This window comes from Gossypium hirsutum, chromosome A09, assembly GCF_007990345.1.
Source record: "Gossypium hirsutum isolate 1008001.06 chromosome A09, Gossypium_hirsutum_v2.1, whole genome shotgun sequence".
Classification (NCBI taxonomy): Eukaryota; Viridiplantae; Streptophyta; class Magnoliopsida; order Malvales; family Malvaceae; genus Gossypium; species Gossypium hirsutum.
Window position 1 is genome coordinate 32,851,469 of NC_053432.1, and position 72,089 is coordinate 32,923,557.

The window sequence follows — 72,089 nt, forward strand, 5'->3', positions numbered from 1 at the left end:
CGGCAGAGACCACATGCCCTAGGAAGGTTACCTCCCTCAACCAGAATTCACACTTGCTGAATTTCGCATAGAGCTCCTTTTCCCTTAACACTTGCAGCACAATACGGAGATGCTCATCATGCTTCGCCTCCGTTTCAGAGTATACCAGGATATCGTCAATAAAGACGACTACGAACCGATCCAAGTAAGGTTGGAATACTCGATTCATCAGATCCATAAAAGCTGCAGGTGCGTTCGTCAGCCCAAACGGCATGACCACAAACTTATAATGTCCATATCGAGTTCAGAATGCTGTCTTATGAATATCCCCTTCTTTTACCCTTAGTTGATGGTATCCAGAACGAACATCGATTTTGGAGAATACCGAAGCTCCCCTAAGCTGATCAAACAGATCGTCAATTCTTGGTAGTGGATACTTATTCTTAATCGTCAGTTTGTTCAACTGGCGATAATCGATGCACATGCGCATCGTTCCGTCCTTTTTCTTCACAAACAGGACCGGTGCTCCCCAAGGAGACACACTAGGCCTAATGAAGCCTCTATCTAACAACTCTTGAATTTGAGCCTTCAGTTCCACTAACTCCTTCAGTGCCATCCTATAGGGTGCAATAGATACTGGAGCTGTTCCAGGCAACAAATCGATTCCAAACTCAACTTCCCGATTCGGAGGTAATCCAGGAAGCTCTTCCGGAAAAACATCCCGAAATTGCCTAACAGTTCTGATGGTCTCCACAGTCAGATCCTCAGTTTCAGCTTGGCTTACCAAAGCCAGATATGCCTTGCACCCCTTGCGCATCAGTTTCTCAGCCCTCAATGCCGATACTACATTGGATAAGTAATCCCCCCGTTCTCCAATAATCATCACCTCTTCATCATTGACAGTCCTTAACACCATCCTCTTAGCTGCACAATCCAAAGTTGCCATATGCTTGGTCAACCAATCCATCCCTAGTATAAAATCGAATTCTTCAAGCGGTAACTCCATCAAATCCCCACAGAAAGCCCCGCCTTGAATCTCCAGAGGCACCTCCTTGAAGAGTTTCTCTACCTTAACCGAATGACCTAAAGGACTTATCACAGATACCCCACACACAGTCTCCTCGAAGTGCACACCCAGAACCCCAGAAATGTTATATGCCACATATGAATGGGTTGATCCCACATCAATCAGAGCAGTATAAGGTACACCATATATAAAAAACGTACCAGTTATGACATCAGGTGCGTCACCCTCCTCGCGGCGACGAGCAGCATACACCAAAGCTGGCTGACGAGCATCCGCGTTACCAATACCCCTGCCGGGTGCCCCACGTCCACGGCCATTACCACTGCGACCTTGTCCACGACCTCTTGGCAGCGGCGGTCCATCCCTCACAGGTTGAACCGATCGCACAGCCCCTTGTTCGGCCCCCTGAGCCTGAGTGGCCCTCCTAGGACAATCCTTAATCCTATGCTCCTTAGACCCACAACGAAGACAAGCCCCAGAACGCTTCCAGCACTCTCCTTGATGCATTCTGCCACAATCCCCACAAGCTTGCGGTCTACCTGTGTTCACCGGAACTGCTCGAACCGGTTCCTCCATCCTAGCTCTCTTAACATTTCGATTTACAGCACCCGCTGGTCCAGCATCCCTCCTTAACCGATTCCGATCCCTATCACGATTCTTTCATTCAGTTTGCTTCACCTCTTCGGCTATCTTAGCCTTCTCTACCAGTGCAGCAAAATCTCGCTCTCTCTACGGAGCTATGAGCACCCTCAACTCATCTCTGAGTCCATCCTCAAAACGAACGCTGCGCTCGTATTCGGTGGAAACGATGCCATTAGCATACCGACTCAATCTTAGAAACTCCACCTCATATTCTGCAATGGTCTTATTTCCCTGAGTTAGATTCAAGAACTCCTTTCTGCGTGCATCCACATAGCTAGCTCCAACATATTTTGCCTTAAAGGTCTGTTTGAACAGCTCCCATGTTACCCTCTCAGCTGGGGTACCCTCTCTCACAGTAATCCACCACTGATACGCTTCATCCCGCAGCAACGACACCGCCCCTTTCAAATTCTGTTTTACGGAGCAGTCTAGGTCATCCATGATCCGCTCTGTGGCTTCCAACCAGTACTCAGCCACATTTGGGGCCACTCCAGATACGCCCCTAAAAATCTCAGCTCCGTTGGCCCAAAGTCAATCAGAAATGGACCCCCTATTCATGGGCCCGATGTTAGCTCCGGCCACCCTTTCCAAAACCCTCAACATGGCCTGAGACAAAGCGTCATCCCCTGCGGCCCGGTCATACCGCCCATTTTCATTAACCGGTGGTGGACGTGCCTCGCCAGCTGGTATGTGTTCAGATGACGCAGATCCAGCTTGGGTGCTACCTCGGCCTCGACCACGGCCTCTTCCCCGAGTAACCCTTGTACTCATAACGATTTATCTGTTTACGAATTTTATGACATTAGTTTACTGGTTTCACTGTTTATTACAGAATGTCTTATGAACAGATAGAGTTTCAGAGTTATTTTCGCGCAATCACAATTTAGCTACGGTCCCAGTTTTGTAGCCCTAATACTACATTATCAATAGCACTATCTCTAAGGCTCAGTACTATCTACAATATTATTTCTAGTCCAGTTCCATATAAATAGTTAAAGCAGAAAAAGAACACTTACAGACTTGGTGCCAGGGATTCAGTGTGCCACTTCCTTATCAGTCCATTTAAATTTTTTAAAATACCCATGTTTTCGTTTACCGAAAATAAAAAGATTTGATTTGAAAACACTTTTATTTTAAAATTATTGGTTTAACCCCGTTTAACAATAGAAAAACTTTAAACATCTTCGAAAACTTATAGAAAAACCCTTTTTTTTGAAAAGATTTTCGGACCCGATCCACAGCCGAGTTGTTGCAACCAGGCTCTGATACAACTAAATGTAACACCCCAAACCCGGCCCAGACGTTACGACTGAATTTAGTATGTCACATGGAGATTTTTCAAAAAAATGTGTGTTTATCTAAATTCTATGTTTAGAGTTTAGCAAAAATCTGTTCTTGTTTTAAGTTAAAGTGAATGAAAGCTGTGCACCAGGTAGGAAGCCAGAAAAGAGGAGGTGTGTCTTATAGGACCGCTTAAGTACCAAGCTCTTCCCGGATCCAATCCTAGACATGCACACATCCATTGCCACACTTTAAGTAGGTTACGTGTCTATGAACATTAAAACAAGTTTAAGTTTGCTTAAAATATTTATTTTCTTGGAAAAACATTTACTTTGCGGAAACTTTGTGCGTCATCGTGATCTTTTAAAAACAAGTAGTTTTTATAAAACGAACCCTAGTGCTAACCAGTTTAATAATCCCCAAAATAAAATTAATTAAAAAGAGCGGCCTTATTACAACTTTAAGCATAATAAAAATAATCCAAATTAAATGCTAAACTTATTAAATCCGGCAATCAATCTTCATGGCCACTCTGAATCCCGCTCACCTGCAAGGATGGAAAAGGAAGGGGTGAGTTTGGGAAACTCAGTGCATACAGAAACCCATCCAAAGCCCAAATTAGCTCGAGCCCATTGGGCCTAAGCCCTATTCAGATAACAGTACACAGGGGACCGAAGCCCTTTTTTTTACATAACAGTGTGGCCCATAGGCCCAGTTCAGTAACATAGGTAACAATAATAGTAATGCATGCAAACCCATCTGGGGAGACTACTCAACCCACCAACCGCTACACTGCACCCGTACCAGCCCTACCCTCCATGTGGGGAATATCTCAACCCACCCAGCCCTACACTCCACAGTTGCAGCAACGCTGCTCAAATATCAGTAAGTTGAGGCAAAGCCTCCAGTACGTGGATGAACCACTTTCAATACTTCCTCCATCAACACCCCAATCCCATGCAACAGATATTAATAAAAGCATATCATGTAAAATACAGTATTAATCAATCATGCAGTTTAGCCAATTTAAACCCTAGGGGTATATCGGAAATTTTGCTCTTTAGGGGTAATTTTCGTAACTTAGCAACTACACAAGCTACTTCAGTAATTTTCAATAGTTTTATGCAGTTTGGTTCCACCATCTAACTAACAGGCTAATTTGCCCATCTCTTACCCATATTGGTCCGTAAGCCCATTGGGCCTAGTTTTGGCCCATCAAGGCCCTCATTTTCCGAAGTACGTTAAGACGTCACACAAACTTACTTACCACCTTGCGGTGCTAGATCTAACAATTACTCTACATATTAAGAGCATTCGCATACTCACAAGCCCATGAAATGCCGGAATTTTAGCATTTCGGCTTTTGCCGAATTGAACTAAGAAAGGGTGTTCGGTACACACCTGTTTCGCGACGACTGCTACTGAGATCTCTTCCGATATCCTACAATAGATTAGCATAGTTCTTATTTACAAACCATAGTCACTAAACTCACAACCTACTTATCCATGATCGAGCCATGTCCCTAAAAGCCTTTGAAACCTTACCTTTTTGCCAAAATTGATAGCTAGCTCCGAATCCGATTGCTCCAACAACCCACACCTTCAATCCAACACTTAAAAAGACACTAATCATTGGCAGAAAACGCCAGTTAAAAACCCTTAGAGCCACATGCCCCAAATCGACAGCCTCTCTAGATTTTAGGGACTTCGGCTTTTCCTAACTTTGTAAAATAGGACCAGATCCGAGATGATGAACACTTACCCCTTACTCCTTTTTGATCTCTACGCAATCTGGTGCAGATTTATCTTTCAAACGACGGTAGAACTTGACTCCCGGAGTTTTGAAGTTTCGGCTATAAGCGCCCAAATCTATGGTTTTTCGGCTTTTGGGTGATGAAGGAGATGACAATGTGGGGCTATAACCTTGATGTAGAATTGCCGACAGGTATCTAGGGTTTAGAAAAGATGATTGTCGTTTACTAGGCACAAAAAATATCGAAGGTGCATGAATAAAAATGACTATTTGATTCATGAATAAAAACGACTACGAACTGATCCAAGTACGGCTAAAATATCTGATTCATCAGATCCATGAATGCTGCCGGTGCATTAGTCAAACCAAAGGGCATAACTAGAAACTCGTAATGACCATATCGAGATCTGAATGCCGTGTTATGAATATCCTCTTCTTTGACTCTCAACTGATGATATCCTGACCGAAACTCGATCTTAGAAAATATTGAAGCTCCTTTCAGTTGGCCGAACAGATCGTTGATTCTTGGCAAAGGATACTTGTTCTTGATCGTCAGTTTGTTCAACTGCCGATAATCAATACACATCCGCATGGTCCCATCTTTCTTCTTTACGAACAACATTGGTGCGCCCCACGGAGAAACACTTGGTCTTATAAACCCTCTATCCAATAGTTCTTGAATCTGAGCTTTCAGTTCCACCAACTCCTTTGGTGCCATCCAGTAAGGTGCAATGGACACTGGAGCTGTTCCGGGTAACAAGTCGATTCCGAACTCAACTTCTCTGTTCGAAGGTAGTCCAAGAAGCTCCTCAGGAAAAACATCTTGAAATTCTTTGATGGTCCTGACTAACTCCACAGCCATCCCCTTAGGTTCAGCTTGACTTACAAATGCTAAAAACGTCTCACAACCTTTCCGAATCAACTTCTCAGCCCTTAAAGCCGAGACAACATTGGACAAATAGTTCCTTCGCTCCCCTATGACGATTATCTCCTCATCGTCGGCAGTTCTTAGCACCATTCTCTTAACAGCACAATCCAACTTCGCCCTATGCTTAGTTAGCCAGTCCATTCCCAAAATAAGATCAAATTCCGCAAATGGAAGCTCCATCAAATCTCCTACAAATATCTTATCTTGTGTCTCTAAAGGCGCCTCCCTAAAGAGTTTATCTACCTTAACCGAGTGTCCCAAAGGACTTATCACTGATACCCCACTCATAGTTTCCTCAGGAAGCTCACCCAACGCCGCAGATACATTGCAGGCAATATACGAATGAGTGGAACCAACATCAATCAAAGCAGTGTAAGGCGTGCTATGAATGAAGAACGTACCGGTTATAACATCAGGAGCATCACCCCCCTCACGATTCCTTGCAGCATAAACCAACGCCGGCTGTCGAGCTTCAGCATGTCCAGCACCCTGCCAGGTGCCTCGCGTCCACGTCCATTACCATTACCACCTCTACCTTGCCCACAGCCCCTCTATGGTGGTGGTCCTCCTCGCATCGGTTGGACACTTCTTTGCTCTGTAACTCGATCCTGAACTGTTCTCTGAGGACACTCTCTGAACTTATGTTCCTTCGACCCACATCGAAAACATGCTCCAGTTCATTTCCAGCACTCCCCCATATGCACTCTGCCACAATCTCTGCAAGCTTACGGTCTAAAGGTATTCATCGTAACTGTTTGAACCAGTTCTTCCATTCTAGCTCTTTTAGCATTATATGCAGCACCCGAGGGTCTAGAATCTCTCTTGAATCTGGGTCGATCCCTCTCACGATTCTTTCGTTCAGTACGTTTTACTTCCTTGGCTATCTTAGCCTTCTCTACCAACGCAGTGAAATCATGCTCCCTCTGTGGAGCTATCAGCACCCTAAGCTTATCGCGGAGGCCATCCTTGAATCAAACACTGCGCTCATATTCGGTCGCCACTATCCCGCTAGCATATCGACTCAGCCTCAAGAATTCTGCCTCATTCTCCGCAACAATCTTATTACCCTGAGCCAGATTCAAAAATTCCTTTCGACGGGCATCCACATAACTAGCTCCAACATACCTCCCCTTAAAAGGAGTCTTGAACAGTTCCCAGGTTACTCGTTCGATTGGGGTACTCTCCCTTACAGTGATCCACCACTGGTATGCCTCATCCCGTAGCAATGACACGGCCCCCTTCAGCTTTTGCTCCGCAAAGCAATCTAGATCGTCCATAATCCGCTCTGTTACCTCTAGCCAATATTCAACTACGTTTGGTGTAACACCCCTTACCCGTATCCGAGGCCGGGCTAAGGTACGAGGCATTACCAGAGAAACATACAAACATTAATCTAAAATACGAGCCATAAAATTTTATTCATATTTCAAAGCGTTCATTCTCTTACACATAGTCCCTTATTTGAGTCTACGGAGCCCAAAACATACTTTAGAAAGGGTTTGGGACTAAACCGAGAACTTACGAAAATCTTGGAAATTTCATGCTTTAAGGCTCCACACGCCCGTGTCCCAAAGTCGTGTTCCATACACGGCTGAGACACATGGTCGTGTCTCTGCCTGTGTGGAATATACCTAGGCTATTTTCCAAGCTTTGGTCAACCTTGATCTCTTACACACTTATACAAAATCAAAAGCATATAGCATGGTATTCATTTAATGATTAAAAATCCTCAATTAAACCACAAACATAGCATTTGTATGTCATCATACATGTGTCTCTCATACTCATTTTACCTTGTTTATTATAGTACCACTTATACATTTATACCAAGATTATCATCTTACCAAATATCTTCAGCTTAATCATTAAGCATTCATATTTAAAGCTAGATCATATCTTTATAAAATACCACGATTCAGATGCGCAGAATAACATTTTTGCCTGAAACATTTCAATTCAATTCCATACCCAACAAGCATTACATTGAGACTAGTCATATATATATATACATGTCATGATACATAACATTCTCTTTTTGTTTTCTTATAAACACATATAATTTATTTCATTATATCAATATTTCATATACCATAGTTTCCATGTATTCCACATATATTTATTTTCCTCCTCCTCCTCTCCATTCCACATCCTTAATGTATATAGCATTCTTGTAAGTACGATTTCACAATTTACTAATAAATGTTCACATCAAACTGTCCACACGAGTCATAGTCATTTAATTATTTATAATTTGAGCTACAGAGCTCCAAATTAAGATCCGTAAATTTCCCCTGAAACTAGACTCACATATCGTTCCACCATAAAATTTTCATAATTTTTGGTTTAGCCAATTAGTACAGTTTATTCATTAAAATTTCCCTTGTTTCACTTTCTGACAGTTCTGACCTCTCTTCACTAAAAAATAATTATCTCACAGTACAGAACTCGGATAATTTTTTTGTTGATTTATCTTGAAAATAGACTCATTATGGATTTTAAAAATATAATTTTGAGCCTCTAATTATTTTTATCCAAATTTTTGTGATTTTCCAAATTCAGAATAGGGGATCACGTAATCATTCTGAATCAGTCTTACGAAAACATAAATATCTCAAAATAGACGCATTAATATTTAATTTGATATCTCATTCAGTCTCTAATTCAATTTATGCTATTTTTGGTGATTTTTCAAAATCACATCACTGCTACTGTCCAAAACAGTTTTCTTGCTAATTCACTCTTTCACACTTTCTTTGTATTAACCTCATTTTAACATACATATCACAAATCAATTTCACCATATTTCATACATCACAAGTATAGGCCCATGATCACAAGGTCACCATAAAATCATCCTCATGTATAACTTACTTGTTTATAACCTTACCACATCCTGGTCACTTAATGAACACATCATTCACATAACCAAGTTCCTGCACATATTCATCACAAAACTCACAAAGCAATACATAGAGAGTCTCCCTTTGAACACTTCGGATCAATCCTGGATACTTGGTGGTTTTAGCACATAGCTCCACCCATCATATAGTTCGGCTCTCTTGTACACATGGTGAACACTTAGTACCACCCATGTGACCTAGCCAGTTTATCTCGTAGCTCTCTTGTCTACATGGTGTCCTTCACTTGGAACCACGCATGCGACCTAGCTACATATATCCCGTAGCTCTCTTGTCTACATGGTGTGCACATAGTATCACCCATGCGACCTAGCTATATCATAATGTCTTGTAGCTCTCTTGTACACATGATGTGCACTCAGCACTATACATGTGACCTAGCTACATACCATCTGTATCATCCAATCTTTCCGAAGGTTCAATCGGGATTTCTCTCTCTTTTCCAACAATTTAACCAATCAAGTAATTATCCGCAAACATATTTCCAATATTTTTATAAAATATCATAATACAAGTAATAGTGATGTATTACTTACATATAAACTTACATCTCATTTAATATCAACGCAATAACATTAAATTACACATTGTCTTATTAAAAATCATATGAACTTACAATTTCCCATAATATCCATAATCCTAGAAATCACATTTATGTATGATAATTCAATGCACTTCATGTACCATAGACATATTTTTAAATCAATTCATAAACTTCGCACCATAATCATTTAATTTAACATAATTCAATTAATTCACTAAATTTAACTTTCAAATATAAATTACAGTATTATTGTTGTATTATTATCATACCAACTTACATACTTTCAACACGTCGAAAATCATAGTAAATATATCAATTTTACATTGAAACATGCATAAATTAATGCTTATTATACACATGAACTTACCTTGATATTAAAACGGCCATTTTACCAACTTTCCCAATTTTCGATTTTTCTCTCATTCTAGGTTCAAATCTCGTTTTTCGAGATCTAAAACATCATATTTTACTTATCTAATTAATGTACTATTCAAAACAGTCCTTAACTCAAACTTTGGAAAAATTACAATTTTGTGCCTAAACTTTTGCATATTTACACTTTTGCCCCTAGGCTCGGGAATTAAACTTCATCCCTTATTCTTATGTTTTATGACATGATGATCACTTTTCTCTTCTATGGCAACATCAAATTCTCAATCTAACATATACTTATGACTATTAGGTATTTTTACCGATTAAGCCCTTTTGCTCGTTTTCACTTAAAACCGAGTAGCACAAGTTGTCTAACATAATTTAAAACCTCATATTGTATCATAAAACACCAGAATACACAAATTTTACCTATGGGTATTTTTCCAAATATGAACCCTAGGTTGAATTATTGCTAGCATAAGCTAAATCAAGTTACCGGGACTCCAAAAACGTAAAGAACTTAAAAAAACGGGGTTAGAACGGACTTACAATTGAGCTTGGGAAGCTTGAAAACCCTAGCCATGGAGTCTCCCTTGGTATACACGTCCATGGTGAAGAAGATGAGCAAAATTGGCTTTTAATTTTGTATTTTAATTCATTTTACCCCTAAATGACCAAAATACCCTTACTACTCAACTTTCCAAAAATTCCATCCATGTCCAATTTTTGTCCATAACTTATAAATTGGTCAAATTTCTATTTAAGACCTCCTAATTAATATTTCAAATCAATTTCACACTGACAACTTCTAGAATGCAAATTTTGCAACTATTCAATTTAGTCCCTAACTTCGAATGAAGCACCTTATGCATAGAATTTCTTGACGAAATTTTCACTCAATCATGAAATCATATCATAAACCTCAAAATAATCATAAAATAATTATTTATATCTCAAATTTTGTGGTCCCGAAACCTCTGTTCCAACCAGACCCAATTTTGGGCTATTACAACCACTGTCGATTATTTCTGACAGAGACCCGAGGTTCACTTTGAGATTCTGGAAGAAATTACAAGAAGCCTTGGGTACGAAGTTAAGCTTTAGTACAACTTTTCACCCTCAAATAGATAGTCAGTCTGAGTGGATGACTCAGATTCTTGAGGATATGTTGCGATGTTGCATCCTTGAATTTCAGGGTAGCTGGGAAAAATATTTGCCGCTAGTAGAATTCGCCTACAATAATAGTTTTCAGATGAGTTTGAAGATGGCACCTTATGAGGCCTTGTATTGCAGGAAGTGCCGAACTCCATTGTATTGGACAGAACTTAAAGAAAATCAAATTCACGGAGTTGATTTGATTAAAGAAACTAAAGAGAAAGTTAAAGTGATATGAGATTATTTAAAAGCGGCATCGGATAGGCAAAAGTCATATGTTGATCTGAAAAGAAAGAAAATTGAGTTTCAAGTTGGAGATAGAGTATTCTTGAAAGTGTCTCCATGGAAAAAGGTGTTGAGATTTGGCCGGAAAGGCAAATTGAGTCCACGATTTATCTGACCGTACAAGATCATTGAAAAAGTTGGACCGTTAGTCTATCGCTTGGCATTGCCACCTGAATTGGAAAGGATTCACGATTTGTTTCACGTGTCTATGTTAAGGCGATACCAACCAGACCCCTCTCACCTGATTTCGCCGACTGAGATTGAAATTTGACTGGACATGACGTATGGAGAGGAACTAGTTAATATATTGGCTCGAAAGGTTAAACAGCTGAGGAATTAAGATGTGGCCTTACTAAAAGTTTTATGGCATCGACATGGTCTAGAAGAGGCTACAAGGGAACCAGAAGAAACCATGAGAAGCCATTATCCAAATCTGTTCACTGGTAAGACTTTTGAGGACGAAAGTCCTTAAGATGGGAGAAATGTAACATCCCAAAATAGGGACTAGTTAGAATAGTGGTTTTGGGACCACAAATTCAACATCAAAATATTTATTTTGTAATTATTATGAGGCCTAGATTATGAGTATATGCATGTGTTAAAGTTTCATGAAGAAATTCTTTGAGTAAGGTGTTCAATTGGAAATTAGGGATTAAATTGAATAAATTACAAAACTTGAATTCTAGAAGTAATTTGTATGAAATTGCTCTGGGTTCTGAATTAGAAGGTCTTGGAGAGTAATTTTACCAATTTCTAAATTTTTGGACAAAAATGGGCTTTCATGGATGAAATTTTAAAGAAAGGGCATGAGGGCATTTTGGTCATTTGGCTTTTTAATGAAATAAAATGGGAAAAATCAAGCCAAAATCAGCCATTCTTCTTCTCCATGCTGCCGAAATTCTCTTGTCAACATAGCTAGCATTTTCAAGCTTTCCAAGCTTAATAGTAAGTGCTCCCAAGGCCCGTTTTTAATGTTCTTTGTATTTTTAAAATTCCGGTAGCTTGCTCTCTCCATTTCTACCAATATTTTATGCTAAGGTTCATGTTTAAAAATTTACCCATGCATGAGTTACTTGTATTTTGATGGATTATGAAGGAAAAAAAAAGATGAATATGTGTTAAACATCTTTTCCTAAGTGATTTTCATGAAAATCCCTTGTAGGGACCATTTTGCAAAAGTTGTAAAATGTGTGGTAAAAGTGTGAAAATAATGGAAAATGAGGGCTACCATAGGAAGGAAAAGTGTTCGGCTAGGCTTGGGTAAGGTAGAAATTGTATGTGTTTCATTGTACAAGCTTAAGGACTAAATCGTAAAAATATCAAAGGTTAGGGGCAAAACGGTCATTTGGACCGAGGGTGAGAATTAGACTTGTGATGTATAATGTGGGGTATTAACGATAAGTTGTTATAGACCCCGAGGAACAAATTTTGGAGGTCGATCAAGGTAAACTCAAGGTTTCAGAATAACTAAAACACAACTCCGAAACAAATACCAAGTAAGTTCGGATAACTTAAAGTAAACCCCTAATATGTATAATTGTATGATTTATGAATGCATATTTGATGGTAACATATGAAAAATGTCTCAGTTGAGATTGACAAAGGGAATTCGATGGTAACCCGTAATTACATGTAATTTGAGATCCTGCATGTGTTGTAGTAAGGATTTACCCCGGACGGGTAATCCGTTGATCTCAATTATGAAAAGGATCTAGCCCGGACGGGTGTTCCTTGAATGATCGAGCCTCCTAAAGAATATGTGTGCATTAGGATTTAGCCCGGATGGGTAATCCGATTAGGGTCTGAATTTAGCCTGGACTGGTAATTCAGATCCGAGCTCAGTAAGGGTGTATGTCTATAAGGGATTTAGCCTGGACTGGTAATCCCGACATCACCTTATGAGTTCATGATATGGGGAATTTAGCCTGGACTGGTAATCCTACCATAAGATGTGAGGTTCGCGAGAGTGCATATATGTGCAATGATCATTCGTAAGAATTGACAGATAATGGGTATTCCATCGAGATTTCCTAGAAACTCAATGGGATTAATATGAAGTATGTCAATAAGATGATGGGCTCATCTATATAAATTACATGATGCTTTGTTATGTGACTAACTCATTGATTGAGTGCATGTGATAGGGAATCATTTCATGATTGATGATTTGATGATTTAAATATAGATGTATGATAATCACTCGGTAAGTTTACTTTCCGGTTATTCGAGCTTACTAAGCATATAAATGCTTACCCCTCTCTTTTTCCCTCTCTCACAGAGCTCGAGAACTCATAACGACCTGAAGACGATTAGAGAGTTGACACACTATCAACTAGTCAAGCTTTGGTATAAAGACATTTTTATTTTGTTCAATTGCTGTATAGGATTTTTAAGTATTTTGTTATATGTGTCATTTGATTTGCCAAATGAAGGCATGTAAAAATATGTTTATCTTTTTAATATGGCCACGAAAATTGGCTTAATTGAAGTAGGCTATGACCTAGGAATTTTTGTATGGTTTTATTTACAAGTGATAGGTTCTTACCAATTGGCAATGAGTTACATGAACGAGCCAATTTCGGATGAATTAAAGTGACATGGAAACCCATAAACACTAAATGGGAAATAACCTTTCATGTATGAAACCAATGATATGAGGTTTCCATACAACTAATTTTATCAAGATTATTTACAAGTGCATAATCATGTTTTCCTTCGAACTTGGTAACATTACGTATAAGGAATAGAAAGGGGTGACTTAAGGCTTGGAAAATAGCCTATTAGTGTCCACATGATCAGACACACGGGTGTGTGGTTCCTTCCCCTGGGTGTGGGCTAAGGCTGTGTGTCCCCTGCACTTAAAATTTTAAATAAAAAATGCACACGAGTAGACTACATGGGCGTGTGTCCTTGCCGTGTCTAAAAGATAGTGTTGTCCACAGGTAGGCAGCCCGGGCATGTGCCACGGCCATGTTGATAAGTCAGTGTTGCATACGGCCGAAGGGCATGGGCGTGTCCCACGTCACACGAGCGTGTGAGTCCACACGGCCTATCTACACCGGCGTGTGACACTTTAAGATAAGGAAATTTTTTCTGAGGAGCCCAAGGTTTATCGAACGTGCCCGAATTTTTCCCGCACTACCTCTAGGTACATTATAGGCCTCGAAGGCCTATATAAAGGACGGGATATTCATGGTTGAAAGGTTTGAAATTTGAGCAAAAAAAAAAATTTTGTCACCCAAATAGTGTGTTATAAGTGTAAAGCCCCGGTAATGCCTTGAACCCTATTCCGGCATCAGATACGGGTGAGGGGTGTTACAAGAAGCGTTGGGCATGAAATTGAATTTTAGTACTGCTTTCCATCTGCAAACTGACGGTCAATTCAAAAGGGTAATTCAAATTCTTGAAGATATGTTACGGTGTTGTGTTCTTGAGTTCCAAGGTAGTTGGGAAAAGTATTTACTGTTGATAGAATTTACCTACAACAACAGTTTTTAGTGGAGTTTGAAAATGGCACCTTATGAGGCATTATATGGGTGTAAGTGCCGAACGCCTTTGTATTGGACCAAACTCAGAGAAAATCAGATTCACGGAGTTGATTTAATCAAAGAAATAGAAGAGAAGTTAAGATAATTTGTGATTGTCTGAAAGCTGCTTCAGATAGACAGATTTCCTATGCAGATTTGAAATGGAAAGTGATTGAGTTTCAAGTCAGTGATAAGGTATTCCTGAAAGTATCTCCATGGAAGAAAGTTCTCAGATTTGGCCGGAAGGGCAAGTTGAGTTCGCGTTTTATTAGACCGTATGAGAGTACTGAAAGGATAGGGTCGGTAGCATATCAGTTGGCTTTACCGTCTGAGTTTGAAAGAATTCATGATGTTTTCCATGTGCCTATGTTGCGCTGATACCGATTAGACCCTTGACATATGATTTCACTGGCAGAAGTTGAGATTTGACTGGATATGACTTATGGCAAAGAACCGGTAAAGATTTTGGCTCGGGAAGTTAAACAATTGAGAAACAAAAGTATTGCCCTTGTGAACATATTATGGAAAAGACATGGGGTTGAAGAGGCTACATGGGAGACTGAGGAAAACATGGGAAACCAATACCCAAACCTTTTCACCAGTAAGATTTTCGGGGATGAAAATCCCTAAGGGGGAAAGTTGTAACATCCTGATTTTGGGCCTAGTTGGAACAGTGGTTTTGAGACCACAATTCAGAAGTAGAAATAATTATTTTATGATTATTATGAGGTCCATGATATGATAGCATGCTTGTGTGAAAATTTCATGAAGAAATTTTGTGAATAAGTGTCCAATTTAACTTTTAGGACTAAATTACAAAGGTTGCAAAATATGAGATTCTAGAAGCTTTAAGTATGAAATAGCTTTAGATTTTTAATTAGGGGTCCTTAAATAGCAATTTTCCCAATTTCTATTTTTATGGACAAAAATTGGCATGAATAGGAAAATTTTGAAAGAAACGCCTTAAAGGCATTTTGGTCATTTGGTTAATAATAGAATTAAAAGGGAAAATAAGTCAAAAATCTTGTCCGTCTTCTCCTACCTTGGCCAAAAAGCTCAAGGAGCCATAGCTAGGGTTTTTTTCAACTTCCAAGCTTGATAGTAAGTGTATCCAAGCTCCGTTTTTAATGTTCTTTGCATTTTTGAAGTTGTTATCAACCGATCTAGCTATTTCTACCATTATTTTGAGGTAGGGTTCATGTTCAAAAACTTACCCATGTGTGACATGCATGTAGTTTGAGGTTTTATAGAGGAATATGAAAATTTTATGTGTGGTAAACATCTTTTACAAAGTGAATTTTTATGAAAACACCTAAAAAGGACCTTTTTGTAAAAGTTGTAAAATAGGCTGTAAAAATTTGAGTTGATAGAAAATGTAGCCTGTTATAAGTATGATATAGGTTCGGCTAGGCTTGGGTAACAAAGAAAATGAGTACATTTCATTTTACGAGCATAGGGACTAATTTGTAAATATGTGAAAGTTTAGGGGTAAAATTGTAATTTTACCAAAATATGATTTATGGACTGTTTTGAACAATGTGATAATTAAATAAGTGAAAATTTCTATTATAGATCAAGTAAAACAGTGTCCGGATCTAAACCAAGGAAAGAACAAGGTTGTGGACTAAATCAAATAGTAGTCATATTTTGGCACCGAGGTAAGTTTCTGTGTAAATAATTCAACATCATGTTATTATGTATTTGATGTTTTGATATTGCATGAAATGTATATCTATCTATGTGGATTTGATTAATGATGACTCGATGACGATTCGACGAAGAATTGATACCTTATAATTTTGATTGAACCTTGGGAATAGTTTTGATTGATACCTCATAATTATGTGTGATCCCATGTAAGACCATGTATGGGACATGGCATTGGCATCGATATGTGATCCCATGTTAGACCATGTCTAGGACATGGCGTTGGCATTGATATGTGATCCAATGTAAAACCATATCTGGGATATCGCATTGGCATCGATATATGATTTCCTGTAAGACCATGTCTAGGACATGTCATCAATATGAGCCATCATGTAAGACCATAGCTGGGCTATCGACTTTGATCAATGATCCCATGTTAGACCATATCTGGGATATGGCATTGGCATCTTACTATGTGTATGAGAATTCCCAAGTACCTATTAGTATTCCAAGTGGTTCAATGGGTAATCCAAATATTATGTCAAAGAGATGACAAGGTATGATCATGTTGAAAGGGTACATGTATGTACAAAAAGCTCATAAATATTGACATTATGAATCGATGAGACCCCGGTAAGAAGTGAATGAATGAATTATGATCATGAGTTTTATTGTCCATTATGTAAATGGCATGACTTAAAAAAGTACCTATGACACTCGATGACATTGTGATAAATATTATTATGTTATTTGTATATTAATGCATGGTTAATATTATTAATTATTTACATGCAAACTTACTAAGCTTTATGCTTACTCCCCTTTCTTTTCCCATTTTTTTATCGTATTGCCAAGCAAGCTCGAGGATTGTAGAATGTCAAAGCTCGATTCACACTATCAAACTAATCTTTTGGGTGAAGTGAATTCAAGTATTTTGAGTATGGCATGTATAAGGATTTGGTATTTTTGTTATATGTCATATTGGTTTAGCCAAATGTGTTGGCTTATAATGATTTGATGGTTCATTTTGTATATGGCCATCAGATATGGCTCATATTAATTGTGGGGATGTAGTTCTATTCATATAATCATGCATGTGCTAAGGCCACTCATGATGTGGTTAAATTCATTTGGCATGGATGAATTGTGGATATGATCATGGAAGTTTGATGATGGAATTGTGAGTAAATGCCATAATAACAACTAAGGCATGAATGTAGAAAATGGAAGTAAATTGATGTTACATATTTCATGTGATTTGGTAAGCTTGGTGTAAATAAAATATGGAGTCTTGAGCAAGTATAAATTGATAAGTAGTTGACATGCATGAGCCATGTTTATGAATGTGTAACTGCTTATTTATGACATGTAAGATGTCATTGAGATGTGTACGTGTGCATGTGTTATTGAGGGTGACAAATGGCTTGGAAAATAGCCTCAAAGTTGTCCACATGGGTAGACACACGAGTGTGTGTCTAGGCCGTGTGTGACTCACGGTTTGCCTCATGGGCGTGTGATCTGGCCGTGTGTCCCCTGCACCCTAATTAGGTAAAATAGAATGCCCAGTTGTAAACACACGGGCAGACTGTCGGCCGTGTGTCTTAGATGTGTGGAGGACATGGCCTCAGGACATGGTCGTGTGCCCAGGCTGTGTGAAGTCTACACCTGATTTTTGGAATTTAATTCGCCACACGGCCTAAGCACAAGAGCGTGTGATTTGGCCATGTGACCCTATTTTTTTGATGATGTCATAAACAGAGAGTTACACGGGTTGAGGACACGAGCGTGTCCCAAGCCACACGGGCGTGTGACCCTCCAAAATAAGAAAATTATCTATGTGTTATATAAGTTCTGAAAGTTCTTACTTTAGTCCCGAACCACACCCAATGTATATTTTGGGCCTCTTGGGCCCGTATAAAGGACAATATGCTTGGGTATGAATGGCTATAAATTGGGAAAAATTTTATGGTCCGATTTTTTATGAATGTCTATGTTTTAGTCCAGTAACGCCTCGAACCCTGTTCCGGCATTGAATACGAGTAAGGTTGAATACGACGTTGAATACAATGACGATTTCTGAAAAGCTTTTCGATAATTGTGACTCCGATGATGAAATTGCTTCAAAAAGATGTTAAGTTCGAGTTGTAACACCCTTTACCCGTGTCCAACGCTGGGACAAGGTATGAGGCATTATCGGTCTTAAACATTCAAATACATGCAAAAACTGGGCCATAAAATTTCTTTTTAATTCAAAACTTTTCATACACATGCATAATGTCCCATACACGAGCCTACGATGCCCTAAACATGCATTGAAAGTAGTTAGGGACTAAATCGAGAACCTTAGAAAGTTTTGAGAAAACTTAAAAATTTCTTTCCATGAAACAGGGTCACACACCCGTGTGGGCACAGGGGCACGCCTATGTCCTCAGGCCTTGTAACTCTCTGACTATGACGTCAGCAAACAAAATTTAACAACACGGCCAAACCACACACCCGTGTGCTAGGCCGTGTCATCCACATGGCCGTGTCTCTGCCCGTGTGGCTAACACTTAGGCTATTTTCCAAGCCTTTTGTTACCATTAATCTCTCACTTCTTTACATACATCAAAGTTATACATCATGGCATCATTTTAATGGTTTAGCAGACTTTACTAAGGTGTATTCTTAACTTTAACATGCTATTATTCACAAGTTTCACATACTCATATAATATCAAGTCTAGACACATTAATCCATATTCATTGACCTTGTCAAGTGACCTTATTTAAACATTAAGCATTCATGTTCAATCATCATTGTCTTATTTGTATATCATACAATTACTTTGTGGCTATAACCATTTTGATTGGTCATGAAGCATTTATCATACACACATGTCTTAACACCAATCATGCATGTCCCACAAGCATAAAAACATCATCGCATCGCAAGCATTAGAACTTACCATGAATAACTAGGCTTACAAGCCACATCTCATGGCTATATACAATTAATCAACATAAGCCAATACATTTGGGTAATCATAACAACATCTATCATAAAAACTAAGTCCCCATACTTGCCACTCACTTGAAGGTGTTTAATACACATATGTCAATACTCCAAAAGTGATGGCTTGATAGTGTGATGCCGCCTCTGACGATCTCCGACCCTGAGCTAACTTGACAACACTAAAGAAATGGAAAGGAGAGGTAAGCTTTATAGCTTAGTAAGACCATATGAAAATAATAAGCAATTTATCAAGTTGCTTCTCAAGGTAATACAACCTTATTTGCTTTTTTACTTATGTTCCAGTCAAGCCGTTTTCTCGAGTCATGGTCACTAAATAATTTATATCTGGAGCTATGGAACTCAAAATAATAATTTATTTTCCCTGGAACTAGACTCACATATCTTCTTACCATAAAATTTTCAGAATTTTTGGTCTTATAATTATCTTATAAGATGACGTTCCTATCTATTTCTCTTGAAAATAGACTCAATAAGAATTCTATGAATATAAATTATAACCCATAACTAGTTTCTTACAATTCCCAATGATTTTCTCAAATCAGAACAGGGGCTTTCAAAATCATTCCAACTCTGTCTCATAGCAACTTAAATATTTAATAGTATGAAACTCATTTGCTTACACTGTTTCTTCTATGTGAAACTAGACTCATTTAGCTTTAATTTCATATTTTATTAAATCTCTAGCTCAATTTACAAAAGTTTTGGTAGATTTTCAAAGTCAGACTGTTGCTACTATCCAACACTATTTTAGTGTAAATTTATGATACTAAGTTTATCACCCTTATTAATTCATTTTCACCGCATTGGTAAAAATACATGTTTATACATCATAAGGATCATCACAAAATCATTCTCATAGGCATGACTTACCTATTTACATCCTTACCAAATGTACATCATAAATCAAAATCATTTCTCATGAGTTTGACATATATACCTGAGTTACTCAACATGCTCATATACTTACTCATATTCATTCCTGATTAATCAAACAACATGATCGCATCAATTTCATGTAAGTACCTGTACCACTCACAATACGGTCATAAGTTTTCTCATTTTGGTATATACCATAAATCTCTCGTTGAACCATTTAGAATACTATAGGATATTCAATAGCCCCAAACATGGGATAAGATGCCGACGCCATGTCCCAGACATGGTCTTACACTGGCTAGCACATTAAAGTCGATGCCATGTCCCAGGTAGGTCTTACACTGTCTTTCATATATCAAGGCCAATTTCTTGTCCCAGACAGGTCTTACACTGGCTCTCATCTATCGGTGTCGATGCCATGTCCCAGATAGGTCTTACACTGACACACAATAAGCTGACGCTATGTCCTAGACAGGTCTTACACTAGCTTGTATACCTCAAGGCTGATGCATGTCCCAGACATGTCTTACACTAGCACACATATCACCCAATGTCATGGCAAAAATATCACAATCTATTCCTAAGGTTCAACCGAGTGTTATTGCTACGTAAATTCCTAAAATTTACATTCACAACGCAAGTAAACAATTCAGACCATACTAGTTGTACAATACGTGGTAACATTATACTAGCATTACTTATGTACAACTTACTCATTTTAATGGAATATAATACTCCATCAGATTTATAATGTATTCTATCATCACATGAGTGTTATTAATTTTTGGCATCACTTTCTCATACATAACTCCATCAACATATAATTCAATACAATTATAACAAAATAGATTTCAAGTATATTAACAATAATATGGAAACATGCTTATTTAGTCACACGGACTTACCTCGAATACAATTGATAAAACATAATTTATACATATTTTTATCCTATGCTTAGCATATTTATGGATGATTTCTCCTTAGATTTGGTGAATTTGATGCTTCTAATTCTTTAATTTCATGTTTCATACTTAGGTGAGCATAGGAGGGCAAAAAGAGCGAGAAACGGGCCAAAAGCAGAGAAAATGAGCCAACGTGGGAAATCAGCACAGCCTGGAATTCCTTACACGAGTAGATCACACGTCCGTGTAGGTTTAACAGGCCCTAACACTGCTTGAACCTCCTCACACACAGAGTAGGAGGCAAGGAATTACTCAAGGAAAGTCGATTGATATATCTCAGAAGCCAGAATCATCGTCAAGATAAAAGATCTCCCTTCGATTTCCTTCTGGAGTTTTGGGTTTTCTTTATGTTTTGTTATCTTTATTTTTTTGAGATGTTTTCTTTCATAATTATGAACTAAACCCCCTAAATACCTAAGGGGAATGAAACCTAAGACGGATCTTGTTATTATTATCTGAATTGTATGATAAATATTTGACTTGTTCTTAATTATGTGTTCTTAATTCTTGTTTTAAGATTCTAGGATATTGATTCAAGTCAATGCGCTTATTCAGAGGAGAAAAATCTCAGTCTAAGAGTAAATTTTTCGTAATTAAGCGGAGTTGATTGCACGCCTAGAGATAGGGTGACAAGATTTTGCTGGATTAGGGTGAAACCTAATAAGAGAGTCCATAGATCGAGTTAATGCAACAATAGGGTATTAATTAGAAAGAGATTTCAATTAATCAAAGTCTCGAGAGAGATAATAATATAACTTAGGGATTTCTACGAATCAAGTCAAATGAATAAATCGTTTGATTCAGAATTAAATAACAAGTGAAGTCTAGGTGGATTTTTCCTTAAGTATTGTCTGAATCAATCGAGTTTTCCTAAAAGATTTTCCCCAATTTTCTCTCTGTGCACCCTTTGTTTAGTTAATTAGTTTAGATAAACAAATCCCTTAATTTTTAGGCTAGATAATAAAAAGAAAGTAATTACTAGTACTCTTGGTTCCTTTGGGTTCGACAATCCGGTCTTACTAAAGCTATACTACTGTTCAATACGTACACTTGCCTTCATCGTGATAATAGTTAGTTTCAAGAACGATTAATTATAAATTTTTAAAACCTGTCGCGAATATCACGTATCAACAATTTCTACTAATTACTTCATTTTAGTCCATAACCTCGTACTTTCTGATTTAAGCCCAAATCTCGATTTTTGTGATCTAACATGATGAAATTCACTTATTTAATTATTACATTAATTAAAACATATAATTCATAATTTGGAAAAATGACTGTTTTGCCCTTAGACTTTACAAAAATTATGATTTTTTCCTTAGGCTCGTAAATTGCTTTTTATTGAATCTCCTCCTTTACCAAGCCTAGGTGAATTCTTTTTATAACTATAGAAACTCACAATTTCAATTATTTCACACTTTTAGAACTTTACAAAATAGCCCTTTTAAGGTGTTTTCATGCAAACTTCTTTAAAAAAAGTTGTTTATTACACAACCAAGATTCATTTTCTTCCATAAAAATTTGGAAAAAAAACATAAATGCTCTCATGGAAAAACCCTATACTGTCAATCATTTTGTAAAATAGTCCCCCCCATTAGCTAGCTCATGCTACAAGGGTCCCAAAAGTGTAAAAATCATCAAGAAAAGTCATCAAAATCACTTACTTGCAAGAGAACTAAGTGGCTGAAAGCTTAAGCTCTTAAAACCTCCTTGTTTGCTACCATTTTCGGTGGGGAAGAAGAAAGATAAAAAGATGATACCTTTTGTTTAATTTTATTCTATTTTTTGTCAAAATTAAGTCACCAACCACACCAAATTTTGACTTTTCTACTTTGTTTCTCTCTATGGCCGGACAAGCACCTTTTTTAGAGTCTATTTCCACTTTGAAAACCCCAAATTTTGGTTCTCTAGCTATTTAAAATATTTATCTTGCAAAACAAAACTTTTGCCCTTTATGCGATTTAGTCCTTTTTCGCAATTAAGCATGGAATCGCTAAAATTATTTCACCAAAATTTTCATGTACTCATATAATCATGCTATAACATATAAAATAACATTAGAAATAATTTCCCTAGCCCCAGAATTTCGACTAGGCCCAAAATCAGGCTACTACACGAGTGGTCAAATGAATGTCAGAAAAGTTTCGAGCAGTTGAAAGCTTTATTGACAGTGTAACGCCTCAAAAATGTAGGGTCTATAATTTTGCATGATTTGTCATAAAAATTCATGTTTTCTTTGGTGGTCAAGTAATTTGGGTATGTTTGGGGGTTTTTAGAATGCTTGGGTTCGAGTCTGGGCCTTGGTAAAATTTTTAGTTTTGTTCTTAAGTGAAATTAGCTGTTCACAGTTATGACTTATGTTTAAGTGTGTATGATTTTATGGCACAAATGAGCTTGTGGCCTGGTGGTGGCGGCGTGACATGGCTATTGTGAGAGTGAGGGATCGAATCCCATGGCAAGCAAGGAGCATTTATTTTACTACCAGGGGATGACAAGAGTTGGTGATGTATTTGAACTCTAGTGATGGAGAGTTTGAATTGGACTTGTGGGATGGTTGTAAAGGATATCAAGGAGGGATAAGGGGAGAGAATCTTGGAGATTTTCAAGGAGTTTAAGATTGGGAAGAGTTGTAGCCAAATTGGGTAGCTTGTTGGTGCAAAATTCAGCCAAGGGGTTTGGGATATGCATTTTTGGCAATCAGTGTAGGAGTAGGTGCTGAATTCTCCCTCTTCTATTTCGGGTTTTTGATCTTTTTGGCATTTTTGGAATCTTTCTCCCTAGTGCTAATCTCGCTAGTAATCTTTCATGCCTTTTCGGGATTTAAGCTTGTCTCAACTTTCTTCTTTTTGTTCTACTTTGTGCCGAATCACATTACTCTTTTCTCTCTTCCCTTCTAAGTCTTTGGTCGAATATTGCCTTTCTCTAATACCCCATTTTTCTTTTCTCCTCTTCACACTCTTCTTTGTCCGAGCCCTGCTATCGAACTTAACACTCTCTTTGTCGAAACTTCCTTCCCTTTTCTTCAAACATTTCCCTATTTCTTTTGTTCATCATTTAATTTCTGTGTTACTCAGTTAGTTTGGTTGCCCGAATTCTGTGCTTCTCTGCTATTGGTAAGTATATCGTGTAGTGATTGTCAACTCTGTTTCTTCTATTACCATCTTAAAGTTGAATATCCCTTCTCTTAATTCTCTGTATTTGTCAATTGGTGACCTCTTTTTTCCATGATGTGTGTTCGTGGATTCCAGGTATCACTGGGAAATGAAGGGCGTAGAACGTTCTCGAACCATTGAAACCCTGTCTTCCAATACTTGAGTAAGATATTCTCGGTACCTTGATTGGTTTGGGTATAGGTCGATTATCCCTAGTTTCTTAAGGTTTTATCTTTATGGGTTTAGGCTACTTTTTAATTAGTTCTACGTATTAATCTGTTGTGTGTGCAGTGAAGTGCCTAGATACGTGTGATCGACCCTAACTTATCCAGACGCAGTTGGCCACCCTATTTTTGATTAGGGTAAGCAAAAGAGCTGGGTTAGAGATTAGTTGATTGTGATTGATTTAAGTGGAGACTAACTGAATGTTGGATCGATTGTAGGCTTTGGACTCGTAGGAGATTCTCTCATTTTCACAAATTTAGGTGTGTAATCACACCCCCATGTTTAATTGTGAATCGGTAAAAGCCAAAAAGTCAAAACTACGACATTTTAGGCCTCATGAGTCTGCAATCCTTCGTGAAGTAAATCGAGCCCAAAAATCATGGGCGATAGACGGTAGAGGCCGCCATGAGCGTTCTCGTGTGCTTAGTTCATTATAGGCCTCGTTGGGTCAAGATGGGCCATGTGGGCCCAATGGGCTAGTGGGCTCCACACGAATAAAGTTTACGGTGAGTAGAAAATAATGGATTGGGCTACAGTGATCGCTTAGTCGCAATTGAGGTTGGGCTAAATAGGCTACGCGAGCGTGTGGGCCCACTTGGGACAAGTAATGGGTCTTGGACCCATTTACACTGTTGTGGTCATATAGGTTATCTGCGTCGTTCGAGATGGCTATGGACCATCTAAAGGGTCGTTACCTGTACCGAGACCAAAAGTTAGTAAAATGACCAAAATACCCCTTAAGGGTAAAATTACTATTTTACCCCAAATGGATGGGAATGACCATTATACCCCTAAATGTGGGTTGACTGATGAGTGTATGATATATGTATGATTGCAACTGAGTATCACTTTTTGTATGCATATTATAGTAATAACATGACATTCTGCATGGGGTTGGGGTTTGATTTGGAGGAAGTTCTGTACTAGTGGCTTTGCCACGTATTTGCTGTTCTGGTGGCTTAGCCACATATTTTGATACTGGTGGCTTTGCCACGATACTGTTATTAGCAGCTTTGCTGCGTTACTGTTAGTAGCCTCGTTACGATATTGGTGTGTTGGTTGGGTGGGTCGATTTAATCCCCACATGGTGTGTTGGTTGGTACGGGTGTTGTGCTGGTTGGATTGGGTTGGGTTGAATATCTGTATTGTACTGTTAATGTAAGCCCACATTGTTACTGTATAGGGCCAAAGCCCAGACTAATATGATTCTGAATAGGGCTTAGGCCTAGACTATTTTCACATGCACTGACTTCTGTTTAACTGTTAGGGGATTACACACAGAGTTTTCGTAAACTCACCTTTTCCTTTGACTATACAGGCAATCCCCAGCCTTAATCGATTTAAAGCCGCAAGGGACTCGGAGGTGGCCACGTGAACATTGTTTATCTGCTTTGGACTTAACGATTCTAAACTTTATTTTTAGGTTTGATTTTGTAATAAGGCCATTTGAGGTTGTAACTTTTATTTGGTTTCAACTTCTTACTGCAACTGCTAAATTAGGAAAAACGAGTTTTCAAAATAAAAACTATTTTCAGAGAAAATCATGCATTTCAAACTTTAAGGCTTCTAATTAGAAAAGCTTTCGTGGTTTTACTTCAGATTAATAAACTCGTAACAATTGATAGGACCAGTACATGGTCAACATGCAATGATTTTACAACACTAGTGTTTTCAATAGCAATTAATTAAAAGGGGATCTAAAATTTAAAAACGAACTTTTTTCAAATCGACTCTTTGATGTGACACGTCAGATCCGGTCGTAACATCGAGGTCGGGTTTAGGGTGTTACATTTAGTGGTATTAGAGTCTACTTGCAAAACAAATCAAATATGTAGTAGTTACAGACAAAAGTGGAATGGGTTTTTGAAAATTTTTCTCAAATTAGGGTCTTGAAAAGTTTTTCCCAAAATTTGTTTTGGAAAAAATGATTGAATTGTTTTGAAACGATGTTACTGGAAGCGTGGCACACTGAGTCTCCAGCGCCAAATCTGTAAGTTCTCTGCCATTATTTACTGTTATGGACTAAAATGTTATATTGAGAAACTATTATAGATAGTAGAACTATACTGGAACTGTAGTGAGGGTTACTGGAGCAAGTATTGGAACGGTGGGTCGAGGGTCAATTTCTGAGCGACTATGGGATAATGGAGTGGAAATCTTCAGGGGTGTTTTTGGTGTAGCCCCGAATGTGGTAAATATTGGGTAGAGGCTACCGAACGAATAATGGATGACCTTGGTTGTACTATGGAACAGAAGTTAAAAGAAGCAGTGTCTTTATTGCGAGATGAGGCCTACCAATGGTGGCTCACTGTAAGAGAAGGTACGCAGGCTAACCGTTTGGCATGGAAATTCTTCAAGGTAGCCTTTCAAGGGAAATATGTGGGCGCAAGTTATGTGGACGCCCAAAGGAAGGAATTTCTGAACTTGACCTAGGGGAATAAGATAGTGGCAGAGTACGAGGCAGAGTTTCTACGACTAAATCGTTATGCACGTGGTATGGTAGCAACTGAGTATGAACACTGTGTGTATTTCGAGGATGGCCTCTGCGATGAGTTACGTGTGCTGATAGCTCCGCAAAGGGAGCAAGACTTTGCTTCCCTTGTTGAGAAGGCAAAAATTGTCGAGGATGTAAAGCGCTCAGATTGCCAAAACTGTGAAAAAGATAGGGGCAGAAATAAGAGGGATTTTAGGCCCTCAAGTTCTTTTGGTGGGCCTAAGAAGAAGCCTAGATTTGATGGGCTAGTCCGAGCTGAGGTTCCTATTATTACTGTTAGACCGCAGCTTTGCGCTGATTGTGGGAGAGCTCACCAGGGTGAGTGTTGGAAAAGAACTGGGGCGTGCTTCAGATGTGGGTCTATGGATCATTAGGTTAGGAACTGTACTCAGAGGCCTATTCAGATGCAAGCTACAGGTCAAGGCCATGTTCAGACAGGGAGTGATGGTCAGCAGCGACTGAGAGGCCGTGGTCTAGCCAGAGGTGGAAATGGTTTTGGATGAGGTCGTGGAACATCAGACAGAGGTGTTGGTAGCTCTGAGGTGAGGCAGCCTGCGCTGGTCTATGCTGCTCGTTGTGGAGAGGATGGTGACGCTCCTGATGTCATAACGGGTACATTCCTAATTTATAATGTACCATACACTGCCTTAATTGATATTGGGTCTACACACTCGTATGTTGCATGCACAGTGTCTAGGACGTTGAGTATTCAGTTTGAAAGTACTGTTAGTGAGATGGCTGTGTTAAGTCCACTGGGACAACCAGTTAGGATAAAAAGTTATGTAGAGATGTGCCTCTGGAGGTTCAAGGAGTAGTATTTCTAGCGGATTTGATGGAATTACCGTTTGGTGAATTCGACCTTATATTGGATATGGATTGGCTAGTGAAACACCATGCGAGTTTGGATTGCGTTGCTAAGCGTATGGTGTTGAGGACTACTGGAGGTGAGGAGGTGGTCATGATAGGAGAGCAAAGGGATTAACTGCCTAACGTAATCTCAGCGTTAAGGGCCGAGAAACTGGTTTGCAAGGGTTGCGAGGCGTTTTTAGCTTATGACAGCATTTTTGATTCTAAAAGTCTGTCTATTCAGGATATCAGAACTGTTAAGAAGTTTCTGGATGTATTTCCTGAGGAGCTTCTTGGGCTGCCACCAAACCATGAGGTTGAATTCGGTATTGAGCTCCTACCTGGAACAGCTCCGGTGTCCATCGCCCCTTATAGGATGACACCGAAGGAGCTGGTGGAGTTAAAAGCTCAAATTCAAGAGCTATTACACCGAAGATTCATTCGACCAAGTGTGTCTCCATGGGGAGCACCAGTGTTATTCGTAAAGAAGAAGGATGGATCCATGCGCATGTGCAATGACTATTGTCAACTGAACAAACTGACTATCAAGAATAAGTACCCTTTGTTGAGGATAGATAATCTGTTTGATCAGTTGCAAGGAGCTTTAATTTTCTCCAAAATAGATCTTCGATCGGGGTACCATTAGCTAAAGGTTAAAGAAGCTGATGTGTATAAGACTGTGTTTAAGACTCGTTATGGTCGCTACGAGTTCCTAGTGATGTCGTTTGGGTTGACGAATGCACTAGCTCCTTTCATATATAAGATGAATTGAATGTTTCAGCCCTATCTGGATCGGTTCGTAGTAGTGTTTATAGACGATATTCTTGTTTATTTGAGAACCAAGGAGGATCATGATGCACATCTTTGAATTGTTCTACAAATTCTGAGGGAGAATAAGCTGCACACGAAATTCAGCAAGTGTGAGTTCTGGCTACGAGAGGTGACATTTCTAGGTCACGTGGTGTCTACCGAGGTTATTAGGGTTGATCCCCGAAAAATTGAAGCCCTATTGGTTTGAAAACCACCAAAGACTGTATCTCAGATTCGAAGCTTTCTGGGTCTGGCTAGGTATTACAGAAAATTTCTTGAGGGGTTTTCACTGATTGCTGCACTTCTGACCAAGTTACTACGTAAAGGGGTACCATTCAATTGGACTAATAAACAACAAGAGAGTTTTGAGAGACTAAAGAACATTCTGACTGAGGCCCCTGTTTTGATACAGCCAGAGTCTGGGAAGGAATTTACTGTCTACAGTGATGCATCGCATGTTGGACTGGGTTGTGTGTTGATGCAAGAGGGTAAGGTGGTTGCTTACGCGTCTCATTTCTCTACTATTGGTAAGTATATCGTGTAGTGACTGTCAACTCTGTTTCTTTTATTACCATCTTAAAGTTGAATATCCCCTCTCTTAATTCTCTGTGTTTGTCGATTGGTGACCTCTTTCTTCCATGATGTGTGTTCGTGGATTCCAGGTATCACTGAGAAATGAAGGGCGTAGAACGTTCTCGAACCATCGAAACCCTGTCTTTGAATACTTGAGTAAGGTATTCTCGGCACCTTGATTAGTTTGGGTATAGGCCGATTACCCCTAGTTTCTTAAAGTTTTATCTTTATGGGTTTAGGCTACTTTTTTAATTAGTTCTACCTATTAATTTGTTGTGTGTGCAATTAAGTTCCTAGATACGTGTGATCGACCCTAACTAATCTAGACGCAGTTGGCCACCCCCTTTTCGATTAGGGTAAGCAAAAGAGTTAGGTTAGAGATTAATTGATTGCGATTGATTTAAGTGGAGACTAACTGAATGTTGGATCTATTGTAGGCTTTGGACTCGTAGGAGATTCTCTCATTTTCGCAAATCCAGGTGTGTAATGACACCCCCTTATTTAATTGTGAATCGGCAAAAGCCAAAAAGTTGAAACTACGACATTTGATGCCTCACGAGTGTGCAATCACTCGTGAAGTAAATTGAGCCCAAAAGTCATGGGTGATAGACGGTTGAGGCCGCCACAAGCGTTCTCTTGTGCTTAGTTCGTTATGGGCCTCGTTGGGCCGAGATGGGCCGTGTGGGCCCAATGCGCTCGTAGACCCCACACGAATAAAGTTTACGGTAAGTGGCAAAATGATGGATTGGGCTATGGTGATCGCTTAGTTACGACTGAGGTTAGGCTAAATAGGCCACACGAGCGTGTGGGCCCACTTGGGCCGAGTAATGGGTCTTGGGCCCATTTACACTGTTGTGGTCATATAGGTTATCTACGTCTTTCGAGACGGCTGTGGACCATCTAAAGGGTTGCTACCTGTACCGAGACCCAAAGTTAGTAAAATGGCCAAAATACCCCTTAAGGGGAAAATTACTATTTTACCCCGAATTGATAGGAATGACCATTATACCCCTAAATATGGGTTGACTGATGAGTGAATGATATATGTATGATTGCATCTAAGTATGACTTTTTGTATGCACATTATAGTTATAACATGACGTTCTGCATGGGGTTGGGGTTTGATTTGGAGGAAGTACTGTACTAGTGGCTTAGCCATGTATATTCTGTTCTAGTGGCTTAGCACATATTCTAATACTAGTGGCTTTGCCACGATACTGTTATTAGCAGCTTTGTTGCGTTACTGTTAGCAGCCTCGCTGCGATATTGGTGTGTTGGTTGGGTGGGTCGATTTAATCCCCACATGGTGTATTGGTTGGTACGAGTGGTGTGCTGGTCGGATTGGGTTGGGTTGCATATTTGTATTTTACTGTTACTATATTGGGCTTGGGCCCACATTGTCACTGTATAGGGCCAAAGCCCAGACTATTATGATTCTGAATAGGGCTTAGGCCAAGACTGTTTTCACATGCACTGCCTTTTGTTTGACTGCTAGGAGATTACACACTAAGTTTTTGTAAACTCACATTTTTCTTTGATTGTACAGGTAATCCCCAACCTTAATCGATTTGGAGTTGCGAGGGACTCGGAGGTGGCTACGTGAACATTGTTTATCTGCTTTGGACTTAACAATTCTAAACTTTATTTTTGGGTTTGATTTTATAATAAGGCCATTTGAGGTTTTAACTTTTATTTGGTTTCAACTTCTTACTACAACTGCTAAATTAGGAAAAATGGGATTTCAAAATAACAAATATTTTAGAGAAAATCATGCATTTCAAACTTTAAGGTTTTTAATTAGAAAATCTTTTGTTGTTTTAATTCAGATTAATAAACTCGTGACAATTAATTGGACCAATACATGGTCAACATGCAATGATTTTACAACACTAACATTTTCAATAGCAATTAAATAAAAGAGGATCTAAAATTCAATAACGAACCTTTTTCAAATCGACTCTTCGATGCAAGACATCAGATCTAGTCGTAATGTCAAGGCTGAGTTTGGGGTGTTACAGACAGAGGCACCAGTGCTAGTTCTGTAACGCCCCTAACCTGTATCCGTCTCCGAAATAGGGTTACGAGGCATTACCAATCAATCACAACATAAATCATACATTTCACAGAAACATCAATCAAATATAATCACATTGTCCCTTATAAGGCTCTACGAGACCTTAAAACATGCTTGAATATGGTTAGGGACTAAACCGATAACATTTACAAACTTTAGAAAACACATAAAATTTTGATGCATTCAAGGGTCACACGCATGTGTGAACAGACCATGTACCTCACACGGCCACCAGACACGCCCGTATGAATAGACCATCTGCCTCACACAGCCACTAGACACGCCTGTGTCTTAAGCCATGTGAAAACAGGGAATACATACTGACTTGCACCACACGGCCGGAGACACACCCGTGTGCCATGGCCATGGGAAAACTGGAGGGGTTATTGACTTAGGTCACACGATTAGCCATACGCCCATGTGCCAACCCGTATGTCTAGGCCATGCCAAACTTGTAGGGTATTCTAACTTAATTCAAAAGGGTACCCCAAGGGACACAAGGCCTTGTATTAAGGCCATGTGTCACACACAGTCAAGCCATACGCTCGTGTGCTCGGCCGTATGGAGTGAAAATAGGCTTGGTTAAAGCCATATTTCTCACCCTCTTCATGCCTTCCGACAACAAGACATTTTATACCATTTCAATACATTTATAGGCATCCAAAACATCGTCAACTCATGCACATTTCATACCATAATAACACTAACAAATTCAATACACATTTACTACTCCAATCATATTAATTTCATATGCCAAATTCATCCATTCCACCTAATTTCAATGTTTATTCATCCTTCAAAATAACTAACTCAAACCTCAAAATAACATCAATTCAATACCTTAATCTCATACCATACTATGCTAAATTGATAAGGCTTACCATTCACATCACATAGCATATATAAACACATTCTATAAGCAAAACTCACATCCCACAACTTTACCATATATAAGCCAAATCCCATGGCTATAATTCCATAACACAAAATATACCATAATGACACTAGCCTATACATGCCATATACCATATATACAAGGCTTCAAAAGTACCAACAAAATGATCGATTGTGTGATGACGTTTACTGATGATCCCCGAGTCTAGGCTAGCTTTGATTAACTATAAAACATAGACAAATAACATACAGTAAGCATCATAGCTTAGTAAGTTCGTAAATGATTAATTCAATTCATCAAATAAATATAATTCCATTATTTACACATTACCAAATCAAAATCACATTAACCACAAACCTTTCTCATGTCTCAGAACATGATCCACTACCATCTCATTAAACTTTCTCAATGTAATACTCGAATAGGTTCCGTACGTACCTGTACCACCTTGTACTAACCTCTTTCTCAACTCTGTCATTCTTTACCAGTTGAACCATTCAGAATAGAATTCAGATACTCAAGGATCTCAATCGATAAGTACCTATAGCATGGCCCGAAGCCAAATCAAGGTAACTCATTTTGAAGTACCTATACCATGGCCAAACCAAGGTAACTCCTCTATGAATACCTATATCATGGCCCGTAGCCAAATCAAGCTATCACTTGCACCCAAAGAGCCAATATCGTGGCCCAAAGCCAACTCATCCAATATACATGCCCTGAAATCAAATCGATATATCAACTTATAACATTTCACAATTATCCAATTCTATTCCTAAGGTTTAACAGGGAAGTTTCACTTGTCAATTTCACCGTCAAACATCTCCGTAGAGTTGCAATCACAATTTAAACATTATCCAAGATCTCATAATCATAGTTTATGCGATATCAAAGCATTTAACATGCATTTATAATGAAATGACCAGATACGAACTTACCTCAGGTATGAAAACGGCGAAATGAGTCAATTACTTGGTTATCTTGCCTTTTCCCCGATCTAATTCCATATTCCTCTTTTCTTGATCTATATGTATTTAAAATTAACCCATTTAATCACCAACTCATTCAATTTAGTCCACAAACACATGTTTTTGAATTTTTACACTTTAGCCCCTAAAGTTTCACATTTATTCAATTTAGTCCTTATTACACAAATACACAAAATTCACAAAACTCAATTTAACCCATGCTGAGTCGATTTGTACTTGAGTCCCTAACAGCCCAAAAATTTCATTTAGTTCACATTTCAATCCCTCAATTTACAAAATTCACAATTAAATCCCTATTTGACATTTTTGTCAAAAATCACTTTACAAAACATTAAAATCTATCAACAATTATTCATTTTCCATCCTCAACATTGAAAAACATAAAGCTATCATCAATCACAACTTAAGAATTCATCGACCAATTCAAAAATTAAGGCATGGGCTAGCTAGAACTCAAAGCAAAGATCACAAAAACATAGAAATCATCAAAAATCGAGTCAAAACGGACTTACATACTTGAACAACAATGGCCGAACCTTAAAAGCTTCCAAAAAAACCTTATTTTATTTCTTATTTTTTTGAGGAAGATGACAATTAAGCTTGAAATTTTTTTATTTTATTTAATATAACTTAATTCTCTAATTACCATTTTATCCTTTAGTTAAAACATTAATAATCACCTAATTCAAGGCCATTTATGTCCATCTCCACTAAAAATGGATTAATAACAATATAAGGACTTTTCATTTAATAATCCATGGTAATTAAGCACTTTAAACAAGTAGAATGCAACTTTTGCATTTTATGCGATTAAGTCCTTTTTCTCAAATTGAGCTATTAAATGGTAAAATTAGCTCACGAAATTTTCATACATATATAGCCACATGTTGTAAACACCAAAACTAATATTACAATAATTTTTTGACCTTATATTTGTGGTTTCAAAACCACTATTCGAATTTAGCTAAACTCGGGCTGTTACAAGTTTAGCCTGAATCAGGTAAAGAGTTCGTAATTTTCAGTGATGCATCGTTAGATGGCCTGGGTTGTGTTTTGATCCAGGAAGGAAAAGTGGTAGCTTATTCCTCAAGACAGTTGAAGCCGCATGAATAGAATTATCTAATACACGATTTGGAGTTAGTAACTATTCTGTTCGTACTGAAAATTTGACGCCATTATTTGTTTGGTGGGAAATGTCATATTTATACCAATCAGAAGAGTTTGAAATATTTGAAGACTCAGAAGGACTTGAACTGCGACAGCGGAGATGGTTAGAATTGCTAAAAGACTATGACTTGGTAATTGACTATCTTCCGGGGAAAGCAAATGTAGTTGCTGATGCTTTAAGCCGAAAGTCCATATTTGCTTTACGTGCTTTGAATACACATTTGGCTTTTTCTGACGATGGTTCGTTAGTAGCCGAGTTGAAAGTGAGGCCATTGTTTATACAATGGATTTGTGAGGCTCAAAATTTTGATAATGAACTACAAGCAAAACGAGTTCAATGTGAGTCAAATTTTGATTTAGAGTTTCAAGTTGATTCTGATAATTATTTGAGATTCAGAGATCGAATTTGTGTTCTAAAAAATTCAGAGTTGATTCAAATAATTTTGAATAAAGCACAGAGTAATTGTTTATCAGTACATCAGGGAAGCACAGAAATCTATAACAACTTGAAACACTTTTGTCGCATGACATGAAACGAGATATCTCAGAATTTGTTTTGAAATGTTAGATTTGTCAGCAAGTCAAAGCTGAGCATCAAGTACCGTTAGGTTTATTACAACCTATCATGATTCGTAAGTGGAAATGGGACGGAGTAACTACGAATTTTGTATCAGGTTTGCCCTTAACTCCGAGAAAGAAAGATGCAATTTGGGTTGTTGTTGATAGATTGACGAAATCGACTCATTTCATTCTGGTATGTACAGATTTCTCGCTTGATAAATTGGCTAAATATATAACTCAAAAATTATTCCATTGCACGGAGTGCCACTATCTATAGTTCCGAATAGAGATTCGAGATTCACTTCACGATTTTGGAATAAACTACAAGAGGCATTAGGTACAAAGCTACATTTCAGTACTATTTTTCACCCATAGATGGATGGTCAATCCGAGTGAGTTATACAGATACTTGAGGATATGTTCCGATTTCACATTCTTAAGTTTGAAGGTAGTTGAAAGAAATAAATACCGCTGATTGAATTTGCTTATAACAATACCTTTCAATCAAGTATAAAGATGGCACCATAAGAAGCTTTATACGGTTGTAAATGTTGAACATTGTTGTACTGGACTGAGCATATTCCTACCTTTCACGTACTACAGAATCACGTACCGAGGGTTCTTACCGAATTGGGCCCATTGGCCCATCATTCTAATTTTGGCCCATTAAGCCGAAAAATATCGAGGGCACAGAAATCATGCACTTTGCAGTCCAAATTTTTGCAGCTTACCAAAAACATTAATCGATTTACCTCACGAGCATTCGCACACTCGCAAATCTACAAAATACCAGTTTTTGGCATTTCGGTTTTTCAGCTTTTCGACTTTTGCCGATCCAGACTAAGAAAGAGGGTGTTAGTTACACACCTGTTTGCGACGATATGCTGACGAGATCCACACACGAACCGCCTACAATTGGATTACTAACACGTTAATCTAACTATTCAAATATAAACTACATATTAACCCCTTACAATATTCAGCCAACCACACCTACAGATCATAGTAAGCTTATAAGAAATCAATAAGCAACTCATTAACAAATTTTTGTCAATGTTTACCACATAATCATAATTTCACTGCAAGCTGTCTTCCTGAGCAACAGTCACTAAATCATTTATAAATGGAGCTAAAAAACTCCAAATCAAGTCCCGTTAATTTTCCCTGAAAATAGACTCATATATATTCTATCCATAAAATTTCCAGAATTTTTGGTTTGCCCAATAAATACCAGATTTTTCTTAAATTTTCTCATGTTTCACTGTTTGACTAATCTGACCACTCTTCATTACGAATCAAATTTCTCATCGTACAGAATTCAAAATATGTTCTTGTTTATTTCATTTGAAACTAGACTCATTAAGATTTAATTACATAATTTATTCACCTTCTAACTCATCTCTCACAATTTATGGTGATTTTCCAAAGTCACGTTACTGCTGCTGTCCCAAGCAGATTTATTACCAAATCACTCCTTCACACATAACTTGCATGCATGTTATTTAAACATGTATATCACCAATCAATCATCACATATATATGATTTTACTTAAGTATAATATCCATTTCATCAATTTAAAGCACAACATGTTAGCCGATTTTTCCCTTTAACATCTAAGGCACATGCATGCTCATTTGTTTGGCTCAACTTCACCTATCTTCCATTTTTTTATCAAAAGAACATGAAACAACAACCATTTCCTTCATTTTAATTCATGACTAAATGCTCACAACACAAATAAAAACCAAAATATGCTTCAAGAGTTAAGGTAGAATCAAGAAGAACTCATGAACTTCAAAATAAAAGCAAACTACCATGAACTTACCTTCAATTTTCTTCCCCAATTAACCGAACATTCAAGAGCTTTCTCCTCTCCTTTCTCTTCTCTAACTTTAGGCTATGATGAACAAAGATGGACAAAACTTTGTTCTTTTCACCCTTTTTTTTTAATAAAATTTCATATTTCATCCATTTAATTCTTTAATACAAAAGACATGAAATTCCCATCATGGAACATTTACCTAACCCATTATCATGGAACATTTACCTAACCCATTAACATGAAACATTTACCTAACCCATTATCATGGAACATTTACTTAACCCATTATCAATTTGTATCAATTTGTACCATAAATTATGGATATCAAGTGCACATTTTGTCTACAACAACATGATGGCTGGCCACTTCGTGTAAAATGGGAGGTTTGTCATGCAAATCCTCCTATTTTGCACTCCTATTTATTTGGCCACTTCAATTTAGCCTATAGCATTTTCAAACATTTTCACATAGGTCCTATTTCATAATTTCACCCCCTTTTTCTTATGGAACAAAAAAATTAACTAAAATTGCCGGGTTTTATCTTAAGCTTGGGCCTTCTAGAGGCCCACTAACATAATTAAACCTATGCCAACATTCACAGAATTCCCGAAAATTAGGGCGTTACAAAAATTGTAATGCAAGTATAACTTAATCATGGTTTTACTTATTCAAACAAATTACTAAGACCTAAAACAACACAAACATAATTTTAATAACTTAAGTGGACGAAATGCAATCAACCTAACACGAATTAAATTTAAGCTATTCTAATTAAATTAAGAATAGAAACATAAAAAATATTAATAGACATGTTCATAACAACAATAATAAAATTAAAAGGATAGGAAACTAGAAGCAAATCTGGTATTTCTCCAAGCCTAACTAATTTGTTCCGCTCTTTCTTCTTCACGCATTCTTATTGAATTGAGGCTTCTACAAGAACTTGAATGCTATTATCCAAGGTGGTTTAAGGGCTCTTTTCCAAGAGGGAAATCGACAAGGAGGGGATAAAAAGAAAAATGACAAATAAGAAGAGAAAGTGAGTAGTGACCAATGATTTCAGGCCACTCCTCTTCTACAACCTGTTTTCAATAAAGTCAAAACTATGGTTTTAGGACCAGAAATCTGACAAGTAAATTATTATTTTATTATTATTTTAATGTTTACGGGATGTTAGAAGGCTCAGATTAAAATTTCGTTAAGAAATTTTGATGTTTGTATGCTTAATTATGTGAAAATGACTAAATCGTAAAAAAGTATAAAAGTAAGGTTCTATGAGTTAAAGGGATCAAATGGTTATGAAACTTCAAAATAAAGGACTTGGATGGTAATTAGACCAATTAAAGTGATAGAGGAAAAATATGCGCATGAGTTTAATGTTTTTGTTTGGTTATTAAGTAAGGTTAATATGGTAATTAGTAAAGTCATTATAAAACAAATAAAGGAAAAATAAGTGTTCATCTTCTTAAAATTAATTCACCATAAAAAATAGGGCAAGAAAACACCATTGAAGAAGCTTGAAGGTTTGACCAAGCTTTCTCATTGCATGTAAGTGATTTTTGATTCCCTTTTTAATGATTTCTCTGTTTTTAAAGTCATTCTAGCTTAATCTAGCTAGCCCAAGGATTAATTGCAAAACTGTTAAATATTTAAGGTTGTGTTATGAATGCTCTTGTATGATTGGTAGATTATGAGTCCTTGTTGATAAATAAACCAATTTTATAAAGTGATTTTTGATGAAAATTGTATTTAGGGACTTATTTGTAAAAATTATAAAAGTCCATGGTAAATTTATGAAAGGATGATTTGTATAGATTTCTTTAGGTCCCTATAGAATTTGGCTAGCATGAGAAGAGGATTAAAATGTTTAAATTTCAATTTATGAGCTTAAGGACTAAATTGTGAAAAGTTAAAATGTTAAGGGCAAAATAGTAATTTTGTAAAAATATGCAATATGAACTAAATTGAATTATAGAAGTATTAAATGGATTGAATTTGTCTATTTAGATCAAGATAGACCACGTATGGATTTAGATCGGGGAAAAGCTAAAGCCTCGGATTAGTTGATTCGTTTTTATGCTCTAGTCATTGAGGTAAGTTCGTATGAACAAATTATGATATTTATGTTATTTAATTCTATGTTATTATGAATATATAATGTTATTGAGCAATGTACATCCAAGATAATGCTGTGACGATTATTGAGTCCCGGCTGAACCTTAGGAATTTGTAAGATACAAATGACAGGTCATTAGGGATTTCATGCTTCTGGTGCAAGTCTTGAATGTCCTACTGATGGCTGAGGTCCTGTATTTGTTGTGGCTACTCCACAGCTCGTGTGAGCAGCATCGTGTAGCTTACATTTTGACCCACAACTCATGTGAGCAGGCCCATTTCATAGCTCATGTGAGGAACGGTATAAAGGAAAGGTTACAGTTATATGTTTAAGCACACTTCATGTGAGCTTTACCGACTATCCGATGGTATTCTAAATGGTTCAGTAGGTAGGAAAAGAAGAGGAAATGTATGTATTCCAATGAACTATATCCTGTATTCATGGAAAGGAAATGTAAGTATTCAAATGAGCTATATCCTATATTCATGGAAAGGAAATGATGAATTCAAATGAAGTATGTTCATGTACAGATGGCTTATCTTAGGTCTAATTCAAGTGAATTATGTTTGAATGCACTAACTTGTGTTGGCGATGATATTTAGGCTTGTGCCAAGCTTTTGGTTGGATTACATTATGCTTATACTTATGTTATTTATATGAAATGGTAAGTTATGTTTCATGTTTTATGAACTTACTAAGCACTATATGCTTACGTAGTTTTCTTTCATATGTTTTATAAATAATTGAAAACTCAATCAGTTTGGAACCTCGTTGGAGATCTATCACACTATCTAGCATAAATATTGGTAGTTTTTTATGTTTTGGCCAATGTTATAATGGAATGTATAGGTGGACTTGTATTGGTGTAATAACCCATTTTTAGTGAAATCGGAACAATGGTTTAACCACAAATCTGACGTGAAAATATTTATTTTATTATTATTTTACTGTCTACCGTATGTTAGTGTGTCGTTTAAAAATTTCATTAAGAAATTGTGACGTTGCACGCTTAATTTCATGAAAAGGACTAAATCATAAAAAGTGCAAAAATATAGTTCTAGTAGCTAAATATATTAAATGGCTATATAACTTTACTGTAAGAGTATTTAGGTGGTAATTAGACTAGTTTTGTATTAGTGGACATTTATGGGATTGGTATTATTGAAATTATGAATAATTTTAAAGGACAAAATGGTAAATAAGTAATTAAAGATAAAATAACTTAAACAAAATGTGTCCATATTCTTTATTTTAACATTCTCAACCAAAATCAACAAGGGAAGACATAGCTAGGGTTCGGTCAAGCTACTTTCACTTGCATGTAAGTGGTTTTTGTCCCATTTTTAATGATTTTTATATTTTTGGGATTATTATAGCTTAATCTAGCTAGCCCTGGGCCTAATTTGCAAATCTGTTAAAGGATTAGGGTTTTTCCATGAACATGTTTGTATAATTTATAAATTTTGATGAAAGATTATGGGTCCTTATTGATAAATAAACAAGTTTTATAAAGTGATTTTTGATGAAAATGTCAAATAGGTATTTATTTGTAAAAATAGTAAAAGTACATGGTGAAATTGTGAAATAACAATTTGTATGAGTTGCTATGGGTTTATAATGAATTCAGCCAGCATGGGTTAAGGATGCAATTGCATAAATTTCCATTTATGAGCTTGATGACTAAATTGTAAAGAAGTTAAAATATTAGTGGCAAAAATGTAATTTTGTAAAAGTATGAATTTTGGATTAGATTGAATAGTATGTGTGTTAAATATATTGAATTTGCCTATTTAGATCAAAATAGACCTTGTACGGATTTATATCGGGGTAAAGCTAGAGCTTCGAATTAGTCGACTCTATTTCTACACCTTAATCGTCGAGGAAAGTTCGTCTTATTGTGTATCATTTTAATGCTATGTTTTTATCTATATGTAATATGTTGATTGTTATGTAACTGTATACTATAAATCCAACAATGTTACGATAATTATCAAGCTCGTTTGATACTTAGGAATTCGTATGATACAAATGACATGTCATTAGGGTATCCATGTCTTGAGTGCTGGTTTGAATGTCGTACTAACGGTTGAGGTCTTACATTTGTTGTGGATACTCCACAACTCGTGTGAGTAGCGTCGTGTAGCTTAATTCCAACCCACTGCTTGTGTGAGCAACGATGTAAAGAAAATGAAAGGTTCCAGTTATATGTTTAGCACACATCGTGTGATGATCTATCTCGCGTATCTAATGATATTCTAAACGATTCAATGGGCATGAAAAGGAAAGGAATGGTAAGTGTTCAATATGAACCCTGATATGTAGTTATGAAAAGGATTGAAATGGTGAGTTACTTTGAAAGCATGTTATGTTAAGAAAAATGATGAATCCAAATAAATTATGTTCATGTGTAGTGGCTCATATATGTTAAACTCATGTGGATTATGTTTGAGTATGCTAACATGTGTTGTTGTTGGTGCTTAGGCTTGTGCCAAACTTATGGTTGGATTGTATTATGCATAAATTTAATGTAATGAAATGGTATGTTATGTTTTATGTTTTACAAACTTACTAAACATTATGTGCTTACGTAATTTTCTTTCCTATGTTTTATAAATAATGGGAAGCTCGTCGGAGTCCTATCACACTGTCCCACAGATATATCAGTATATTTCAATGTTTTAACCATGGTTATAATGGCATGTATAGGGAACCTATGTTTAAAGTTTCAGTTGTATGTTATGTGTTGATTTAGTGAAAATGTAAAGTGTTGATTTTGGTATGTATGTATATGATAGTTCTTTGGTACCATTTGGAAGTGGTTAGTTTTGTGTCACTTAGGTGGTTTTGATGCATGGGAGAAATGGTCTAAATGGTAAGGTTATTTTGATATGGTATGGAGCTAGTTTGGTATGTTTAATATGTGGTCAGTTGTGGTATGTTTGGTATGGAAATAAGTTAGGTATGTATGGTTAAGGTTTGGACAAATATGCACTTGTTTAGATATGTTTGATGTTTATTGATTGAGGTGCCATATTGGCATATTAGTTGTATTGATTAATGTATAGTGAATTGGTCATTTTTATGCATGTTTTAGGTAGGTTTTGATGCTTTGGTCATATGTGCAAATGAGCTTAGGTTCATGTTTGAATGGGGTGAAGGAAATGGCTTGATTTTGGCCAATTTCTTGTCCACACGGCCTAAGACAGGGGCATTTGTCTTAGTTGTGTGTGACACACGGCCATGTGATGCAATCATGTGTCCCCCGTAGGTTTTAAAGGTTACAAGTCAGGTAGTAACATGACCTAGCACACAGTTTAGCACACGAGCGTATAGCTTGGCCTTGTGACTCAAGACCAAAAGTTATACGAGCACGGACACGGGCTAGGACACGGCTGTGAGACCCCTGCAGCTTGAATTTTCCTAAATTTTTCCTTAATGTTTCATATGTTCCCAATTTAGACTCGAACTATTTTTAAAGTATTACTAAGGCCTCAAGGGCTCGATTAAAGAGCAATGTGCATGTGTTTGAATGGCTTATGCTATGGTTATTAAAATGTTTGGAATTAAATGTTTTTAAGTTATGTTTATACTATAACACTCCGTAACCCTATTTTGGCGATGGATACGGGTTAGTGGTGTTACATTTAGCGGTATCAAAGCTACGGTTTGGTCGATTCTTGGACTGAACATAGTGTGATAACTCCTATGATAGTGTTATAACTCCTGAACCATTTTGAACCATGTTTTCATTTAGAAAATTTCATCCAACCGAACTGACTTTGATGAAGTAGAGAGTAATGTGCAAGCTTCTATTCACTGGGCAGCATCGAGTGGCAATAGGCTCGTATCTGAGGGCCAAAGAGGAGAAGCTAATGAAGCCTTGTTCTAAATAATGAATGAGTGGTTTACTGAGTTCATACAAATGAGCCTGATGGCTCAAGATCTCCACTCCCACCTGGTCCCAACAGGTCTCCGTAGTTCCTCAGGGTTTAGAACCAACATGAACGAGCAAGCCTCCAGTTGATTAAATCTGTAAGTATTGGGTTGAAGAGTTCAGAGGTACCACTGAAGATGATCCTGAGAGAGCTGAGTTCGGGTTTGAAAACACGATTAGAGTATTCGATGAATTGTAATGTAAACTGACGGAATACTTGAAATGCCAAGAGATCAGATTTTGCCGAGAGATCGGATTGATTGGGAGTCTTTCTAGGCAGAATTTTGAAAGAAATATGCGAGTCAGAGGTTTCTTGATAAGAAATGTAAAGAATTTCTTAAGCCAAAACAGGGTCGGATGTCTGTATCTGAGTATAACAGGAAATTTGTACAACTTAGCAAATATGACCAAGAGTGTGTACTAACATGACCAAGAATGTGTACTAACAGAAATCGCAATGTGTACTCGATTTGAAGATGGACTAAATGAGGATATAAAGCTGCTTATTGGGATTCTTGAGCTAAAAGAATTTGTGGTGTTAATTGACAAAGCACACAAAGCTAAAAAGCTTAGTAAAGAAAAGAGAACGACCAACTTTGAGGCTCATGATTCAGGAAAACGACATTTGGGAAAGTCATACTCGTCACCATCAAAGAAATCAAAAGAATTCCATAGCCATTCATCAACTTCGGTAGGTTATTCTGGAAAGGATCAAGGTAAACAAACTTCAAGCTCGAAACCTCAAGCTAAGTCTATAGTGACTGTGGGCAGTGTCGGGAGCAATAAGTCCAAATGTCAGCAATGTAATAGATGATAGTTCAATTAATGTATATTGAAAGATGGGTCATATTTCAGATGTGGTTCGTATGAACATTATCTCAGAGATTGGCCGGAAAGGTTAGAGAAACAAAAGGCTTAGACTATTCGACTAGGTAATACAACTGCGAGAGGGAGACCACCTTGAAACATTAAAAATACGGGTAATAGCCGTAGTGAGACAAAAGACCCTGCTGTGAGATTTGAGGCACGAGCACTGGCTAGAGCTTACATGATCCATACACGAGAACAAGTTTCAGCGCCAGATGTTATCATTGGTACACTTTCTATCTTTGCTAATGACTTACTGCTTTGATTTATCCAGGATCAACACATTCGCATCTATGCACAAATTTAGTGTCAAATAAGAAATTACTCATTCAGTCCACTAATTTTGTTGTTAAAGTAACGAACCCACTAGATTAGTATGTGTTAATTGAAAAAGTTTGTAAAAACTGTCCTTTGATGATTCGGGGTTACAACTTTTTAGTTGATTTGATGTTATTACCCTTTGATGAGTTTGACGTGATTTTGGGTATTGATTGGTTGACTCTGCATGATACTATTGTGAACTGTAGACGAAAGCTTATTGTGTTAAAGTGTCAGAATGGTAAAAAGCTTCAGATTGAAAAGGATAGATTGTCTAATATCCTGAATTAGGGTCTAGTTGGAACAGTGGTTTCGGGACCACAAATTTGACGTAAGAAAATTTATTTTTATTATATTTTTATGGTATACGATTTCACGGAATGATTTCATGAAAATTTCGTTAGAAAATTGCGACGTTTGGGCACTCAATTTGGTCAAAAGGACTAAATTATAAAAGTGAAAAAGTTGAGTTCTACATGTTAGAGGTGCCTAATTGCTATGAATTTTAAATGGGAGGCCCTTAAATGGTAATTAGACCATTGTATAACTTGTTGGACAAAAATGGCCTTGGTTGGGTAAATTTTGAAAGAATAGTAAAAAGGCCATTTTGGCCATTTAGGGGTAAAATGGATTAAAACACAAATGTTAAAACCCAAATGTGTCCCTTTCTTCTTGCTTCAGCCGAATGTACCAAGAGCAGCCATGGTTAGGGGTTGGCCAAGCTTCCAAGCTCAATGGTAAGTGATTCTGAGCTCTGTTTTTAACGTTCTATGCATTTTTGAAGTCCCGGTAACATGTTCTAACTATTTCTACCATTTATTTGAGCTAGTATTTGTGTTTAAAATTTACCTATGAATTAAATGCATGTATTTTGATGTTTAATGGTAGAATATGAAGGCTCGGTGTGTAATAAACGACTTTTACTAAGCGGTTTTTAATGAAAACGTCCGAAAGGACCATTTTGTAAAAATTATAAAATTAGTGATAAAAGTGTGATTTAGTGGAAATTAGGGATTGCCATAGTTATGAAAATGATTTGGCTAGGCTTGAAATGCAAAGAAATTGAATAAAAAACATTTTACGAACATTGGGGCAAAAGTGCAAATATGTGAAAGTTTAAGGGTCAAAATGTAAATTTGTAAAAATATGATTTTTTGACCCATATGAATAATTTGAGTAATTAGTAGGCTAACTGTGATATTATACATCACAAAAAACAAGATTCGGGCTTAGAAGGAGGTTAAACAAGGTTAAGCACAAACTCGAAATAAATAGTCGTACTCGAAACCGAAGTAAGTTCATACATCAATGATAATGCAATGATATTATTGTTCATACTTGAACTTAAATTGATGTGTCAGTATTGTGTTATGGATATTTATTTAGTTGATATAAGGATTATATATTGTAACAAATGCTTAAATATAATTGTATGCAATATCATGTTTATTTCATGGACTAATGTCTAAATAAACATGGAAATGTGTTGAATTGGATGTATATTGCATGATCAGCTATGCATAATGAGATACTCTATGAAAAGAGAAAAATCTCAGTTGAATAAAAAGGCAAATTCGATCGATAAACCATGGCTTACATGACTTGAGATCCTGCATGTGTTGCAGAAAAGGATTTAGCCCGGACTGGTAATCCATTGATCTCAAATATAGAAAAGGATCTAGCCCAAAAGGGTGTTCCTTGAGTGATCGTGACTCCCAAAGAATATGTGTGTATTAAGGATTTAGCCCAGACAGGTAATCCGATTAGGATCTGAATTTAGCCTGGACTGTTAATTTAGATCTGATCTCATTTGAGTATATGTCGTCGTAGGGGATTAACCTAGACTGGTAATCCTGACAATACTCTATGAGTTTATATTACGGGGGATTTAGCTATGACTGGTAATCCCGCCGTAAGATATGAGGTTAGTGGGAGTGCGTACTTGAGATGATCACTTGTATGACTTGGATGTAAATCGATTATCCATCAAAATTTCTGAGAAATTCAACGGGTATTATAATGAATAACGTGATGAAAGTCCCGAGATGGGTGTGGTGATAAAGGTAAAGTTGATCGATATGCTATGGATATGTACAGGTACGTACATTATACTCATAAGTGATGCCTTATTGAAATGTGATAAATGATGAGTAAGCGAATTCATGTATTTGTATGTGTATACATGATAAACAAGTGAAAAGATTTGAAAGACGAACCATCCTTATGCTTCTGATTATGAATTGTGTTGCAATATCATGTTAACTTACATTGTGTAATTGAATATGGGATTTATGAAATAATGAGTCCATGATTAATGTGGCAATGAAATTATGATAGCTATTGTGATTTTGCACCGAAATAGTGTTAACTAGTAGCAGTAGCTCGATTTTGAAAAATCACCATAAATGGTAGAAGTAGATTTAGAGGCTGAATAATATATGAAATTAAAGCTTAATGAGTCTAGTTTCACACAAATGAGACTATGTAAGTAATATAATTATGTATTATGAGATATTTGAATTCTTGTGAGATAGAGTTGGAGTGATTCCAAACTCCCCTGTCTTAAATTTGGAAAATCACTAGAAATTGTAAAAAAATAATTACGAGTTAAAATTCATATGAATGAAATATTTAATGAGTATATTTTCAAGAGAAAGAGACATGAACATTATTCGAGTCTCGTACTATGAGATATTTGATTTTTAGTAGATAGAGGATGAAGCTGTCGGACAGCAAAATAGGGGAGAGTTTAAAGAATAAAATATACTTATTGGCTAGACCAAAAATTCTAGAAATTTTATGGTAAGAAGATATATGAGTATAGTTTCAGGGAAAATTAACCGATCTTAATTTAGAATCTTTTAGCTTGAGATATAAATAATTTATCAACTATGACTCGAGTAGACAGCTTGACCAAAATATGAATAAAAGTGTAATTATAGTTGTTTTACCTAAGGAAACATGTTGTTATAATGCTTATTATTTTCATATGGACTTACTAAGTGTAAAGCTTACTCACCCTTTCTTTTCTTATAGTGTCCTCAGGTTGGCTCAGGGTTGGAGATCGTCGGAGGCAACCTCACACTATCAAGCTACCATCTTTGGAGTATTGTTGAAACTTAATTTCTCCGAGTGAGTGGCATGTATAGGGACTTAATTATTGATATGTGTTTTTATGTTTTGGTAAAGATGTTGGCTTATATTAATACATTGTATATAGCCATGAGATGTGGCTTATAATGATTTTGGCTTGTAAGCCTATTTGTCCATGGTATGTGTTAATGTCTTATGATGTGGTTATGTGATTATGCTTGTTCACTATCTATGAGAAGTATATGGCACATGTCAATGATGAATGCCCCAGAACCATTCGAGATGGTTTGGCCATGGAGTGAATGTGTGGCATGGTAGTAAGATGATAATGATTGAACATGGAGAATTGTTGAATATGGAGAGATTAAGTGTTGGGTAATAAACACATGTATGACAACATACAAATTATTTAATTTAATTTCACCACAGGTTGATTAAACATTAAATTGATGTTATAATTTGTGCTTATGATGTGTAAAAGTATGGAGGAAAAATAAGTTCGACATAAGGCTTGGACAATAGCCTAAAGGTTAGCTACACGGGCAGAGACACGACCATGTGTCTCAACCATGTGGAGGACACGGCCTAGTTCACAGGCGTGTGGCCTGGCCGTGTAGTATAAATTATTTTGCTGACGTCATAAATTGAGAGTTACATGGGATAAGGACACGAGTGTGTCCCAAGCCACATGGGCGTGTATGACCGCACGGCCCCTCCCACACAGGCGTGTGACTCTCCAAAGCAAGAAAATTTATTAAGTTGCCAAAAGTTTTTCAAATGTTTTCGGTTTTGTCCCGAACCACCCCGATGTATGTTTTAGGCCTCGAAGGCCTGTATAAGGGACCATATGCATGTTTTGAAGATTTCTAATTTTGGGTGAAATTTGATGACCCGGTTTTGTATGTTTGTGAATGTTTAAGTTCGGTAACGCTTCGAACCCTGTCCCGGAGTTGGATACGGGTGAGGGGTGTTACAGATTGGATAGTATGTCTAATGTTATACCGGCTATGTCAGCACAAAAGTATGTTAAAAAAGGTTGTGAAGCGTACCTTGCTTGCATATTTGATTCTAAAGTTTTGGTCTCAGTGGTATGTGAATATCCAAATGTGTTTCCAAAAGAGTTACTGTCGATTCAAGAGGTCGAGTTTGCTATTGAGTTAGTGCCGAGAACATCTCTGATATCGATAGCTCGTAATAGAATGGCAACTACAAAGTTGAAAGAGTTGAAAGCACAGATGCAAGAGTTGACAGATAGTGGTTTTGCTCGGCCCAATTTTTCTCCTTGGGGTGCACATGTTATATTTGTTAAGAAAAAGGGCGGATCTATGCGATTATGTATTGACTATGGACAGCTCAACAAAGTCACGATCAAGAACAAGTATCCATTTTCGCATATTAGCGGTCTGTTTGATCAGTTAAAAGGTGTGACAGTATTTTCAAAAATTGATCTTCATTCTGGTTACTATCAGTTGCGAGTTAAAGACTCAGATGTGCCAAAAACTGCATTTTGGAGTAGGATCGGACATTATAAATTTCTTGTGATGGTGTTTGGTTTGACTAATGCACCTCCAGTATTTATGGATTTGATGAACATAATTTTCAGATCATATTTAGATAGATTCATGGTGGTATTAATTGATGGTATTTTGATTTATTCAAAGGATGAGATAGAGCATGTTGACCATTTGAGAATTGTTTTGCAAAGTTTGCATAAGAAACAATTATTTATACTTGATATTCACAACAGGTTTTAAAAATTTATAATTAAGCATTCTTAAAACTAACTACTATCATGATGAAGGCAAGTATACCTATCGAACAGTAGTATAGCTTTAGCAAGAATGGATTGTCGAACCCAAAGGAACTAAGAGTACTAGTTATTACTTTCTTTTTATTATCTAGCCTAAAAATTAAGTGATTTGTTTATCTAAATTAATTAACTAAACTAAGAGTGCACAGAGAGAAATTAGGGAAAAGCTTTTGGGAAAATTCGATTGATTAAGACAATACCCAAGGAAAAATCCACCTAGACTTCACTTGTTATTTGACTCTGAATCAGATGATTTATTCATTTGACTTGATCCACAAAAATCCCTAAGTTATATTATTATCTCTCTTGAGACTAATAACGTCTAACCCTAGGTTGATTAATTGAAATCTCTTTCTAATTAACACCTAGTGTTGCATTAACTCGATCTATGGATCCCCTTATTAGGTTTCACCCTAATCCGGCAAAATCTTATCACCCTATCTCTAGTCGTGCAATCAACTCCACTTAATTATGACAAATTTATCTTAGACAGGGTCTATTCCTCGTTTGAATAAGAGCATTAACTCAAATCAATATCCTGGAATATTAAAACAAGAATTAAGAACACATAATTAAGAACAAGTCAAATATTTATCATACAATTCAAATAATAATAACAAGATCCATATTAGGTTTCATTCCCCTTAGGTATTTAGGGGGTTTAGTTCATAATTATAGAAGAAAACATCTCAGAAGAATAATTAATACAAAACATAAAGAAAACCCAAAACCCCTGAATGGAAATTGAAGGGAGATCTTCAGTCTTGATGATGAATTTGGCTTCTGAAATGGACCAATCGGCTTCCCTTGAGTAATTCCTTGCCTCCTATTCTGTGTCTCCCTTTCTAAGTGCCTCATCAGGTGTTTAAATAGGCTTTAGAATGCCTAAGAGTCCTCAAAATTGGCCCTTTCCAAATAGGGTTATACTTGTGCTTAGCAGGGACACGCCCGTGTGCAATTACTCCAGCCCGTGGTCAAGGCTGGTGAATAGGCACGGACGTGTAGTCTACCCATTTAAGTCATGCTTCGATCCTACCAAAGGGACACGGCCGTGTGACACGCCCGTGTGAGGAAGTCCAGGCCGTGTTGATTTCCCCTGTAGGCCCATTTTCTCCGTTTTTGGCCCGTTTCTCGCTCTTTTTACTCTCATATGCTCACCTGAGTATAAAACATGAAATTAAAGAATTAGGAGCATCGAATTCACCAAACCTAAGGAGAAACTATCCATAAATGTGCTAAGCACGGGATAAAAACATGTATAAATTATGGTTTATCAAATACCCCCACACTTAAGCGTTTGCATGTCCTAAAAAAAATCCTCAACTCACAATCAAAATAAATTCTTCTCAATTTATAATCCCTATCAATAATATCTCAAAATAATCCATAAGTATTCTTACATTAAAAATTCAACTAAAAGTACATCAAAGTTTCAAACATTCCAAGTTGAGTATTTTATCACGAAAACATTGGTGTCTCCCATTATCTAAGTGATTACCTTTGATCAAAATATCACAGAGTTTAACATCATAACTAAAGATTCACTCAAATCACTCAAGATGTTTAAGGATATCAATTAAAGCACGCATTAGTCAATATGAAAAGCTATTGCCATAGGCTTGCTTGAAAATCAAATCTCCACCACTACAAATTGAGCTGATACATCAATCAAAAAGGTCTTTTAGAGGGTTGTAATGTGGCTTTGGTTAGGGGGTGTGCTCACAAGCTGAAAGAAAACGTTAGAATCGAGATTGAATTGAAAAATTACCTAGCAAGAAAAATAACCAGTCATCAGTTGAAACAAGTAAGCTTCTTCTCAGAATATGGAATTAACACCCACGCTCAAAAATGACGAATTACTACTAATATGTGTTGAAGTATTTTTTTTATTTTTTATTTTTTTCAAGAACAAGTCAAATACATAGAAGAGCAAAACATAGCTAAGCAATTAGTTCAAATCAAATCTCAACAAAAATAGGGATCATATTAAGGGATTTCAACAATAATGGGTTATGATTTAATATTGAGGGTAAATTAATTAATGGCTTGTTAAGCTCAAAGGGGTTCACTAAGGGTCAATTATGAAGGTAGGCTTTTGTGGAGTGAGTGGGTTAAACCTAAGTGCCTTTATCATCTTGACATATCAAATCAAATGGTGTGGTCTTGACATGCATAATCAAGCAAGTGCTAGAATAACAAATCAATATTGACGCACTCATAATAAAAGTGAGCATGAAAGAAATAAAATATGCTCTAAAGGCTCAAGATCTCACAAAAATTATGGCTTTTTGATGTTTAAACTTGTGAATTTCAACTCACGATAATATCTAAACTTAGTCAAACAACCTAAAAATTTATAATTCTTCAAAATTCAACTTATCATGCTTGATTCCCTAATGTCTTAAAGTTTAAACAATCAATGCATAAATGCTTATGTTTTAATTCAAGACATATCAATAAAAATCATAAATTAAGTAAATTTCATTCTAATAATGATATGAGTGATTCACGTGAGAATAAGACAAAATTCAAGGATTTCTAATGATGATATGAAAGACCCCCCACACTTAAAATGTACATTGCCCTCAATGTACAAAGATAGAGATATTAGAAAATATAGAAAAATAATCATAAGATAGGGAGAGAAGTGAAACTTTCTAAATGATGAATGAACTCCTTGATTTGGAGTTATAGAGAATAACCAGCCAAGACAATGATGAGAGTGGAGGAAGATACTCCGGTGGTGGTAGAGGATCATTAGTCCATAACTCTTGTGCCAAAAGAATATTATATCTGGTGGTAGATATGGTCGTGGTCAAGCAGGACATGGCAGTCGTGGAGAACCTTTTCTAGTGGAGCTTTTAGTTCTTATGCGATGATAAGCTTTGGAGCTCTTTATAACTGTGATAGAATCAGGAAGCATAATTACTCGTAGTGAAATACCTGAAACTATAAATTATTCAATAAAAAATATAAAAACTAAAATTAAAATAATAAAAAAATGAAATAAAAAAGTACTCAAATAAGATAAATAAAGATAAAAGTGAAAATAAAAATAATAAATAAAAAGTTTTTAAACATCATCATCGCCGGATGGTTCGTGAGGTGGTGGTGGCGATGAGATGTGAAGGTGCTGAAAAATCTGATGAAGTGTAGCATCAATGAGATCAAAATGCTGAAAACACTACTGCTCAAATCGAGTAAGGCGCTCAGAGATGTCAAGATATGAAGCTACCGCATGAACTGGACGATGAATTGGTGGTGGCTGAGACGGTGGGTCCTCATGATGTAGAGGGACATCATCAGTAATATTCTCTGGGTCCTCCTTCTCAGTGGACTGGATGAGGCGGTACTGAGGAGGGTAGGTGCCACGTTGTTTCTTGATCATCCTCATGTTTAACATGCTCGAGATGCCCTGTGGGGACATCTGGACGATGAGAGTGAGGGAGGATGATTGTGCCGCTATGTTGAGGAGCCCAAAGTGTCGTGCCAATCGAGTTACATAGGGCCCGATAGAGATGACCCCTCTCCTATGTCACTTCATTTGATGACGGATGGTGGGGGCAATGAAGTAGGAAAGGTCGAAGACGTGCCTATTCGCCATGCTCCATAGGAAATAGGCGTCGTGAGTGTTGACGACGCTGATGCTCTCTCGTCGTCCCGTCAGAGTGTGGGCCAAGATGGTGTGTAGGTATCATTGAGATGGGGCTAGGGTCGATGCCTTAGAGCGGCTAGGATCATAGGAGGCCGAGGCAGGGACGAGGTCCTTCCAACACTTTGAGAGAGAGTAGTGGATGTGGTGGTGGAGGGTGTCGAATCCATTGTCATCCATGAACTCCTCCGTGTACATCCCTAGTGCAATCCCGAACTCAGGTTTTATCAACTGGCGCACTAGACTACCAAGGCAGAACTGGACCGTTCAAGGATTGTTGAAGTTTTTCATGACGACTTGGAGATGGAAGGTCGAGCATAGTTCCATCGTGAGCTCGAGGTATGTCAGATCAATGATCTCAAAGAAGAGCCCCCACGATTCACTCGTCAGGAGGGCTCGGACTGCGTCAGCCATCTGAATTTGTTCAAGTGCGACCTAGTCAATGCAGCGGCCCACGCCTAGGGGCTAGGCCCGTAATATCTTAAATAGCTCCTCTTGGGGTCCCAATGGGAACTCGAGGAAAGGGTGCCTAATCTTCGCGGTAGGACCCGAGGATGACGATGCTCCTTTCCTTTTCTTCGAGGTGGGGATAGCGGTTTTCTTACCACGTGAGGATGACATTGTATACCTGCATTGAAAATTTGAAGTTCAACCAATACGCCCCAAAAATAGCATGGAAACACAAAACTAAATAGGAATATTTCATGAGACTCGCGTATTAGATGAAGAGAACAAAACTAAAATAGCTAAAGCAAATATATTAAGTTATTAAAATAGGACTATGAGAATAATACGACGGGAATATCTAATGTATGAATGCATGTGGATAAGCATAAAATCCATGGAAACAAGAAAGATGGATGAATGTAATATGAAAAATGGCAAAATTATTTAATAATAAGCATGTGTATTTCTATTATTCTACTATGAATGTTCACTTAAAACAGTCAAATAGATCAGGGAAAACATGAAATAGGCAAAATATTTAAAGAAAATAGAGAGAAAAGAGTAAACAAATGCAAAAAGGAGAAGCTTGGGTCGTCGGAAATAGTGTTATAAGCGGCGCACAGGTGTGGCAGGTAGGGCATGTTGAGTTGCAGCGGCTAGGGTTAGGGTTTTTTTTGGAGAGGGAGATGATGAATAGTGAGAGGTTTATATAGATTTTGGGGCACACGGCCGTGGGGCACGCCCGTGTTAGTTTGACAGTGTCAACCATGGGTGAATGGCACGGGCGTGTCACACACCCGTGTTAAATTCTCAATTTTAACCACGGTTTCAAGGTACGGGCATGTCTCACGCCCCTGTTATTTTGGAAGTTTCGTCCGCGGCCATGTCACACGGCCATGGCAACTTATCACATCCCGTGTTGGGGAAAAGTTTTTTGCCCTGTTTTCACACGACCGTATTGCATGGTTGTGTCTCCTCTTGTGGTGTGAACATGGCCTAAGGCACGCCCGTGTGGATGGGAAAACCTTGTGTTTCAAGACTCAGTTAGTAGGTTAGATGTGAAAAACTAGAATTTAATTAAATCATTACTGTTAGCGCTCGGGTTGCCTCCCGAGAAGCGTTTATTTATAGTCTAAGCTTGACTTACCTCTCTGGTGTGTGATCATGGTGGCTCGAGGAGTTTACACTGCTCATCCTCGCTATCAACTTTATCAATATAAGGTTTAAGATGAGTATTGTTTACATTAAAAGTTTCGAATTTGGGGTGAATTACCTCGACTATACCATATGGGAAAATACTGAGTACCGTGAGAGGAATTTCTTCATTAGGTTCAGAAGTGATAATGCGAGGATCTGCTGCATCTAGTAGTACTTTGTCTCCAACCTTAAGTTGATTTGGTGATGTATTGAGCTCGTCCTAGCTTGGTTTCGGTTTATCAGGTGTTCCTAGATTTTGATTCTGCCATTCATCTAGTTCCTCGATTTGTAGCCTTCGTTCTTCATAGATAGGTCCTTTGTTGTTGCTTGAACATGGCTCGTGTAGGCTCTTCAAACTTATTTCCTGCAAAGTAGGTTGTCCCACATGGTCAGTTTTAGTAGAATAATTTATACAACCACCTTCAATTTTTGATGTGTTACTCGAATTACGAGCTTGAAGGGTGATTGTTTCGTCTCCCACATGAAGTGTGAGTTCACTTGTGCCAACATCAATTATTGTTCTAGCGGTTGCTAAAAAGGGCCTCCCTAAAATTAATGGAACATTACTATCCTCTTCTATATCTAGAACAACGAAATCAATTGGGAATATAAATTTTTCAATTTTAACGAGTACATCTTCAATAATCCCCCTAGGAAATCTGATTATTTTATGGGCTAATTGAATACTCATCCTAGTTTGTTTGGGTTTCCCAAGACCTAGTTGTTTAAACATTTTGTAAGGCATGACATTGATACTAGCCTCTAAATCAGCCAAAGCATTATTAACTTCTAGGCTACCAATTAAATAGGGAATCGTAAAACTCCCTGGATCTTTTAATTTGTTGGCCAGCTTATTCTGTAGTATGGCTAAGCAAACTGCATTTAGTTCCACATGCGACGCCTCATCCAACTTCCGCTTATTTGTTAAAAGCTCTTTTAAGAATTTGACTGCATTTGGCATTTGCGAAAGAGCTTCAATAAACGGTAAGTTAATATGTAACTTCATTAATAATTTAAGGAATTTACTAAATTGTTCTTCTGTGTGGTCTTTCCTTGTCGCGTTTGGGTATGGCACACGAGGTTTGTATTCTTTACTTACCGATTTCTGGCCATTGTGGTCCACCTCACCCTTACCTTTACATACCACAGTTTCTTGCCTCTGTTCTGGTTCAGGTGCAACTAACCCTTCCTCATCTTGAATGGTAATTGCATTGATTTGCTCCCTTGGGTTAGATTCAGTGTTACTCGGTAGGCTACCTTGTAGTTGTTCATATATCAATTTAGTGAGTTGACCTATCTGAGTTTTGAGCCCTTGGATCAACGCTTGTTGATTTTTAAGTGCCGTCTCGATATTCTAAAAATGAGTTTCTAACACCGAGATGAATTTTGTTAGCATCTCCTCAAGGTTCGGCTTTTTCTCTTATTGGTAGGCTGGTTGTTGGAAGCCTAGAGGTGGTGGTGGTCTCTGATTCCCTTGGCCTCCCCTAGAAAAATTTGGGTGATTCCTCCATCCTGCATTGTAAGTATTTCTAGATGGATTATTTTCAGATCGAGGATTATTACCAATGTAATTTAACTGCTCATTCTCATATTGTGGCCATAGGGTGGGTACTCTGGATTGCTCGATCCACCTCCACTTACTTTACACTGCATTACTGGGTGAACCTATGAAGAACTAAGAATACCCTCAATTTTCTTATTCAAGAGTTCTACCTGATTAGGGAGCATGGTGACCGAATCGACGTTATAAACGCTGGCTGCTTTTGTTGGCTTTGTCCTCATGACTTTCCACTGATAATTATTCATTGACATCTTTTCTATAAATTCATAAGCATCTTCAGGTGTTTTATTATTGATATTTCCACCAGTGGCTGCATCAACCATTTGTCGAATCGAAGGATTCAGGCCATTATGAAATGTTTGAACTTGTAGCCAGAGTGGTAACCCATGGTGAGGGCATCTTCTCAAGAGGTCCTTGTATCTCTCCCATGCATCGTAAAGTGTTTCTAAATCCATATAGTACGTGGAGCAGGATTCTGATTAGTAGCAATTGCAGGAGGTAGCGAATTTTCTTGGTTTTCAGCCATCTCCTCGGTTGTGGTTGAAATATCATCCTCTTGTTCTTCCTCTGTGTATCGTAAGTTTCACCTTATTTCTCTTCAGTTTCTGCGAATTGAGCGATCGATCTCACTATCAAACAGTAATGGTCCTGATAGATTTCTTCTGGTCACAAACTAGAAAAACCTGTTAGAAGAGAATAAATGAGGAATTGAAAAAGAAAATAAAAATTTAAATTGCAATAAAAGTAAAATGGCTAAAGTAATAAAAATCGAGTGTTCCTAATATCCTAGTTCCCTGGCAATGGTGCCAAAAACTTGATATGTGATATTCGCGACAGGTTTTAGAAATTTATAATTAAGCATTCTTGAAACTAACTATTATCACGATGAACGCAAGTGTACCTATCGAACAGTAGTATAGCTTGAGCAAGACCGGATTGTCGAACCTACAGGAACCAAGAGTACTAGTAATTACTTTTTTTATTATTATCTAGCCTAAAAATTAAGTGATTTGTTTATCTAAATTAATTAACTAAACTAAGAGTGCACAGAGAGAAATTGGGGAAAAGCTTTTGGGAGAATTCGATTGATTAAGACAATACCCAAGGAAAAATCCACCTAGACTTCACTTGTTATTTGACTCTGAATCAGATGATTTATTCATTTGAATTGATCCGCAGAAATCCCTAAGTTATATTATTATCTCGCTCGAGACTAATAACGTCTAACCCTAGGTTGATTAATTGAAATCTCTTTCTAATTAACACCTAGTGCTGCATTAACTTGATCTATGGATCCCCTTATTAGGTTTCACCCTAATCCGACAAAATCTTATCACCCTATCTCTAAGCGTGCAATCAACTCCGCTTAATTATGAGAAATTTACTCTTAGACAGGGTCTATTTGTCCTCTGAATAAGAGCATTAACTCGAATCAATATCTTGGAATATTAAAGCAAGAATTAAGAACACATAATTAAGAACAAGTCAAATATTTATCATACAATTCAAATAATAATAACAAGATCCGTCTTAGGTTTCATTCCCCTTAGGTATTTAAGGGGTTTAGTTCATAATTATAGAAGAGAACATCTCAAAAGAATAATGAATACAAAACATAAAGAAAACCCAAAACCCCTGAATGAAAATTGAAGGGAGATCTTCAGTCTTGATAATGAATCCGGCTTCTGAAATGGACCAATCGGCTTCCCTTAAGTAATTCCTTGCCTCATACTCTACGTCTCCCTTCCTAAGTGCCTCCTCAGGTGTTTAAATAGGCTTTAGAATGCCTAAGAGTCCTCAAAATTGGCCCTTTCCGAATAGGGTTATACTTGGGCTCGGCAGGGACATGCCCATGTGTGATTACTCCAGCCCGTGGTCAAGGCTGTTGAATAGACACGCCCGTGTGAGGAAGTTTAGGCTATGTTGATTTCCCCTGTGGGTCTAATTTCTCTGTTTTCGGCCTGTTTCTCATTCTTTTTACTTTCCTATGCTCACATGAGTATAAAACATGAATTTAGAGAATTAGGAGCATCGAATTCACCAAATCTAAGGAGAAACCATCCATAAATGTGCTAAGCATGGGATAAAAACATGTATAAATTACGGTTTATTAATTATTCTCTAAGTTTAGTAAATGTGATTTCGAGCTTCGAGAAGTTTGGTTTCTGAGGCATGTTGTATCAGCAGAGGGCATTGAGTTGATATGAGAAAAATTTTAGCCGTGGTAGATTAAAATCCATCGAGAAATGTATCTGAGGTCAGAAGTTTTCTGTGCTTAGCTGGATATTTTAGAAGATTCGTCAAGGGATTCTCGATGATTGCTACACCGTTGATGAGATTGTTGCAAAAAGATATTAAGTTTGAGTGGTCTAAGAAATGTCAGCAATGCTTCAATCAGTTGAAAGTATTGTTAACCGAAGCACCGGTGTTAGTTTAGCCAGAGTCGGGCAAAGAATTTTTTATTTATAGTGATGCATCGTTAAACGGTTTAGGTTGTGTTTTCATGCAAGAGAGAAAAGTGATAGCATGCTTTTAGATAGTTGACACCAAGCAAAAAGAATTATCCGACACATGATTTAGAACTTGCAGCGATTGTATTTGCTTTAAAGATTTGGTGACACCATTTGTATGGAGAAAAATGTCATACCTTCACAAATCATAAAAGTTTGAAATATTTGATGTCATTGAAATATTTTAATTTTAGACAGTGTAGATGACTCGAGTTATTGAAAGACTACGACTTGATCATTGACTACCATCCGAGAAAGGCTAAAATTGTTGCTGATGCTTTGAGTAGAAAATCTTTATTTACTTTGTGAGAGTTAAATACGGGATTTAAATTGACTGATGACGTTTTGATTTTAGCAGAGTTGAAAGCTAGACAAACCTTTTTGCAACAAATTTGCGAAGCTCAAAAATGTGATGATGTGTTGATAGCTAAATGGATGTAGATTGAGACGACTCCTAATTCAGACTTTCAGATTGGGTCCGATGATGGTTTATATTTTAAAGGCAAAATTTGCATTCTGAGAAATTCATATATCATTCAGAAGATTTTACAAGAAGCTCATAATAGTAGTTTATTTGTTCAACCTAGTAGCAATAAAATGTACGCTGATTTGAGACAAATGTATTGCTTGCCAGGTATGAAACGAGAGATTTCCGAGTACGTATCGAGATGTTTAGTTTGTCAGTAAGTTAAAGCCGAACATTAGGTACCTTCTGGTTTATTACAGCCAGTGATGATTTCAGAATGGAAATGGGAACGTGTCACGATGGATTTTCTATTGGTATTGTCTTTATCTCCGAGAAAGAAAGATGCATTTTGGGTCATTGTTGATCGTCTGACGAGATCTGTGCATTTCATTCCACTACGTACATATTATTCACTCGAGAAATTAGTAGAGTTATATGTTTCTGAGATTGCCAGATGACATGGGGTGCCAGTTCCTTTTATTTTTTATAGGGTTCCGCAGTTTACATCTTGATTTTGAAGCAAGTTACATGAGGCTATACGTACTCATTTGCATTTTAGTATTGTGTTTCACCCTCATATCAATGGTCAGTCCGAGCACGTGATTCAGATACTCGAGGACATGTTTCGATGCTGTGTTAGAGTTCGAAGGTAACTGGGAGAGATTTTTACTGTTATTCGAATTTTCATACAACAACAATTATCAATCGAGTATAAAGATAACACAGTACGAAGCTTTGTATGGTTAGAAATGTCGTACTCCATTATATTAGACTGAGCTCAGTGAGAAAAAGCTTCATGGGGTTGATCTGATACGAGAAACAGAAGAAAAGGTTAAAGTGATTTGAGACAGTTTTAAAATAGCTTCAGATCGACAGAATCTTAAGTAGATTTAAAAAGAAAAGACATTGAATTTCAAGTCAACGATAAAGTGTTCTTAAAAGTATCACCTTGGTAGAAAATTCTTCAGTTAAGTCGTAAAGGAAAACTTAGTCAACGATTTATCAGGCAATAAGAATCATGCCACTAGCTTACAGATTAGCTTTTCTGTCAAAGTTAGAAGAGATTCACAATGTGTTTCAAGTTTCTATGTTATGATGGTATCGATCAGTCCCTTCACACATAATTTCACCTGTTGATGATAAGATTTAGCCTGATATGACATACAATGAAGAATCGATCAGAATTCTAGCTCAAGAGGTTAAAGAATTAAGAAATAAAAGCATAGCTTTAGTGAGAGTCCTTTGGCAACAACACGTTTAGAAGAAGTCACCTGGGAACCAGAAGATGTAATAGTCCGATTTAGACCCTAGTCGGAACGGTGGTTTTGGTACCATGAATCTGAGTCAAAAAAATATTTTAAATTTAATTTCTATGTTTATTATGTGTGAATTTATATCTGTGAAATTTCGTGATTTAATTTTGTCATTTGAGTGCCTGATTAAATAAAAGGACTTAATCGCGTAAAATGAAAATTTGATGGATATTTGTAAAAGGGTCGAATAGTGGTTGTTCTTCTAATATAAAGGCTTTATGCTGCAGTTAAACCATTTACATAATGGGTGGACGGCAATAGCCAAGGTATATAATGGTTTTATATTATATTATAAAGGTTATTTAAGTAATTTAGTTAATAAACATATACTAGTTAAAATAAAGTTATCATATTCAATTTTTTTCACTTTTTTCATCAATCGAATACTAAAGAAAAGAAAAAGAAATAAGAGTTCTTAGGGTTCGACCATTTCTAAGCTTAATTAAGATCAAGATCCAAAGAAATCGGCTTTGGATCAAGGGAAAATGAAAGTTGTCGACTAGCTGTCCCGTTCCATTTTACATTGTCCGAGGTAAGTTTATAAGCTAATAGACGTACTTAATTTTAATTAAATGCAAAGTATGTATTCTGAAATGAAATATATGAATTTATATATGATATTACCGAATGTGTATAAGCATGGTAACCTTGTTCATGCATTCGTTTCGATTGATTTACGACGTTCGTAAGCCCTTTATGAACCTTAGGAATAGTTAGGATACCTATGTCATGACATAGGATTCCGATATATGTGTACGAGTAAGACCCTATCTGGGATAGTGAGATCGATATGTGACTACATGTAAGACCACATCTGGGACGTTAGCATTATATGATATGTTTGATTATCAGAGTGTCCTATCCAATTTCGAATGGGTCATCGAGCGAAGATAAGTGGTGTTCGAATGTTGAATTGATTATGTGGACTTTCGAACAAGTGAGAAATTGCTAATGGAAATGTATTATTTATAGAATTTGTAAGTTTGAGATTTAAGAATGGTATGGTAATGTAAATCGGTTAGTTAAAATGAGTAGACTATATCTTTGAGTTGTTTATGTGCTTATGATTTACTAACCTATGATAACTTACTCTATGTGTTCATGTTTACTCTGTTTTATAGATTTTTGGATCAAGTTACGAGCTCGGGGATTGTCAGTAAAGTTCATCACACTATCTACTGATTCGGTATTTAATAATTTGAACTCGAATTATGGCATGTATAGGCTGGAACATACTTTTGAAATGTTGAATTTTGGTTATGTATTTAAAGCCATGCGAAAATGGCTTACTAATTATGCTTGGACTTAGTCTTATGTGTGCTTAGTTATAATATTTAATGAGTTTGGTTTTAGTAATTCGATAATGGAAATGTTGGATGTGTATGTGGTTTTTAGTAATAGGATTCGACTTTAAATAATAATAAGTATAATATGTATTTGGTATAGTAGTTAGTTCATGATGGAATTATGAAATATGATATAATTAGAGTGATAGATGATTGTATAATAGTTTGTAAGGTTCGGTTGTTATATGGTACTTAATGAATGTGTCCCATCATTATTTTGGTCAACTATTTTGGTATGTATCAAATGTTAAGTATGGCCTTTATTTTTAGGGTAAGATGCGCACCATGTATATATGCATTAATAGCATATTCGGCTAAGTTATAATGTACTAAATATATATGTGATTGCATATTAAGTTATGTAATTTGTTTCAATTGGTTTTACTATAAGCTTGTGCAAATGTTGTTATTCGTGCTCAAATGTCAGATTGAAAGTATAGTGAATTTCGCATGTTTTGGTATTAAGTTGTTATTGTGCCCAAAAATGGTTTAGTTGAAATGGTGAAGTATGCTTGAGTTGGTGAAACATGTTGCATCTGTTATATACTGGTTGTTTATTAAACTGTAAATATGATTTGTCATAAAGCTTTATTTCGAATGTGATTAAATGCCTTTATTTATTTACATTTGAATGGATGATTAACTTGTATTAATGTATGGTATTTGTAAATTCATGTTAACTAATGTAATCATGTCGCATAAATAAGGTATTGAAACTTGTTTTGTTTGACATGTAATTTGCATATACGCAAGCCTTTTAAAATAAAATTATAGTGGCTCTGATATTAAATTAATAAAGGTGTTGGTTTGTTATATGTTTTATATATATAGTTTGTTTTAACATATGTTGGATCATGTTTTAAATTATGCTACATTATGAATGATATGAATTCTTTAGCTTAATAATAGATTAAGTTACGAGTATTAATGTCATTAATATTTCGAGTTGTAAAATGTAATGCATAATTGTATGAACTGTGATATGATCGGTAATGGCTCATAACTCTACTCCAGTGACGGATATAAGTTAGGGGTGTTATAGAAGAAGCTATGAAATTGCAATACCCAAACCTTTTTTCTGGTAAGATTTTTGAGGACGAAAATTTCCTTAGAGGGAGAGTTGTAACAACCTATTTTTAGTGAAATTAGAACAATGGTTTCAGGACCAGAAATCTAATGCGAAAATATTTATTTTATTATTATTTTAAAATCTACGGTATGTTTGTAGTGTCATATACAAATTTCGTTAAGAAATTGTGACGTTGCATGCTTAATTTCACGAAAAGGACTAAATCGTAAAAAGTGCAAAAGTATAGTTCTAGAAGCTAAAGGTATTAAATGGATATAGAAATTTAATGTAAAGGTAATTTAGGTGGTAATTAGACCCATTCTGTATTAGTGGACATTTATGGGATTGGTATTATTGAAATTATGAATAATTTTAAAGGAGAAAATGATAAATAAGTAATTAAAGTTAAAATAACTTATACAAAATGTGTCCATCTTCTTCATTTTAACATTCTCAACCAAAATCAACAAGGGAAGCCATAGTTATGATTCGGTCAAGCTACTTTCACTTGCATGTAAGTGGTTTTTGTCCTATTTTTAAAATTTTTTTATGTTTTCGGGTTCGTTGTAGCTTAATCTAACTAGCCCAGGGACTAATTTGCAAAATTGTTAAAGGATTAGTGTTTTTCCATGAACATGTTTGTATGATTTATAAAGTTTGATAAAAGATTATGAGTCCTTGTTCATAAATAAACAAGTTTTATAAAGTGATTTTTTTATTAAATGTCAAATAGGGATTTATTTGTAAAAATAGTAAAAGTACATGGTGAAATTGTGAAATGATGATTTGTATGAGTTTCTACGGGTTTATAATGAATTCGACTAGCATGGATTAGGATGAAATTTCGTAAATTTCCACTTACGAGCTTAAAGACTAAATTGTAAAACATTTAAACAATTAGGGGAAAAATGTAAATTTGCAAAAGTATGAATTTTGTATTAAATTAAATAGTGTGTATATTAAATAGATTTTATTTTCCTATTTAAATCAAAACAAACCTCGTACGGATTTAGATCAGGTTAAAGTTAAAGCTTCGGATTAGTCGACTCCATTTCTATGCCTTAATTGTCGAGGTAAGTTCGTAGGATTGTGAATCATTTTAATACTATTTTTTGATCTAGATGTAATATATTGATTGTTATGTAACTGTATAATGTAAGTCCAATGATGTTACGAAGACTATCGAGCCTGTTTGAACTTTAGGAATTTGTAGGATACAAATGACATGTCATTACGGTTTCCATGTTTCATGTGTTGGTCTTGAATGTCCTACCAATGGCTGAGGTCCTGCATTTTTTTGAGGATACTCCACAGTTCGTGTGAGCAGGCTCATTCACAGCTCGTATGAGTAATGATGTAAGGGAAATTGTAAGTTATGATTCTATGTTTAGCACACTTCGTGAGAGCTATCTCGCGTGTTCGATGATATTCTAAACGGTTCAACAGGCATGAAAAGGAAAGGAATGGTAAGTGTTCAATATGAACCATGATATGTATTTATGAAAAGCATTTAAATGGTGAGTTACATTGAAGGCATGTTATGTTAAGGAAAATGATGAATCGAAATGAATTATGTTCATATGTAATGGCTTATCTATGTTAAACTCATGTGAATTATGTTTGAGTATGCTAGCATGCGTTGTTGTTGGTGCTTAGGTTATGCCAAGCTTATGGTTGGATTGTATTATGCATAAATTTAATGTTATGTAATGAAATAGTAAGTTATGCTTTATGTTTTATGAACTTACTAAGCATTTTGTGTTTACATAATTTTCTTTCCTATGTTTTATAGATAATCAAAAGCTCATTCAGTTTTGAAGTTCATCGAGACCTATCACACTATCCCATTAATATATCGGTAGATTTCAATGTTTTGGCCACGGTTATAATGGCATGTATAGGGAACCTATGTTTAAAGTTTGAATTGAATGTTAAATGTTGATTTTGGTATGTATATATATGATAGTTGTTTGGTACCATTTGGAAGTGGTTAGTTTTGTGCCACTTAGGTAGTTTTGATGCATGGAAGAAATGGTGCAAATGGTAAGTTTATTTTGATATGGTATGGATCTAGTATGGTATGTTTGAAATGTGGTTAATTGTGGTACGTTTGGTATGAAAATAAGTTAGGTGTGTATGGTTAAGGTATGGACAAATATGCACTTGTTTAGATATGTTTGATGTTTTATAATTGAGGTGCCTTATTGGCATATTGGTTGTATGGATTAATGTATAGTGAATTGGTCATTTTTATGCATGTTTTGGGTAGGTTTTGATGCTTTAGTCATGTTCAAATGAGCTTAGGTACATGTTTGAGGTGAGTGAAGGAAATGACTTGGTTATGGCCAATTTCTTGTCCACACGGCCTAAGACACGGGCGTGGCCATGTTTTCCATGTAGTTTTTAAAGGTTATAAGTTAGGCAGTTACATGGACTAGGACATGGGCGTGTGAGATCATTTCGAAAGTTACATGGCATGGCACACGAGCGTGTAACAGTCTGTTTTTAGGTCAAATAGGAATAGTTGTTTCAAGACCAAAAATCCGAATTCAAAATACTTATTTAATTGTTTTTAATAAGGTTTACTGCATGATAGAATTATTATGTGAAAGTTTCGTAAAGAAATTTTACCGTTTAAATGCTTAATCGGTGAAAAGGACTAAATCACGTTATGCGTAAAGGTTGAGTTCTATTGTTTAAAAGTATTAAATAGCTATGGTTTAGTAATATGGAAGTCCTTATTATGAAATTAGTCCATATATAATGTAAAACGATCTTGGACATTGATTATATGATATATTAATGTTTTATAATAAGGTTACTATGGTAATTTAGTTATTAAAGATCTAATAAAATACAACAAAACCAAAAGTCATGTTATTTCATACATCTTTAACCGAAAATTTGAGGAAGAAAAAACAAAATTAGGGTTTTACATTCAGCAAGTATAAATTCTTGATTAAGATACAGTTTTGACTCGATTTTTAATGATTTTTACGTTTTTTAGATCGTTGCTTCGTATATTAACTAGCCCGTACCTTAATTTTTGAATTTCTTCATGATTTTGAAAAGTGCCATTGTTGAATACTTGAGTTTTTTAATGTTTAATGGAAGATTTTGAAAGTTTAATGGTAGATATACAAGTTCTATAAAAGTGATTTTTGATAAAAATGTCAAATAGGGATTTAATTGTGAAATTGTAAAATGTGGTGGTTAACAGTGTGGATTAATGAAAGAAATGGGCTATTAGAAATTCCAATGAAATTTGGCTACCATGGGATTTTGGTTTAATTGTGTAATTTTGCATTTTTACGAATTAAGGACTAAATTGCAAAGTAGTCAAAAGTCTAGGGGTAAAATTGTAAATTTTCCAAAATGAATGTTTTAGACTAAATTGAATTGAATAAGGCTTGAACGAGTTAATTTGGAATTATATAGATCAAGATAAATAAATATCAGAACTAGATCGGGGAAAAAGAAAAGTTGGCGAATAGACGATAGTTTTCATCCGAGCAACTCAAGGTAAGTTCGTATAATTAGAATCAAACTTTTATATACTTGTGATTGTTGAAAGAATGTGTAAAATGAAAATATTTGAAGTATAATGCCTTATTGATATAATGTATTTGTCACTGAGTCTTGTTTGAACTATATAGATTCATTGGATACGAGTGAGATGTTATTGGGATTACCGTTTTGGTCGAGCTCTTGCATTTGGTGCGGACTCACCATAGCTCACATGAGCTTACTAATATATCAGCTCGTAAGAGCTTACTGTTTTCAGCTCATTGGAGCTTACCGTTTCAGCTCATATGAGCTTACTGTTCAGCTCAAAAGAGCTTACCGTTTTAGCTCAATAGAGCTTACTGTTCATCAGCTCAGGAAGAGCTTATCGAATATGGCTTGAAAGAGCATTTATGATGATGAATTAACGATTTATTAACATTATTCACTCGATTATCCTTTGAAGTTCTAATAGGTTCAACGGGCCTAAATATTACTATACGGACGAGTTACGATTTAGAAATGTTATTAATGTTATACATTATATATGAATTTGGAATGATGATAAGCATTGTATTAATAGATGGCTTCATGTATTTTTACGATGACTAACATGTGATGAATACTTGTGATTAGGTGTTGGTTACTTGAATTGGTTACATTTTAATTATTTCTTTGATTTTCTATAAATGGTAAGTTTAATTCTGAATTATATGGGCTTACTAAGCTATATAGCTTGCTCTATTTCTTTTTCTATGTTTTATAAAGGTTCGTTAGCTTGCTCGTTTCAGACAAGTCAAAATTTCACATCACACTATCCAATTTCTGATTGGTACTTTTGAACTTTAGGATATATGTTAAAAGATGTTAGTTATGTTACTTGATATCCTGATTTTGGTATGTTTTTTTGTGTAAAAGTTAAGCCATGTGATTTGGCTTATTTTGGTCCTATTTTTTAGTTGAAATAAATGTTCAATTATGGTATGTTTTGGCAAGGTAATGATGGAACGAAATTATGCAAGTGAAGACTTGATATGAAGTTGTTAAATGAATGGATTATGTATGTTGTTAAATAGGTATTTGGGTATGTAATTGTGAGGTTTTGATATGGATAATGTGTATTGAAATGGTTATCTTAGTTTCTTATTAAGTTGTAAAAATGTGGTCATTTATGCTTGTGAATGTTTGTGTTTATAGGGTGGCAAAATGGCTTTACAAATGGCCTATTTCTTTCCACACGGGCAAAGACACAAGCGTGTGTCTCAGCTGTGTGCAACACACGGTCATGCTGCACGGCCGTGTGTCCCTGGGGTACCCTTTGAAATTAAGTCAGTATACCCTACAAGTTTGGCACAACTTAAACGCACGGGAATGTCTACTGACCGTGTGTGGCGCGCGGGCTGGCACATAGGCATGTGGCCAGCTGTGTGACCCAAGCGAGTAACCTCTCTAATTTTCCCACGATCATGGCACACGGGCGTGTCTTCAGCCGTGTGACACAAGTCAGTATGTATGCTCTGTTTTCACACGGTCTAAGACACATGCATGTGTACTAGCCGTGTGAAGCACACGGCTTATTCATACGAGCGTGTGATACTTGAAATGTTGAAAATTTTCTAAGTTTCCAAAATTTTAATATGTTGCCAGTTTAGTCCTGAATGCATGTTTTAAGCTTTGTATGCTCGATTTAGGTACATATTGAATATGATTGAATGATAGTTACTAAAATGAGATGATGATTGATAAATGATTGTTCTGAATTGAGTTACAAGTCTAGTAATGCCTCTTAACATATTCTGGCGATGGTTACGGGTTAGAGGTGTTACATTTTTTGGTATCAGAGCTACAGTTTAGTCGATTCTTAGACTAACGTAGCGTATGTGAGTCTAGCTTTACATGCCATATATAAAACTGTGATAGTGTGATGACTCTTGATATAACATCCGAAATTAGAGTTTAGTCAGAACAGTGGTTTCAAGACCACAAATTTGAAGTAGAAATAATTATTTTATGATTATTAGGAGGTCTATGATATGATTTCATGCTTGTGTGAAAATTTTATGAAGAAATTTTATTGATAAAGAGTCCAATTTGAAGTTAGGGAATAAATTGAATAAGTTGCAAAATATGTATTCTAGAAGCTACAAGCATGAAATTGCATTGGATTATTAATTAGTGTCCTTAAATAGCAATTTGACCAAGTTCTAAAATTTTGGACAAAAATGGGCATGAATAGGAAAAATTTGAAAGAAAGGCCTTAAGGGCATTTTTGTCTTTTGGTAAATAAAAGAGTAAAAAGGGAAAAGAAAGCAAAATTTGTCCATCTTCTTCTTTCTTGTGCCAAAATTCCAAAGGTCACCATAGCTAGGGTTTGTTCATCTTTCAAGCTCAAAAGTAAGTGCATCCTAGTCTCGTTTTTAATGTTTTTTTACATTTTTTAAGTTGTCATCAATCGATCTAGCTATTTCTACCATTATTTTGGGCTAGGGTTCATGGATGAAATTTGACCCATCTGTGACATGTTTGTATTTTGATGTATAATGGAAGAATATGAAACTTTGATGTGTGATGAACATCTTTATCTAAGTGATTTTGTATGAAAACACCTAAAAGGACCTTTTTGTAAAAGTTGTAAGAATGAGTGGTAAAAATATGAATTTAAGGAAAGTGTGGATTTTTATTAGCATGTGTTAGGGTTGGCTAGGCTTGGGTAACAAAGAAAATGGGCACATTTCATTTTACGAGCCTAGGGACTAATTTGCAAATATATGAAAGTTTAGGGGCAAAACCATAATTTTGCCTAAATATAGTTTTTGGACTGATTTGAATAATGCGATGATTGAATGAGCTGAATTTGCTATTATAAATCAAGAAAAACGAAGTCCGAACCTAGATTGGGGAAAGAACAAGATTTTGGACTAAATCGAATTAATTGTCCATATTTTGTACCGAGGTAAGTTCATATGTAAATAATGCAATGTTGCATCATATTTTAATGTTTTATTAATGTATGTATGAATTTCTAAGTTTAATTATTATAATGAGTGTATGAATGATATCACGGTCAATGAGAATGACATTGTGAACGAGTTCGACGAAGACGTGACATCGAGAAAATCCCGTTTGAACCTTAGGAATAATATAGAATACAATGTGACATGTCACTAGGAACTATGTGTTTATGAGTTCATGAAATTATGTGTATAAGTGATTATGTGAATCTGGGTGCTAGTCTTGTACGTTCTATCGGTGGCTGGGTAGCCCAGCATGTGTTGTGGGTACCTGTCAGCTTGTGTGAGCAGCCCGAGTAGTTACGTCATGACTGTCAACTTGTGTGAGCATGCCCATAATTAGCTCGAGAGCGAGCAATGTGTGATTGTGATATGAGGTATCATGTGGCTACGATTGAAGCACTATGTGGAAATCTTTCTTGTATTTAATAGTATTCCAACTGTTCAATAGGTAAACTTGTGAGTTAATCAACAAGTAAATCAATGATGAGAAAATATGACAATGTGATTTGAGTTGGTACAGGTATGTACAAAAAACTCATATATATGAGCTCGGTATGTGATAAATTTTTGGGTAAGATTGAAAATGTATAAGTTATGCCTATGAATTTATGAAAACACATAAGTAAACTATGTTATGTCATTGGTGTTTATATATATATGACCATGATGCTATTTATTTGCATGTGGACTTACTAAGTTTTATGCTTACTCCCCTCTCTTTTCCCATTTTCTTATAGTATCGCCTAGCCAGCTCGGGAATCGAAGAACGTCGGAGGCTCGATCACACTATCAATTGGACATTTGGGTATAGTTAGTCTCAACATTTGGAGTATGGCATGTATAGGGACTTGGTCATTTGTTATATGTCATATTGGTCTAGTCAAATGTGTTGGCTTATGGAAATATTTGATTCACTTTGTATATGGCCATGTGATATGGTTCATATTGATTAATTGGGTTGTAACCCTAATCAATTATGCATGCATGCAATGTATTATGCTTGATGTGATTGCTTATGGATGAGATGTGTGGTGAATGGCACATGTGCTGAATGAATGAATCATGGCTAATAAGTATTACCAAAACTATGGTATAATTGAGTAATGTGAAAGTAGGTTTAGTATGAAAAGATGATGCTTTGGATAGGTGATATGTTGACATATCAAAGGGAATGATTAATCATGTTTATGAATGTTGAGAGTGACTAAATATACTATGTTGCATGCCATCAAAGATGAATGAGTGAATGAGCATTTAAGGGTGACAAATGGCTTGGAAAATAGCCTCAAGGTTGTTCACACGGGTAGACACACGAGCGTGTGTCTAGGCCGTGGATGATACATGGTTTTCCCCATGGCCTTGGGATTTGACCGTGTGTCCCCTACACCCTAATTAATGCAAAACAGAATGCCAGTAGTAAACACACCGGCAGAGACATGGGCATATGTCTCTGCCGTGTGAAGGGTACAGCTTAGGACATGGGTGTGTGTGTAACAGCTCGGTTTTAATGTTTATATTATGATTGCATAATTGTGAGAAAATTTTGTTGCGAAAATTTATCGATTGGGTGTTTAATTTGACGTTTAGGACTAAATTGAAATAGGTGAAAAATGTGTACGTTGTAGTTCATAAAGTACTTGATTGAAATGGGGGTTTTAAGTAGAGGTCCTTAAATGGAAATTACACCATTATACTTTATATGGACAAAAATGGGCATGAATAGGATAAAAGTTTAAAGAAAGGCCTTAAGGGTATTTTTGTCATTTGGTAATTAAAAGAATTAAAATGGGAAAAATAAGCCAAAATTTTAACCATCCATCTTCTTCCTTGGCTGAAACTTGTATGTTCACCATAGCTAGGGTTTTTCCAAGCTTTCAAGCTCAATAGTAAGTGCATTCAAGCCCCGTTTTTAATGTTCTTTACATTTTTGAAATCCTCGTAGCTCGGTCTACCTATTTGTACCATTATTTCGAGTTAGGGTTTATGTTTAAAAATTTACCCATGAATGGTATGCATGTATTTTGATGTTTGATGCTATCTTCTTCCTTGGCCGAAACTTGTATGTTCACCATAGCTAGGGTTTTTCCAAGCTTTCAAGCTCAATAGTAAGTGCATTCAAGCCCCGTTTTTAATGTTCTTTACATTTTTGAAATCCTCGTAGCTCGGTCTACCTATTTGTACCATTATTTCGAGTTAGGGTTTATGTTTAAAAATTTACCCATGAATTGTATGCATGTATTTTGATGTTTGATTGTAGAATATGAATGTTTAAAGTTAGGAGAACGATCTTTTCTAAGCAATTTTTAGCGAAAATGAGCAAAACGGCATAATTAGTAAAAATACCTAATGTTCATAACTACATGTTAGAGTGAGAATTTGATGTTGCCATAGAAGTGAAAATGTTCAGCATGTCATAAAACATAAAAATAAGGGCTGAAATTAAATTTCTGAGCCTAGGGACAAAATCGTAATTTTGTAAAAGTTAGGGGGTAAAAATGTAATTTTTCCATAATGTGATTTTTGGATTGAAATAGATAGTATGAGTGTTAAATGAGCTAAATGTGCTGTTATAGATCAAGAAAGGCGTGGAATCGACCTCGAACGGGGGAAGGAAAAGATTTTGGACTAAATTGCAAAATTTTTATATTTTGCACCGAGGTAAGTTTCTATGTAAATAATACATCATCTTTATTTACATTTTTATATTTAAGCATATTTTATATATTGTAGCTGATTTTGAATCATAATCGACTATTGGAAGCATGGAAATAAGTATTAGAAAGTGAAATACTTCCTGGTTGAACCTTCAGAATCGAAAGATACGGGATAAATATAGCTAGGTCACATGTGTGATACGGGATGTATACCATGTGTACAAGAGAGCTATGAGATACTATGTGGTAGCTAGGTCACATGTGTGATACGGGATGTATACCATGTAGACAAGAGAGCTACGGGATAAATGTAGCTAGGTCGCATGTGTGGTTCCAGGTGAAGGACACCATGTAGACAAGAGAGCTACGAGATAAAGTGGCTAGGTCACATGGGTGGTACTAAGTGTTCATGTTCACCATGTGTACAAGAGAGCCGAACTATGTGATGGGTGGAACTATGTGCTGAAACCACCAAGCATCAGGGACTTGATCCGAAGTGTTCAACGGAAAAATCGACTAAATGAAATTATGTATGACTTTGTAATGATAAGTGTAAATATATATGTGTAACGTAGTAATAAGCTCGATATGTGATTGGAAGTTGGAAAAATTGTTAAGGATAAGCAATGAATGCAATTTAAGTGTGAAAGATCAAAATTGATAATAAAACTATTTGGATAGTCGTAGTGACG